The following is a 72,089-nucleotide window of genomic DNA, read 5'->3' as shown; positions in this document are numbered from 1 at the left end:
CTCTTCCTCCAAATCCCCATGGAGAAAGGTTGTCTTTACATCTAACTGCTCAAGATGCAAATCTTCAACTACTACAAGACTTAAAATAGTTCTGATTGAAGTCATTTTAACAACAGAAGAAAATATTTCATCAAAATCAATAACTTTCTTCTGTGCAAACCCCTTCACCACAAGTCTAGCTTTGTACCTCTGTTTTCCTCCATCTTCTTCCTTCAGCCTGTAAACCCATTTATTCTTCAATGTAGTTTTTCCTGTAGGCAACCTGACTAAATCCCAAGTCTGGTTATGCATTAAGGAGTCCATCTCTTCTTCCATGGCTACCTCCCACTTCTTCCTGCGTTCAAACTGCATTGCTTCTTCATAACATTCGGGTTCACCAAAATCAGTCAACAATAAATAATATAATGAAGGAGAGTACCGTTCAGGGGGTCTACTTATCCTGATAGATCTTATAACACCACTTTCAGGTGTTTGGGGTGCCTGTTGCTGTTGTGGTGGTTGTTGTTGTTGATTATTATTATTTTCAGGCACCTTTACCTTTTTAGTGATTTCATCAAGAACTGCGTATTCCTTGTTTTCCTTTTCCTGTTTCTTTTCCTGTAACTGATTCTTATACAAGACCTTTTCATTGAATATTACATCTCTGCTCCTAATGATTTTGTGATTTTCGTAATCATATAAGCGATAACCAAAATCATTAACACGATATCCAATAAAGGTACATTTCTTTGACTTTGCCTCAAGCTTTGTTCTATTTTCTTTATCAATATGGACAAAGGCCTCACAACCAAAAGGCTTTAAAAAGGAGTAGTTTACTTTTTTACCTGTCCATGCTTCCTCTGGAACACCACCATCCAAGGAACTTGAAGGCCCTCTGTTTATTAGATAAACAGCAGTATCTACAGCATCTGCCCAAAACTGTAAAGGCAATGCTGCATGCAATCTCATGCACCTTGCATGCTCCATGATTGTTCTGTTCATCCTTTCTGACACACCATTTTCTTGTGGTGTTCTTGGAACTGTCTTCTCTCTGCGAATTCCATGCTCTGAACAGTACCTATCAAACTCTTTGCTGCAATATTTACCTCCATTGTCTGATCTAAGACACTTCAATTTCTTTCCTGTCTCAATCTCAACCAAAGCTTTCCATTTCTTGAAAGTATCAAATACATCAGATTTATTCTTAATACAATAAATCCAAGTTTTTCTAGTTGCATCATCAATAAAAGTAACATAATAACGAGAGCCACCGAGAGATGATACCTGAGCAGGTCCCCATACATCTGTATGCACAAGCTCTAACTTTTTGCTCTTCTTTTCTTTCCCAACTCTGAGAAATCTGACTCTCTTCTGTTTTCCATAAATTCAATTCTCACAGAAATCCAAATCAACATTCTTCAAACCAGGCAACAAATTCCTTGAGTGAAGAATCTTCATCCCCTTTTCACTCATGTGTCCGAGCCTATGATGCCATAATGCTGCATCTGCTCCTTTGGAAGTTAAAGCATTAACAGAGTTGGAAATGCCATTGCATAAATACAATGTACCAACTTTTTCGCCTTTTGCTATTACTAGGGCTCCTTTGGTGACCTTCCAAGCTTTATCTGTGAAAGTTGTCACACAACCTTCACCGCCTAACTGCCCTGTTGAAATCAGATTTTTCTTTAGATCTGGAACATGCCTTACCTCCTTTAGTAGCCATTGGTTTCCATTCTGTTGTTTTACAAGAACCTTACCCATTCCAACGATTTTACAGGGTTTATCATCACCCAGACGAACTTGTCCAAAATCTCCTTGAACATAGTCATGAAAGTATTTCTTATTAGGTGTGGCATGGAATGAAGCCCCTAAATCTACCGCCCAGGAATCAGTGATATTTTCGAAAGAAAGAATCAAAGCATCTTGTAACACCTCACCTGTCACATTTGCTTCATGATTGTTTTCTTGTTGTGCATCTCCTTCTTTTCCCTTCCGAGATCTACAGTCTTTCTTTAGGTTTCCTTTCTTTCCACATTTCCAGCACACTATCCCCGATCTGGACTTGGATCTGCCTTTCCTTGATTTACTGCGATATCCTGAGCTCTTTCCTCTTTCCATTTTTCTTCCTCTAGACTCTGCACTCAAAGCATTTCCTGATGTTTCACCAGCGCTTTTCCATCGCATTTCCTCGCTAAGGATAGCACCGACAACATCATCAAACTTTAAAGTACTAGATCCAGAAACGGAGTTACTAATGGCCATTACCAAACCATTCCAACTTTCTAGTAATGAGCACAAGAATAATAGAGCTCTAACTTCATCATCAAAGTTTAGCCCTACAGAACTTAACTGACTTGTAATTGTATTAAAATCATTTAAATGGTTTGCAACAGATCCACCTTCCGACATATTCATATTAAATAACCTTTTCATAAGAAATACCTTGTTTGAGGCCGAGGGTTTTTCATATAGTTTCGACAACGTCTGCATCAAACCCTCTGTCATGGTTTCCTTCGAAATGTTGAAGGCGACTGAAGCAGCAAGGCACAACCGTATTGTTCCGAGTGCCTTTCTATCAAGAAGGTTCCATTCTTCGTCTTTCATACCCGTCGCCATCTTTGTTTTTCCACCCAATGGTAGGTACAGATCTTTCTGATACAGATAATCTTCCATCTGCATCTTCCACAGCGAAAAGTTTTGGCCGTTAAATTTCTCGACCCTAAACTTACCATCTTCTGCCATTTCTCCCACTCGAACCAGGAACACTTCTTTCCTGCGAGTTTATCAGCCAAATAGACATTCGGCTCCGATACTAGTTGTTAGAAAATTATATATTACGGAGCAATGGAACACATAAAATATTGCAGAAATATAAACATAGAAAATGCACAAAACAAGAGAGACACAGATATACGTGGTTCACCCAGTTTGGGCTACGTCCACCCCGAACAGCCAGTCCTTCCTTCCTATTATCCAGCAAAATGAAGAGACACAACCTACAGCAAATCCGCTGTAATATCCTTTGTTTTCTCTCACAGTCTCACCTCTCTGTTTCTCGCTCACAGAATACACATCTATTTCACAGCCTCAAATACAATGCCCTCATACAAAGAGAGGGGTTGCCTTCTAGGGCAAAAAACCCTAAACTAAACATAAGTTCTACCGTCAGATCATCCGCCTAATGAACGGCCCAGATTGACTATAAATTACTATACTTTTACAAGGCAATTTTACATTTGTTTTTAGCTTCGGGGGCACTGCCCCCGAGCCCCCGCCGGGGGATCGTTGGCCCCCGGACCCCCCAGCTGGGCGGGATCGGCCCCCTGGACCGCCGCGGGGGGGACAAGTCCCCCCCGCACCCCCCGCGTGGAGGGGTGTACAAACTTCCTGGGGTATACATCTGGCTGAAACAAAGACCTCTGAACAATCATGCTCGACACACAACAATCTCCCACTTGGAGAATGATTGTAGAAACTCCACCGCTGCTTCATTTGCTGGACAATGACTCCTCTTTGGACCTGGCTGTTTCTCATCTTCATCGTCATCCTTGAAGACCAATTGAAACTGAGCATATTCTCAGTTTCTCACTGGTTACAACTTTTGCATATCTGCAGGATTCTGGCTAGTGTGTATCTTTTCCAGCTTCAACTCTCCATCTTCCAACACTGATCGTATGAAATGGTACTTGAGCTGTATGTGTTTAGTCCTAGAATGAAATGCTGAGTTCTTTGCAAGATGAATGGCACTTTGGCTATCACTGTATAACGTGCCCATATCATGCTCCTTACCCAATTCACCCATAAACCTTTGTAGCCAAATCATTTCGTTACTAGCCTCTGTAGCAGCAACATACTCTGTTTCTGTTGTTGAAAGTGCAACAACACTTTGGATTTTTGAAACCCAACTGACAGCTGTTCCTCCAACATTGAATACATATCCTGTAGTGCTCCTCCTGTTATCTCTGTCACCTGCCATATCTGCATCAACATATCCTTGTACGAAGATGTTTGAACCACCAAAGCATAATGCTTGATTTGTGGTACCTTTCAAATATCTGAGAATCCATTTCACTGCCATCCAATGTTCCTTTCCTGGATTGTTCATGTACCTGCTTACAACTCCCACTGCATGTGCAATATCAGGCCTTGTGCAGACCATTGCATACATTAACTTCCAACTGCTGATGCATATGGAACTTTAGACATATAATCCATGTCTTCTTGGGTCTTTGGGCACATTTCCTTACTAAGTTTGGAATGGCTAGCAAAAGGTGTACTAACTAGTTTTGCATTGTGCATATTAAATCTTTTCAACACCTTTTGTATGTACTCATTCTGAGACAATGTTAATTTGCGATTTTTCTTGTCTCTAGTGATTCTCATACCAAGGATTTGTTTTCCAGCTCCCAAATCCTTCATTGCAAATGAATTTTCCAATTTTCTTTTGAGTACATTTATTTCCTGCATGTTAGATCCTGCAACAAGCATATCATCCACATACAATAACAATATAATATAGCTACCATCATTTTGCTTTTTCAGATAAACACAATGATCAGAGTGACATCTAGTATAACCTTGTTCAGACATAAACTTGTCAAATTTTAGATACCACTGCCTTGGAGCCTATTTTAAGCCATACAAGCTCTTCTTCAACCTGCACACTAGTTCCTCCTTCCCTTTCACCTCATATCCTTGTGGTTGCTGCATATATATCTCTTCCTCCAAATCCCCATGGAGAAAGGTTGTCTTTACATCTAACTGCTCAAGATGCAAATCTTCAACTACTACAAGACTTAAAATAGTTCTGATTGAAGTCATTTTAACAACAGAAGAAAATATTTCATCAAAATCAATACCTTTCTTCTGTGCAAAGCCCTTCACCACAAGTCTAGCTTTGTACCTCTGTTTTCCTCCATCTTCTTCCTTCAGCCTGTAAACCCATTTATTCTTCAATGTAGTTTTTCCTGTAGGAAACCTGACTAAATCCCAAGTCTGGTTATGCATTAAGGAGTCCATCTCTTCTTCCATGGCTACCTCCCACTTCTTCCTGCGTTCAAACTGCATTACTTCTTCATAACATTCGGGTTCACCAGAATCAGTCAACAATAAATAATATAATGAAGGAGAGTACCGTTCAGGGGGTCTACTTATCTTGGTAGATCTTATAACACCACTTTCAGGTGTTTGGGGTGCCTGTTGCTATTGTGGTGGTTGCTGTTGTTGATTATTATTATTTTCAGGCACCTTTACGTTTTTAGTGATTTCATCAAGAACTGCGTATTCCTTGTTTTCCTTTTCCTGTTTCTTTTACTGCAACTGATTCTTATACAAGACCTTTTCATTGAATATTACATCTCTGCTCCTAATGATTTTGTGATTTTCATAATCATATAAGCGATAACCAAAATCATTAACATGATATCCAATAAAGGTACATTTCTTTGACTTTGCCTCAAGCTTTGTTCTATTTTCTTTATCAATATGGACAAAGGCCTCACAACCAAAAGGCTTTAAAAAGGAGTAGTTTACCTTTTTACCTGTCCATGCTTCCACTGGAACACCACCATCCAAGGAACTCGAAGGCCCTCTGTTTATTAGATAAACAACAGTATCTACAGCATCTGCCCAAAACTGTAAAGGCAATCCTGCATGCAATCTCGTGCACCTTGCACACTCCATGATTGTTCTGTTCATCCTTTCTGACACACCATTTTCTTGTGGTGTTCTTGGAACTGTCTTCTCTCTGTGAATTCCATGCTCTGAACAGTACCTATCAAACTCTTTGCTGCAATATTCACCTCCATTGTCTGATCTAAGACACTTCAATTTCTTTCCTGTCTTAATCTCAACCAAAGATTTCCATTTCTTGAAAGTATCAAATACATCAGATTTATTCTTAATACAATAAATCCAAGTTTTTCTAGTTGCATCATCAATAAAAGTAACATAATAACGAGAGCCACCGAGAGATGATACCTAAGCAGGTCCCCATACATCTGTATGCACAAGCTCTAATTTTTCGCTCTTCTTTTCTTTCCCAACTCTGAGAAATCTGACTCTCTTCTGTTTTCCATAAATGCAATTCTCACAGAAATCCAAATCAACATTCTTCAAACCAGGCAACAAATTCCTTGAGTGAAGAATCTTCATCCCTTTTTCACTCATGTGTCCGAGCCTATGATGCCATAATGCTGCATCTGCTCCTTTGGAAGTTAAAGCATTAACAGAGTTAGAAATGCCATTGCATAAATACAATGTACAAACCTTTTCGCCTTTTGCTATTACCAGGGCTCCTTTGGTGACCTTCCAAGCTTTATCTGTGAAAGTTGTCACACAACCTTCACCGCCTAACTGCCCTGTTGAAATCAGATTTTTCTTTAGATCTGGAACATGCCTTACCTCCTTTAGTAGCCATTGGTTTCCATTCTGTTGTTTTACAAGAACCTTACCCATTCCAACGATTTTACAGGGTTTATCATCACCCAGACGAACTTGTCCAAAATCTCCTTGAACATAGTCATGAAAGTATTTCTTATCAGGTGTGGCATGGAATGAAGCCCCTGAATCTACCACCCAGGAATCAGTGATATTTTCGAAAGAAAGAATCAAAGCATCTTGTAACACCTCACCTGTCACACTTGCTTCATGATTGTTTTCTTGCTGTGCATCTCCTTCTTTTCCCTTCCGAGATCTACAGTCTTTCTTTAGGTGTACTTTCTTTCCACATTTCCAGCACACTATCACCGATCTGGACTTGGATCTGCATTTGCTTGATTTACTGCGATATCCTAAGCTCTTTCCTCTTTCCATTTTTCTTCCTCTAGACTCTGCACTCAAAGCATTTCCCGATGTCTCACCGGAGCTTTTCCGTCGCATTTCCTCGCTAAGGATAGCACAGACAACATCATCAAACTTTAAAGTACTAGATCCAGAAACAGAGTTACTAATGGCCATTACCAAACCATTCCAACTTTCTGGTAATGAGCACAAGAATAACAGAGCTCTAACTTCATCATCAAAGTTTACCCCTACAGAACTTAACTGACTTGTAACTGTATTAAAATCATTTAAACGGTTTGCAATAGATCCACCTTCCGACATATTCATATTAAATAATCGTTTCATAAGAAATACCTTGTTTGAGGCCGAGGGTTTTTCATATAGTTTCGACAACGTCTGCATCAAACCCTCTGTCGTGGTTTCCTTCGAAATGTTGAAGGCGACTGACGCAGCAAGGCACAACCTTAATGTTCTGAGTGCCTTTCTATCAAGAAGGTTCCATTCTTCGTCTTTCATACCCGTCGGCATCTTTGTTTTTCCACCCAATGGTAGGTACAGATCTTTCTGATACAAATAATCTTCCATCTGCATCTTCCACGGCGAGAAGTTTTGGTCGCTATATTTCTCGCCCCTAAACTTACCATCTTCTGCCATTGCTCCCACTCGAACCAGGAACCCTTCTTTCCTGTGAGTTTATCAGCCAAATAGACCTTCGGCTCCGATACCAGTTGTTAGAAAATTATATATTACGGAGCAATGGAACACATAAAATATTGCAGAAATATAAACACAGAAAACGCACAAAACAAGAGAGACACAGATATACGTGGTTCACCTAGTTTGGGCTACGTCCACCCCGAACAGCCAGTCCTTCCTTTCTATTATCCAGCAAAATGAAGAGACACAACCTACAGCAAATCCGCTGTAATATCCTCTGTTTTCTCTCACAGTCTCACCTCTCTGTTTCTCGCTCACAGAATACACATCTATTTCACAGCCTCAAATACAATGCCCTCATAAAAAGAGAGGGGTTGCCTTCTAGGGCAAAAAACCCTAAACTAAACATAAGTTCTACCGTCAGATCATCCGCCTAATGAACGGTCCAGATTGACTAGAAATTACTATACTTTTACAAGGCAATTTTACATTTGTTTTTAGCTTCAGGGGCGCTGCCCCTCGAGCCCCCGCCGGGGGACCGCTGGCCCTCGGACCCCCCAGCCGGGGGGGATCGGCCCCCCTGGATCCCCGCGGTGGGGACAAGTCCCCCCACCCCCCCGCGTGGAGGGGTGTACAAAACTTCTGGGGTATATATCCAGCTGAAACAAAGACCTCTGAACAGTCATGCTCCACACACAACAATCTGCCACTTCGAGAATGATTGTAGAAACTCCACCGCTGCTTCATTTGCTGGACAATGACTCCTCTTTGGACCTGGCTATTTCTCATCTTCATCGTCATCCTTGAAGACCAATTGAAACTGAGCATATTCTCAGTTTCTCCCTGGTTACAACTTTTGTTAGCATATCTGCAGGATTCTGGCTAGCGTATATATTTTCTAGCTTCAACTCTCCATCTTCCAACACTGATCGTATGAAATGGTACTTGAGCTGTATGTGTTTAGTCCTAGAATGAAATGCTGAGTTCTTTGCAAGATGAATGGCACTTTGGCTATCACTGTATAACGTGCCCATATCATGCTCCTTACCCAATTCACCCATAAACCTTTGTAACCAAATCATTTCTTTACTAGCCTCTGTAGCAGCAACATACTCTGCTTCTGTTGTTGAAAGTGCAACAACACTTTGGATTTTTGAAACCCAACTGACAGCTGTTCCTCCAACAGTGAATACATATCCTGTAGTGCTCCTCCTGTTATCTCTGTCACCTGCCATATCTGCATCAACATATCCTTGTACGGAGATGTTTGAACCACCAAAGCATAATGCTTGATTTGTGGTACCTTTCAAATATCTGAGAATCCATTTCACTGCAATCCAATGTTCCTCTCCTGTATTATTCATGTACCTTCTTACAACTCCCACTGCATGTGCAATATCAGGCCTTGTGCAGACCATTGCATACATTAAGCTTCCAACTGCTGATGCATATGGAACTTTAGACATATAATCCATGTCTTCTTGGGTCTTTGGGCACATTTCCTTACTAAGTTTGAAATGGCTAGCAAAAGGTGTACTAACTGGTTTTGCATTGTGCATATTAAATCTTTTCAACACCTTTTGTATGTACTCATTCTGAGACAATGTTAATTTGCGATTTTTCCTGTCTCTAGTGATTCTCATACCAAGGATTTGTTTTGCAGCTCCCAAATCCTTCATTGCAAATGAATTTGCCAATTTTCTTTTGAGTACATTTATTTCCTGCATGTTAGATCCTGCAACAAGCATATCATCCACATACAATAACAATATAATATAGCTACCATCATTTTTCTTTTTCAGATAAACACAATGATCAGAGTGACATCTAGTATAACCTTGTTTAGACATAAACTTGTCAAATTTTAGATACCACTGCCTTGGAGCCTGTTTTAAGCCATACAAGCTCTTCTTCAACCTGCACACTAGTTCCTCCTTCCCTTTCACCTCATATCCTTGTGGTTGCTGCATATATATATCTTCCTCCAAATCCCCATGGAGAAAGGCTGTCTTTACATCTAACTGCTCAAGATGCAAATCTTCAACTACTACAAGACTTAAAATAGTTCTAATTGAAGTCATTTTAACAACAGAAGAAAATATTTCATCAAAATCAATACCTCTCTTCTGTGCAAACCCCTTCATCACAAGTCTAGCTTTGTACCTCTATTTTCCTCCATCTTCTTCATTCAACCTGTAAAACCATTTATTCTTCAATGTAGTTTTTCCTACGGGAAACCTGACTAAATCCCAAGTTTGGTTATGCATTAAGGAGTCCATCTCTTCTTCCATGGCTACCTCCCACTTCTTCCTGCTTTCAAACTGCATTGCTTCTTCATAACATTCGGGTTCACCAGAATCAGTCAACAATAAATAATATAATGAAGGAGAGTACTGTTCAGGGGGTCTACTTATCCTGGTAGATCTTCTAACACCACTTTTAGGTGTTTGGGGTGCCTGTTGCTGTTGTGGTGGTTGCTGTTGTTGATTATTATTATTTTCAGGCACCTTTACCTTTTTAGTGATTTCATTAAGAACTGCGTATTCCTTGTTTTCCTTTTCCTGTTTCTTTTACTGCAACTGATTCTTATACAGGACCTTTTCATTGAATATTACATCTCTGCTCCTAATGATTTTGTGATTTTCGTAATCATATAAGCGATAACCAAAATCATTAACACCATATCCAATAAAGGTACATTTCTTTGACTTTTCCTCAAGCTTTGTTCTATTTTCTTTATCAATATGGACAAAGGCCTCACAACCAAAAGGCTTTAAAAAGGAGTAGTTTACCTTTTTACCTGTCCATGCTTCCTCTGGAACACCACCATCCAAGGAACTTGAAGGCCCTCTGTTTATTAGATAAACAACAGTATCTACAACATCTGCCCAAAACTGTAAAGGCAATGTTGCATGCAATCTCATGCACCTTGCATGCTCCATGATTGTTCTGTTCATCCTTTCTGACACACCATTTTCTTGTGGTGTTCTTGGAACTGTCTTCTCTCTGTGAATTCCATGCTCTGAACAGTAGCTATCAAACTCTTTGCTGCAATATTCACCTCCATTGTCTGATCTAAGACACTTCAATTTCTTTCCTGTCTCAATCTCAACCAAAGCTTTCCATTTCTTGAAAGTATCAAATACATCAGATTTATTCTTAAGCCACCGAGAGATGATACCTGAGCAGGTCCCCATACATCTGTATGCACAAGCTCTAATTTTTCGCTCTTCTTTTCTTTCCCAACTCTGAGAAATCTGACTCTCTTCTATTTTCCATAAATGCAATTCTCACAGAAATCCAAATCAACATTCTTCAAACTAGGCAACAAATTCCTTGAGTGAAGAATCTTCATCCCCTTTTCACTCATGTGTCCGAGCCTATGATGCCATAATGCTGCATCTGCTCCTTTGGAAGTTAAAGCATTAACAGAGTTAGAAATGCCATTGCATAAATACAATGTACCAACCTTTTCGCCTTTTGCTATTACCAGGGCTCCTTTGGTGACCTTCCAAGATTTATCTGTTAAAGTTGTCACACAACCTTCACCGCCTAACTGCCCTGTTGAAATCAGACTTTTCTTTAGATCTGGAACATGCCTTACCTCCTTTACTAGCCATTGGTTTCCATTCTGTTGTTTTACAAGAACCTTACCCATTCCAACGATTTTACAGGGTTTATCATCACCCAAACGAACTTGTCCAAAATCTCCTTGAACATAGTCACGAAAGTATTTCTTATCAGGTGTGGCATGGAATGAAGCCCCTGAATCTACCACCCAGGAATCAGTGATATTTTCGAAAGAAAGAATCAAAGCATCTTGTAACACCTCATCTGTCACATTTGCTTCATGATTTTTTTCTTGTTGTGCATCTCCTTCTTTTCCCTTCTGAGATCTACAGTCTTTCTTTAGGTGTCCTTTCTTTCCACATTTCCAGCACACTATCCCCGATCTGGACTTGGATCTGCCTTTCCTTGATTTACTGCGATATCCTGAGCTCTTTCCTCTTTCCATTTTTCTTCCTCTAGACTCTGCACTCAAAGCATTTCCCGATGTCTCACCGGAGCTTTTCCATCGCATTTCCTCGCTAAGGATAGCACCGACAACATCATCAAACTTTAAAGTACTAGATCCAGAAACGGAGTTACTAATGGCCATTACCAAACCATTCCAACTTTTTGGTAATGAGCACAAGAATAACAGAGCTCTAACTTCATCATCAAAGTTTACCCCTACAGAACTTAACTGACTTGTAACTATATTAAAATCATTTAAACAGTTTGCAACAGATCCACCTTCCGACATATTCATATTAAATAACCGTTTCATAAGAAATACCTTGTTTGAGGCCGAGGGTTTTTCATATAGTTTCGACAACGTCTGCATCAAACCCTCTGTCGTGGTTTCCTTCAAAATGTTGAAGGTGACTGACGCAGCAAGGCACAACCGTATTGTTCCGAGTGCCTTTCTATCAAGAAGGTTCCATTCTTCGTCTTTCATACCCGTCGGCATCTTTGTTTTTCCACCCAATGGTAGGTACAGATCTTTCTGATACAGATAATATTCCATCTGCATCTTCCACAGCGAGAAGTTTTGGCCGTTAAATTTCTCGACCCTAAACTTACCATCTTTCTCCATTGCTCCCACTCGAACCAGGAACCCTTCTTTCCTGTGAGTTTATCAGCCAAATAGACCTTCGGCTCCGATACCAGTTGTTAGAAAATTATATATTACGAAGCAATGGAACACATAAAATATTGCAGAAATATAAACACAGAAAACGCACAAAACAAGAGAGACACAGATATACGTGGTTCACCCAGTTTGGGCTACGTCCACCCCGAACAGCCAGTCCTTCCTTTCTATTATCTAGCAAAATGAAGAGACACAACCTACAGCAAATCTGCTGTAATATCCTCTGTTTTCTCTCACAGTCTCACCTCTCTGTTTCTCGCTCACAGAATACACATCTATTTCACAGCCTTAAATACAATGCCCTCATACAAAGAGAGGGGTTGCCTTCTAGGGAAAAAAACCCTAAACTAAACATAAGTTCTACCGTCAGATCATCCGCCTAATGAACGGCCCAGAATGACTAGAAATTACTATACCTTTACAAGGCAATTTTACATTTGTTTTTAGCTTCGGGGGCGCTGCCCCCGAGCCCCCGCTGGGGGCCCGCTGGCCCCCGGACCCCCCAGCCTTGGGGGATTCGCCCCCCTGGACCCCCGCGGGGGGGACAAGTCCCCCCCGCGTGGAGGGGTGTACAAACTTCCTGGGGTATACATCCGGCTGAAACAATCTCCCACTTGGAGAATGATTGTAGAAACTCCACCGCTGCTTCATTTGCTGGACAATGACTCCTCTTTGGACCTAGCTGTTTCTCATCTTCATCGTCATCCTTGAAGACCAATTGAAACTGAGCATATTCTCAGTTTCTCCCTGGTTACAACTTTTGTTAGCATATCTGCAGGATTCTGGCTAGTGTGTATCTTTTCCAGCTTCAACTCTCTATCTTCCAACACTGATCGTATGAAATGGTACTTGAGTTGTATGTGTTTAGTCCTAGAATGAAATGCTGAGTTCTTTGCAAGATGAATGGCACTTTGGCTATCACTGTATAACATGCCCATATCATGCTCCTTACCCAATTCACCCATAAACCTTTGTAACCAAATCATTTCTTTACAAGCCTCTGTAGCAACAACATACTCTGCTTCTGTTGTTGAAAGTGCAACAACACTTTGGATTTTTGAAACCCAACTGACAGCTGTTCCTCCAACAGTGAATACATATCCTGTAGTGCTCCTCCTGTTATCTCTGTCACCTGCCATATCTGCATCAACATATCCTTGTAGGGAGATGTTTGAACCACCAAAGCATAATGCTTGATTTGTGGTACCTTTCAAATATCTGAGAATCCATTTCACTGCCATCCAATGTTCCTTTCCTGGATTTTTCATGTACCTGCTTACAACTCCCACTGCATGTGCAATATCAGGCCTTGTGCAAACCATTGCATACATTAAGCTTCCAACTGCTGATGCATATGGAACTTTAGACATATAATCCATGTATTCTTGGGTCTTTGGGCACATTTCCTTACTAAGTTTGAAATGGCTAGCAAAAGGTGTACTAACTGGTTTTGCATTGTGCATATTAAATCTTTTCAACACCTTTTGTATGTACTCATTCTGAGACAATGTTAATTTGCGATTTTTCCTGTCTCTAGTGATTCTCATACCAAGGATTTATTTTGCAGCTCCCAAATCCTTCATTGCAAATGAATTTGCCAATTTTATTTTGAGTACATTTATTTCCTGCATGTTAGATCCTGCAACAAGCATATCATCCACATACAATAACAATATAATATAGCTACCATCATTTTTCTTTTTCAGATAAACACAATGATCAGAGTGACATCTAGTATAACCTTGTTCAGACATAAACTTGTCAAATTTTAGATACCACTACCTTGGAGCCTGTTTTAAGCCATACAAGCTCTTCTTCAACCTGCACACTAGTTCCTCCTTCCCTTTCACCTCATATCCTTGTGGTTGCTGCATATATATCTCTTCCTCCAAATCTCCATGGAGAATGGTTGTCTTTACATCTAACTGCTCAAGATGCAAATCTTCAACTACTACAAGACTTAAAATAGTTCTGATTGAAGTCATTTTAATAACAGGAGAAAATATTTCATCAAAATCAATACCTTTCTTCTCTGCAAACCCCTTCACCACAAGTCTAGCTTTGTACCTCTGTTTTCCTCCATCTTCTTCCTTCAGCCTGTAAACCCATTTATTCATCAATGTAGTTTTTCCTGCGGGCAACCTGACTAAATCCCAAGTCTGGTTATGCATTAAGGAGTCCATCTCTTCTTCCATGGCTACCTCCCACTTCTTCCTGCTTTCAAACTGCATTGCTTCTTCATAACATTCGGGTTCACCAGAATCAGTCAACAATAAATAATATAATGAAGGAGAGTACCGTTCAGGGGGTCTACTTATCCTGGTAGATCTTCTAACACCACTTTCAGGTGTTTGGGGTGCCTATTGCTGTTGTGGTGGTTGCTGTTGTTGATTATTATTATTTTTAGGCACCTTTACCTTTTCAGTGATTTCATCGAGAACTGCGTATTCCTTGTTTTCCTTTTCCTATTTCTTTTCCTGCAACTGATTCTTATACAGGACCTTTTCATTGAATATTACATCTCTGCTCCTAATGTTTTTGTGATTTTCGTAATCATATAAGCGATAACCAAAATCATTAACACCATATCCAATAAAGGTACATTTCTTTGACTTTGCCTCAAGCTTTGTTCTATTTTCTTTATCAATATGGACAAAGGCCTCACAACCAAAAGGCTTTGAAAAGGAGTAGTTTACCTTTTTACCTGTCCATGCTTCCTCTGGAACACCACCATCCAAGGAACTTGAAGGCCCTCTGTTTATTAGATAAACAGCAGTATCTATAGCATCTGCCCAAAACTGTAAAGGCAATCCTGCATGCAATCTCATGCACCTTGCACGCTCCATGATTGTTCTGTTCATCCTTTCTGACACACCATTTTCTTGTGGTGTTCTTGGAACTGTCTTCTCTCTGCGAATTCCATGCTCTGAACAGTACCTATCAAACTCTTTGCTGCAATATTCACCTCCATTGTCTGATCTAAGACACTTCAATTTCTTTCCTGTCTCAATCTCAACCAAAGCTTTCCATTTCTTGAAAGTATCAAATACATCAGATTTATTCTTAATACAATAAATCCAAGTTTTTCTAGTTGCATCATCAATAAAAGTAACATAATAATGAGAGCCACCGAGAGATGATACCTGAGCAGGTCCCCATACATCTGTATGCACAAGCTCTAATTTTTCGGTCTTCTTTTCTTTCCCAACTCTGAGAAATCTGACTCTCTTATGTTTTCCATAAATGTAATTCTCACAGAAATCCAAATCAACATTCTTCAAACTAGGCAACAAATTCCTTGAGTGAAGAATCTTCATCCCCTTTTCACTCATGTGTCCGAGCCTATGATGCCATAATGCGGCATCTGCTCCTTTGGAAGTTAAAGCATTAACAGAGTTAGAAATGCCATTGCATAAATACAATGTACCAACCTTTTTGCCTTTTGCTATTACCAGGGCTCCTTTGGTGACCTTCCAAGCTTTATCTATGAAAGTTGTCACACAACCTTCACCGCCTAACTGCCCTATTGAAATCAGACTTTTCTTTAGATCTGGAACATGCCTTACCTCCTTTAGTAGCCATTGGTTTCCATTCTGTTGTTTTACAAGAACCTTACCCATTCCAACGATTTTACATGGTTTATCATCACCCAGACGAACTTGTCCAAAATCTCCTTGAACATAGTCATGAAAGTATTTCTTATCAGGTGTGGCATGGAATGAAGCCCCTAAATCTACCACCCAGGAATCAATGATATTTTTGAAAGAAAGAATCAAAGCATCTTGTAACACCTCACCTGTCACATTTGCTTCATGATTGTTTTCTTGCTATGCATCTCCTTCTTTTCCCTTCCGAGATCTACAGTCTTTCGTTAGGTGTCCTTTCTTTCCACATTTCCAGCACACTATCCTCGATCTGGACTTGGATCTGCCTTTCCTTGATTTACTGCCATATCCTGAGCTCTTTCCTCTTTCCATTTTTCTTCCTCTAGACTCTGCACTCAAAGCATTTCCCGATGTCTCACCAGAGCTTTTCCGTCGCATTTCCTCGCTAAGGATAGCACCGACAACATCATCAAACTTTAAAGTACTAGATCCAGAAACGGAGTTACTAATGGCCATTACCAAACCATTCCAACTTTCTGGTAATGAGCACAAGAATAACAAAGCTCTAACTTCATCATCAAAGTTTACCCCTACAGAACTTAACTGACTTGTAATTGTATTAAAATCATTTAAACGGTTTGCAACAGATCCACCTTCCGACATATTCATATTAAATAACCGTTTCATAAGAAATACCTTGTTTGAGGCCGACAGTTTTTCATATAGTTTCGACAACGTCTGCATCAAACCCTCTGTCGTGGTTTCCTTCGAAATGTTGAAGGCGACTGACGCAACAAGGCACAACCGTATTGGTCCGAGTGCCTTTCTATCAAGAAGGTTCCATTCTTCATCTTTCATACTCGTCGGCATCTTTGTTTTTCCACCCAATGGTAGGTACAGATCTTTCTGATACAGATAATCTTCCATCTGCATCTTCCACAGCGAGAAGTTTTGGTCGTTAAATTTCTCGACCCTAAACTTACCATCTTCTGCCATTGCTCCCACTCGAACCAGGAACAATTTTTTCTTGCGAGTTTATCAGCCAAATAGACCTTCGGCTCCAATACCAGTTGTTAGAAAATTATATATTACGGAGCAATGGAACACATAAAATATTGCAGAAATATAAACACAGAAAATGCACAAAACAAGAGAGACACAGATATACGTGGTTCACCCAGTTTGGGCTACGTCCACCCCGAACAGCCAGTCCTTCCTTTCTATTATCCAGCAAAATGAAGAGACACAACCTACAGCAAATCCGCTGTAATATCCTCTGTTTTCTCTCACAGTCTCACCTCTCTGTTTCTCGCTCACAGAATACACATCTATTTCACAGCCTCAAATACAATGCCCTCATACAAAGAGAGGGGTTGCCTTCTAGGGCAAAAAACCCTAAACTAAACATAAGTTCTACCGTCAGATCATCCGCCTAATGAACGGCCTAGATTGACTAGAAATTACTATGCTTTTACAAGGCAATTTTACATTTGTTTTTAGCTTCGGGGGCACTGCCCCTGAGCCCCCGCCGGGGGACCGCTGGCCCTCGGACCCCCCAGCCAGGGGGGATCACCCCCCCTGGACCCCCGCGGGGGGGACAAGTCCCCCCCCGTAGCCCCCCGCGTGGAGGGGTGTACGAACTTCCTGGGGCGTACATCCGGCTGAAACAAAGACCTCCGAACAATCATGCTCCACACACAACAATCTCCCACTTGGAGAATGATTGTAGAAACTCCACTGCTGCTTCATTTGCTGGACAATGACTCCTCTTTGGACCTGGCTGTTTCTCATCTTCATCGTCATCCTTGAAGACCAATTGAAACTGAGCATATTCTCAGTTTCTCCCTGGTTACAACTTTTGTTAGCATATCTGCAAGATTCTGGCTAGTGTGTATCTTTTCCAGCTTCAACTCTCCATCTTCCAACACTGATCATATGAAATGGTACTTGAGCTGTATGTGTTTAGTCCTAGAAAAAAATGCTGAGTTCTTTTCAAGATGAATGGCACTTTGGCTATCACTGTATAACGTGCCCATATCATGCTCCTTACCCAATTCACCAATAAACCTTTGTAACCAAATCATTTCTTTACTAGCCTCTGTAGCAGCAACATACTCTGCTTCTGTTGTTGAAAGTGCAACAACACTTTGGATTTTTGAAACCCAGCTGACAGCTGTTCCTCCAACAGTGAATACATATACTGTAGTGCTCCTCCTGTTATCTCTGTCACCTGCCATATCTGCATCAACATATCCTTTTAGGGAGATGTTTGAACCACCAAAGCATAATGCTTGATTTGTGGTACCTTTCAAATATCTGAGAATCCATTTCACTGCCATCCAATGTTCCTTTCCTGGATTGTTCATGTACCTGCTTACAACTCCCACTGCATGTGCAATATCAGGCCTTGTGCAGACCATTGCATACATTAAGCTTCCAACTATTGATGCATATGGAACTTTAGACATATAATCCATGTCTTCTTGGGTCTTTGGGCACATTTCCTTACTAAGTTTGAAATGGCTAGCAAAAGGTGTACTAACTAGTTTTGCATTGTGCATATTAAATCTTTTCAACACCTTTTGTATGTACTCATTCTGAGACAATGTTAATTTGCGATTTTTCCTGTCTCTAGTGATTCTCATACCAAGGATTTGTTTTGCAGCTCCCAAATCTTTCATTGCAAATGAATTTGCCAATTTTCTTTTGAGTACATTTATTTCCTACATGTTAGATCCTGCAACAAGCATATCATCCACATACAATAACAATATAATATAGCTACCATCATTTTGCTTTTTCAGATAAACACAATGATCAGAGTGACATCTAGTATAACCTTGTTCAGACATAAACTTGTCAAATTTTAGATACCACTGCCTTGGAGCCTGTTTTAAGCCATACAAGCTCTTCTTCAACTTGCACACTAGTTCCTCCTTCCCTTTCACCTCAAATCCTTGTGGTTGCTGCATATATATCTCTTCCTCCAAATCTCCATGGAGAAAGGCTGTCTTTACATCTAACTGCTCAATATGCAAAACTTCAACTACTACAAGACTTAAAATAGTTCTGATTGAAGTCATTTTAATAACAGGAGAAAATATTTCATCAAAATCAATACCTTTCTTCTCTGCAAACCCCTTCACCACAAGTCTAGCTTTGTACCTCTGTTTTCCTCCATCTTCTTCCTTCAGCCTGTAAACCCATTTATTCTTCAATGTAGTTTTTCCTGCGGGCAACCTGACTAAATCCCAAGTCTGGTTATGCATTAAGGAGTCCATCTCTTCTTCAATGGCTACCTCCCACTTCTTCCTACTTTCAAATTGCATTGCTTCTTCATAACATTCAGGTTCACCAGAATCAGTCAACAATAAATAATATAATGAAGGAGAGTACCGTTCAGTGTGTCTACTTATCCTGGTAGATCTTCTAACACCACTTTCAGGTGTTTGGGGTGCCTGTTGCTGTTGTGGTGGTTGCTGTTGTTGATTATTATTATTTTCAGGCACCTTTACCTTTTCAGTGATTTCATCAAGAACTGCGTATTCCTTGTTTTCCTTTTCCTGTTTCTTTTCCTGCAACTAATTCTTATACAAGACCTTTTCATTGAATATTACATCTCTGCTCCTAATGATTTTGTGATTTTCATAATCATATAAGCGATAACCAAAATCATTAACACCATAACCAATAAAGGTACATTTCTTTGACTTTGCCTCAAGCTTTGTTCTATTTTCTTTATCAATATGGACAAAGGCCTCACAACCAAAAGGCTTTAAAAAGGAGTAGTTTACCTTTTTACCTGTCCATGCTTCCTCTGGAACACCACCATCCAAGGAACTTAAGGCCCTCTGTTTATTAGATAAATAGCAGTATCTACAGCATCTGCCCAAAACTGTAAAGGCAATCCTGCATGCAATCTCATGCACCTTGCACGCTCCATGATTGTTCTATTCATCCTTTCTGACACACCATTTTCTTGTGGTGTTCTTGGAACTGTCTTCTCTCTGCGAATTCCATGCTCTGAACAGTACCTATCAAACTCTTTGCTGCAATATTCACCTCCATTGTCTGATCTAAGACACTTCAATTTCTTTCCTGTCTCAATCTCAACCAAAGCTTTCCATTTCTTGAAAGTATCAAATACATCAGATTTATTCTTAATACAATAAATCCAAGTTTTTCTAGTTGCATCATCAATAAAAGTAACATAATAATGAGAGCCACCGAGAGATGATACCTGAGCAGGTGCCCATACATTTGCACAAGCTCTAATTTTTCGCTCTTCTTTTCTTTCCCAACTCTGAGAAATCTGACTCTCTTCTGTTTTCCATAAATGCAATTCTCACAGAAATCCAAATCAACATTCTTCAAACCAGGCAACAAATTCCTTGAGTGAAGAATCTTCATCCCCTTTTCACTCATGTGTCCGAGCCTATGATGCCATAATGATGTATCTACTCCTTTGGAAGTTAAAGCATTAACAGAGTTAGAAATGCCATTGCATAAATACAATGTACCAACCTTTTCGCCTTTTGCTATTACCAGGGCTCCTTTGGTGACCTTCCAAGCTTTATCTGTGAAAGTTGTCACACAACCTTCACCGCCTAACTGCCCTGTTGAAATCAGATTTTTCTTTAGATCTGGAACATGCCTTACCTCCTTTAGTAGCCATTGGTTTCCATTCTGTTGTTTTACAAGAACCTTACCCATTCCAACGATTTTACAGGGTTTATCATCACCCAGATGAACTTGTCCAAAATGTCCTTGAACATAGTCATGAAAGTATTTCTTATCAGGTGTGGCATGGAATGAAGCCCCTGAATCTACCACCCAGGAATCAGTGATATTTTCGAAAGAAAGAATCAAAGCATCTTGTAACACCTCACCTGTCACATTTGCTTCATGATTGTTTTCTTGTTGTGCATCTCCTTCTTTTCCCTTCCGAGATCTACAGTCTTTCTTTAGGTGTCCTTTCTTTCCACATTTCCAGCACACTATCCCCGATCTGGACTTGGATCTGCCTTTCCTTGATTTACTGCGATATCCTGAGCTCTTTCCTCTTTCCATTTTTCTTCCTCTAGACTCTGCACTCAAAGCATTTCCCGATGTCTCACCGGAGCTTTTCCGTCGCATTTCCTCGCTAAGGATAGCACCGACAACATCATCAAACTTTAAAGTACTAGATCCAGAAACGAAGTTACTAATGGCCATTACCAAACCATTCCAACTTTCTGGTAATGAGCACAAGAATAACAGAGCTCTAACTTCATCATCAAAGTTTACCCCTACAGAACTTAACTGACTTGTAACTGTATTAAAATCATTTAAACGGTTTGCAACAGATCCACCTTCCGACATATTCATATTAAATAACCGTTTCATAAGAAATACCTTGTTTGAGGCCGAGGGTTTTTCATATAGTTTCGACAACGTCTGCATCAAACCCTCTGTCGTGGTTTCCTTCGAAATGTTGAAGGTGACTGACGCAGCAAGGCACAACCGTATAGTTCTGAGTGCCTTTCTATCAAGAAGGTTCCATTCTTCGTCTTTCATACCCATCGGGATCTTTGTTTTTCCACCCAATGGTAGATACAGATCTTTCTGATATAGATAATCTTCCATCTGCATCTTCCACAGCGAGAAGTTTTGGCCGTTACATTTCTCGACCCTAAACTTACCATCTTCCGCCATTGCTCCCACTCAAACCAGGAACCCTTCTTTCCTGCGAGTTTATCAGCCAAATAGACCTTCGGCTCCGATACCAGTTGTTAGAAAATTATATATTATGGAGCAATGGAACACATAAAATATTGCAGAAATATAAACACAAAAACGCACAAAACAAGAGAGACACAGATATACGTGGTTCACCCAGTTTGGGCTACGTCCACCCCGAACAGCCAGCCCTTCCTTTCTATTATCCAGCAAAATGAAGAGACACAACCTACAGCAAATCCGCTGTAATATCCTCTGTTTTCTCTCACAGTCTCACCTCTCTGTTTCTCGCTCACAGAATACACATCTATTTCACAGCCTCAAATACAATGCCCTCATACAAAGAGAGGGGTTGCCTTCTATGGCAAAAAACCCTAAACTAAACATAAGTTCTACCGTCAGATCATCCACCTAATGAATGGCCCAGATTGACTAGAAATTACTATACTTTTACAAGGCAATTTTACATTTGTTTTTAGCTTCAGGGGCGCTGCCCCCGAGCCCCCGCCGGGGGACCGCTGGCCCCTGGACTCCCCAGCCGGGGGGGATCGGCCCCCCCGGACCCCCGCGGGGGGGACAAGTCTCCCCCGCACCCCCCCGCGTGGAGGGGTGTACAAACTTCCTAGGGTATACATCCGGCTGAAATAAAGACCTCTGAACAATCATGCTCCACACACAAAAATCATAGGTGGATTATTTTAGCTTCAACATGATGTCGAACAAGGTGTTATTTGTTATTGATGTGCTTCATTCGATCATGGAACTTTAGGTTCTTTGCCAACTTTATTGCAGAACTATTGTCAATCAAAATAGAACTTGAATGTACTATTTTCTCCTACAAATCTTCTAGAATTTTCCTGAGCCACACAATTTCCTCGGTTGATTTACCCATTGCCACATATTCTACCTTAGTTATGGAATCTACTAGAATTGATTGTTTGTGTGACCTCGAGGAGACAACTCTTGATCCAATACTCATAGCATAACCTGAAGTAGATACTTCAGTTTCTTTATATCTATTAAATTCTGAATCAGAGTATCCAATCAAGATGACGTCACCCAACTCTGTATACTTGAGTCCAAAGTCTTTTGTTCCCTTCAAGTACTTTATAAATCTTTTTGTACCAGACTAATGACCCTCACAAGGATTTTACATAAACCTGGAGAGGATTCCAATAGCAAATGAAATGTCTGGTCTGGTAGTAGTCAGGTGGTTGAGACTTCCTACAACCTGTGTATACTTTGTCACAACCTCAAATTATTTTCCTTCAATGGATGTGAGATGTTGGGAATGGGTACCCTGGGGTCAATTTTGGGGTTAAAAACCAAAATTTTGGGGCAGAAGGCCCAAATTTTGTATAAAGAAATGTAAAGTCTCTGCATTTTGTGATCATAGACCGTGAAGATATCAAGAGTCAAAATGTTTTTCCGCCCTTAGTCTAGATAGGTTGTGTTGGCTTGATGAGATTTGCACTTGGTCCGCGCACCATGGGATTTTATAAAAAGGAGGTCTTAAGAGGAGTTTAAGTCAATTTGGTGAGTTCATTTAATTTGAGTCATTGATGAGTCTATAAAGGGGCTAAGAGCGAGAGTCTTAGTGTAGGAAGAAGGCTCTGCAACTGAGTGCACAGAGGCCTAGGGTAGAAGTCCACAGCTAAGTACACGGACCCCTGCAACAGTTTGCACAGGGTAGTCAGAGTATGTACTAAACATCTGGATCGTAAATAAAGAAGAGTAATATGAAATTGTTGTGTATTTTACTTTTGTTAATTGCATGCAATTATGTTATGTTAAGCACTAGGTTTATGTTTTACTACTAAAATGATGTGCGAATCTATATGTTTTACTCTGTTATTTGAACGCAAGTAGAAATATATGTTTACGCAAAGATAATCTAAATTGCATGATAGAATTGGTGACCACTTAGGATAATTTGATGAACTATACAACAAAGTAGCTATAGAGGCGCATAAGTGATGGGACCACTTGTTAGGGTTACACGAAGGATGATAACATACCTTCGTGAAGGTTCTGAAAGACTAATAGAGAAATACATCGATAAGCCCTAAAGGATTATCGATCTACATGAAGCCAAAGTTAAGGTATAAAACCAAGATCACAACCATCTCAGGGTGTAGAAACTTGGTTCCTTCATCCCCCCATACTGCTTCGGGTGAGACTTCAGTCCACGCTTCGTGGATTGATGCCAAAAGAGCCAGTAGTGTAGGGATTTGCTTGCTTGACTAAAGTTGAATCTGGGTTAGGGCCCATCAAGCCAACAAATGGTTCCATTGCCAGGACCGGGATCTATATAACGAGATGTGTGATGTCACATCATTGGAATCCAACTAAGAAGGAGATTCAAGACTAGTTGGATACAAAGATCCACGAATTCGTGGTGCAAGAAAACAGGAATTTGTGATTGACAAAGGAACAATGGTTGGACAGATATTTGTACACAGAAATTCATGGAATATTCTTCTGTTGTTTGCCGGTTGAATTATATGAGTGGATCGTGAAGTTGGCAGACAGCCAGGGAAGGTGGAGGCCTAACAATCCAATTGTTTGGACCCGAGAGTTAGTGCAGATATTGGAAGCTTATGAAGATAAGATCGAGTGTGTTGTTGATCATTGGCTTGACCGTATCATAGGAGGGTTTGTGATAGAGTTCGTGTTTGATACTTCAGTTAGCTACAATGAAGTAGAGCGCCGCTTCTTCAAGGGCCCGCGAGGTAGGTATTTGAAATCATTAAATACTTGGATTAGGATGCTCTTGTATGAAAAACGGGTCATGTAGTTACCTTGATGTTTGGAGCTACGTGAAGTGGAAGGTCTTTGAAAGACGTAGGAAGAAAAGTTCCCAAGTATAGCCCACTGATTGAGCCTCCTTTGAGTGACGACGAAGGAGCAACACAAGCTTCTCCATTGAGCACTATTAATTTGATATGACAAGGGTTCCCACAAATACCTAGACTGCCTCCATCCTCATCCCATCTATCCACACCACCTCCATCCTCACCTCCACCACTCACCCCATCGCCCACACTGCCGCCACCTCCACCATTGTTTAACATGGTGAACCCTGTAAGGATACCTGTATTGAAGGGCATAGGAAATGAAGATCTAGGCCAGTTTTGGTTCATCACGAAGGCTGTATGGGAAGCTCAAGGTATCATGGATGATTAAATGAAGAAAGAAACATTGGTTAGTGCTTTGCAGGACCGTGCACTAACGTGGTACATTAAGTACACTACTGATAACCCAACGTCTGCGTTGGCAGATATCTAGAATGTGCTGAATAGGGAATTTAGTAGAACTAAGTCTCAAGTGCAATCCATTGTGGGATTCAAGGATATCATGATGAAGCCTAGGGAAATACCCTGGGATTTGGATCAAAGATTGAAGTGTACGATCCGTGAAGCCAACACGAACCTAACTGATGGGCAGAACTATGAATGGTTTGTGGCCTCGTTCCTGCCCCATTTAAGGGTTGCACTATCACAATAGAAGATTGGGACCCAGGTAGAAGCTCTAGAAATTATGATGAGACTACATGAGACATCAATGCAAGTTATATGAAATGATCATATGTTAAAAACTAAAGTAGAATTGATTATCCATTAATGAATAGAATGTTAACTGAAAGTGAAGAAATCGTGAGAACTCCTTGAGGAAAAGACTTTATGATAGATGATGAAACATGAATAAGATTCAAAACAATAGTGAAAATAGCAAATACACATCGAAACCAAACAACAAGATTGATTACGGAGTTCGTCCTTGATGGGCTACATCTCTGGGTTCGCTTTCAGGATGGGTGACTGCTTTATTAGGATTGAAATCGAAGAGGTCGAATTACACAGAAATTTGACCAAAATGAATGTACACATAGGCACTTCTGGTTCTTGTCAAAAGATAGCTCTCTAAACCAGCTTTTCAGTGCCTATCACGGTTCCCAATTCTGACTCTGGATGCTCATGTTACACTGAAAACAAAATCGACTATAACCTCCAGAACTTGCCTACAAAAACCCAAAACCACCCTCCTTCTCTTCAATGAACAAAAACTGCGTCTTATAGCCTCGCAAGTACATTCGAACTACTCTGAACTAAACTTGGCATGAATTAGTAGAAGTTTGGTGTCATGAGTCTCAATCAAGTTATGTTTGAACACCTTAGTGCCTAGTCACATGGTAATCAAATTAGTTTTGCACCCAAAACTACAACAAAAACCCAAAATAAACTTTGTATTAAATCAAAACCATAAATGGTTTGCTGAATGGGTGGAGGAGGATGGCTGTTACATGTGACTAGCCGCACGCTACCACCTCTGCACTTACCCTCGGCGGTTACGGTTATGGTGCGGTGATCCTGGTAGTTCTGACGGAGAGCTGTTGACATGCCACGTGGTTAGCTCAAACATTTCCGCTGCGGTTAGGCCCGATAGTTTTACAAACCTTGACGTCTAATCATATCTGATCACATAACCACCTCCAACATGGTCTTCTCCACGATTTCCAAGCCCGATGGCTTATTCCGCTATGGTCAATGCTAACCTCCGCCTAATATCCTCTGGCAGCTCACATGGCACAGTCCCAACGCGATTAGCAGATGGCGTTTAGGGGCTGATATTTTGTTTTATAATGTTCTTGCATTTGTTTTTCAAAGGCTGAGAGTTTTTTTAGAACATATATTTTATGTATTTTAATGCATTTAGGGTTGTAATATGGTTTGATAGGTTTAGGCTTAGGATTATGCATTTGATACATGGATTTGATAGGTGCAGGACTTATGTATTGTGTAGACTTAGGTTTGATGTATTAGGTTATGGTTTAGATTTAGACTTAGATTTTGATGTCTTACTCCATAGTTTTTAGGGCTAGGGTTTAGGATTAGGTTTTTAGACTTTACATCAAAACCCATTTACAACCATTTGTCACAAAGTGACATTCACCCACACACATATCTTCGACACCAAGCTACATTTGCGATGACACCACATGATGACAAATCCGTCGACAACCATATCCTGCAAAGTGGATGACAACCACATGTCGACAACCCAAATCCTGCGAGGCAGACGAAAAACACATGTCGACGACCAAATCCTAGCAGAACTAACGACAACCACATGTCGACAGCTAGGTACAAAACCATATCACCATGAAAACCATTGACATCACCTGAACAACTTGAACCATAAACAACACTATCAAAACTGAACGACACCGGACTGAATTGCTGATGATGACACTGAACCTATGTAACTGATCTAACGAGATCCTCCTGGATCAATCCTCTCCACTTGAAATATTTTGGACCACAAAAGTTTTACTAAACAAATAGTCGATGAGGGTAGAACTCCCTCACTTTCCACCTTGTCCTAATGATGTACCAATACATTCGATCAATCACCTGCAAGTGATGACCCTGATGATGCTGACCATGGCACATTTTGATTCGGTGGCCTATTTCCTCCATTTGTAGCATGTACAGCTTGCGAAGATGGTCAAACAACCTGTTATGAACAAGAAAATTGATTTCTTTCCATGAAATACCATGAGTTAGTGATTCATAATCATCTTTGAAAACAGTCTCTATAGGATATTGTTCAATACTTCTGACATGTGTTAACAATCTATATTGTGGAATGACAGAGACAATCAAATATATTCTTGACATCAAACCAACTACTTGACTTTATATACTTTCCTGCTTCTTGACTACTAAGTGAAGTTGCTCCAATAAACCCATCAAACTATAAGGTAAAAACTGCTGCAACTTAGTTTGTCTTTGAAAGTATGGAATTAGTTGTTGATTTGTTTGAATCACCGTTTCTTCATTTATTATATGATGTTTCCATTGATTAGCACTTTCCCCTGATGCATAATTTTCCCTTAGATGTATTGAATACTTTGACATTGCTTTAAAGAAGGCTTTGATGTGAAAAAAATAGGCTTCCTCTCCACTTGAAAAGAGGCTTCCAAACTGTTTGAAACATGAATTGGTGACACAATACAAGGTAATTTTAACACTGAATTTCCCCAATACTTACTACATCCCTATAACTGATAATTTCAAAACTTGGACTGAATTAATTCATTCTGACATTAGGAAGAGGAGCTTTAGGCACAAACTGTAATTCATGTTGTATTCCTTGCTTATGAGTAAGATGTTTGGTTTCTTTAAATAGAACTGGAAAAGTTTCTACCTATTTGATCAAACTATCTTTAAGCTGAGACTCATAAATTGAACATGCATCCTGTTGTTTCTTATGTTGTTCCTTTACACACATGATTACAAATATTTTATTTGAACTTATTAATCGCTTCATCTGATTATCAACAACTAAAGTCAAGTGATTCTTATTTTGATGTTCCTTGAAAATAAATTTAACCCCATCTTTATTAAGGTGATATTTGTGCTCTATTTTGTCAAATACTGCATCACGATAATAAAGATAAGGACTTCATATGACAACTCCACATATGTCTACTGGAACCACATCTAATTCCACTTCATCAATGTAATTAGTTGTAATGGAAAATCTTAATTGACACTGTTTGGTGACTTTTATCTGAGTTGATTTATTTAGCCATCCTAATGGGTAAGGTCTTGGATGATTCTGTGTCTCCAAACCCAAATTCTTAACTAAATATTCATATATTAAATTGGCCTGTGATCCACTGTCAAACATTGTATCTATCTTTGTGTGCTTAGAAGTTATCCTTATGTTAAATAATTCAACTCTTTTATCCTCATTTGAAGGATTTATATTTGATGAAGATGCAATAGTATTTGAACTTGGACTAGTGTTAGAAGTTTTACCTGTCGTAACCATAGCGGTTATCCTCCTTCATCCCCTGAATCTGAACCTAAATCTTGCTAAATTGCTGCAATTGCCTTCTTTTCATCCTTATCCTTAAGGAAATTTTTGGGCTTAAGTTCTGGATGAAGTTTCCAACACTTAGATTCATCATGACCGATTCTCTAGCAATGAGAACAAGTAGGTCTTTCCTTCTGAGCTATCGGTGATTTCTTTACCTTTGAATTGTTCTTCCCCTTACTGTTATTGGAATCTTTGATTTCCAACTCTTTGGATGATTGCGATGAAAACTTGAATGGTCTGCCACCTGATTCAATATGTATGGCGTGAACACACACTTCATCAAAATCATTAGGATTAAACATCAATAAAGTATGCTGCAAATATGAATGTAAATTGTCGATGTATTTTAATAAAGTTTCACGTGTATCCAATGAAATACCAAGCGTCAATGCTTTCTTTCTGAACTCTTGAGTAAACTCGTGAACACTCTACGCTTTACCTTGCCTCATATGTTGCCAATCAATAATAGCTTGTTGCATGTATCCTAAAGGATAGAATTGTTTCCTAAGATCTTTTAAAAACATAGACCATGAAGAGATGACTTTTCCTTTTGAATTTACATCTATTTGAGTTTTACTTTCCCACCAGATTAAAGCTGTTCCCCCCATTCTAAGTGTAGCTAACTAAATTTTCGTTTTATCTTCAGAAATTTTCTGAATACAACAATACACTTCTAACTACTTAATCTAGTGATCTAGCTTTTTAGGATTCATTTTGCCATCATAAATAGGTAACTCGAATTTTACATCAAGTTCCAAAAGAGATGTTTTCTTAGGTTTCTTTTCTGTTTCAGATTCTGCACTGGAATGAGAAGAAGAAGATGATGATGATGGAGATGATGGAGGTGAAGGTGGTTTATTAGCCTTTCCTTTACCTTTGTCCTTCTTCAATGTCTTTGAAGAAGAAGCTGCATCTCTTTCCTTCTTGTCTTCGTAGAGTTCTCCCAACATCTGCTGCATAGTCAAGAATGCTTGCTGAAATTGTTCATCACTCATCTTAGTTTCAGTATTTTCACCTGCATCAGATCCTGTCATGGTTGACTTATGAACGACTCGTCGCTTTCCAATCTCTGGATCAATCTGCTCAAGGATTCCTTCTCCACATTGCCACTTTGACCTGGTTAACATTCAATGGAAAATTCTACAAAGGTAACCTTCTCTGATACCAAATTATATGATTTGAAGTGATCATATGTTAAAAACTAAAGTAGAATTGATTATCCATTCATGAATAGAATGTTAACTGAAAGTGCAGAAACCATGAGAACTGCTTGAGGAAAAGACTTTACGATAGATGAGGAAACATGAATAAGATGCAAAATAGTAGTGAAAACAACAAATACATAGTGATACCAGACAACAAAATTGATTACGGAGTTCGTCCCTGATGGACTATGTCTCCAGGTCCACTTTCAAGATGGGCAACTACTTTATTAGGATTGAAACCGAAGAGGTTGAATTACATAGAAATTTGACCAAAGTGAATGTGCACATAGGCACTTCTGGTCACTATCAAAAGATATCTCTCTGAACTAGCTTTCTGACGCTTATCACGGTTACCAATTCTGACTCTGGATGCTCCTATTACACTGAAAACAAAATTGACTAGAACCTCCAGAACTTGCATACAAAAAACCCAAAACCACTGTCTTTCTCTTTAATGAACAAAAACTGCCTCTTATAGCCTTGAAAATAAATTCGAACTACTGTGGACTAAACTTGGCATGAATCATGAGTCTCAGTCAAGTTATGTTTGAACACCTTAGTGCCTAGTCACATGGTCATCAAATTAGTTTTGCACCCAAAACTCCAACAAAAACCCAAAATAAACTTTGTATTAAAGAAAAATAGTAAACGGTTTTCTGACTTGGCAAAGGAGGGCGGCTGTTACATGTGACCAGCTGCAGGCTGCCATGTCCGTGCCTACACTCGGTGGTTACAGTTATGGTGCGATGATCCTGGCAGTTCCGACGGAGAGCTGTTCACATGCCATACGGTTAGCTTGGACATTTTTGCTGTGGTCAGGACGGATAGTTTTACAAACCCCGACGGCTAGTCACATCTAATCACATAACCACCTCCAATGCGGTCTTCTCCACGGTTTCAAAGCCCGACAGCTTATTCCGCTATGGTCAATGCTAACCTCCGCGCAATCTCCTCTAGACGCTCACATGGCACAGTCCCAACGCGGTTAGCAGATGGTTGTTAGGGACTAATATTTTGTTTATAATGTTTTTTGATTGGTTTTTCAAAGGCCGAGAGTTTGTTTAGAACATATATTTTATGTATTTTACTGCATTTAGGGTTGTAATATTGTTTGATAGGTTTAGGCTTAGGATTATGCATTTGATACATGGTTTTGATAGGTGTAGGACTTATGTATGGTGTAGACTTAGGTTTTATGTATTAGGTTACGGTTTAGATTTAGACTTTGGTTTTGATGTCTTCCTCCATAGATTTTAGGGCTAGGGTTTAGGATTAGGTTTTTAGACTTTACATCAAAACCAATTTACAACCATTTTTCACAAAGTGACATTCACCCACACAGATATCTTCGACACCAAGCTACATTTGCGATGACATCACATGACGACAAATCCGTCGACAACCATATCCTGCAAAGTGGATGACAACCACATGTTGACAACCCAAATCCTTCGAGGAGGATGACAAACACATGTTGACGACCAAATCTTGGTAGAACTGATGACAACCACATGTCGATAGTCAGGTATAAAACCATATCACCGTCAAAACCATTGACATCACCTGAACAACCTGAATCATAAACAACACTATCAAAACTGAACAAAACTAGACTGAATTACTGATGAGGACACTAAACCTATGTAACAGATTTGATGAGATCCTCTTGGATTAGTAGGATGCCAATCAGGGGGTTCAGAAGATTCGCGTGCAGTTATAGAACCTTTGCCTCGACATGCAAAGTGTGAAGAAAGACAAAACAACTTGGCCATAGGCGCGCGAACAAGTCTGGTGCCTGAAATGCAATGGTGAGGGGCATGCCAAGGATCACTGTCTAGTCTTTGTGAACTATGTTGTAGTAGGGGGACCAATGCCTCTAAGGATGGAGGCTACAACAGGACCAAGTATAGGGCCCATGCTATGGTGTGCTATATGCCAGGTAGCTGGGAAACATTCATTTGACAATTTCCCTTTGCTGCAGAAATTCGTACAGACACCACAACAACTCTTCTACAATATCTGTGAATCAGTAGGTCATGACGAGCGCAATTGTCGTAGTTACGAATTAATGATGGAAAGGACACCTCCATACTAGGTGCAAGCAGAAACATGGCCTCCAGACCAAGGTACTGGAGGAGCGCGAGGTGAGTATTAGGGGCATGGCTAAGGCCAAGGTAGAGGACGACCTAGTAGAGGTTGAGGGCAACTTATTTGTTACAATTGTGGGGGACCAAGACACAACGCGAGAGACTCCCCGAACCCGACATGACTGTTGTGCTACTATTGTACTCAGTTTGACCATGCGACTGAGGATTTCCCTATATTATTGACTAAGATTCACGAAAAGGTGGCACAACCTCTGTAGCTGATGTATAACCTACAAATGATGATGGCTGAGCCTTGCAAGGAAGACCCTAAGGTAAACATTATGATATAGAGTAGAACGATGACTGGTGAGGATAAGGGGAAGCAGCCTGCAGAGGGCGAGTGGGTCTGTAAAGAACCGACAAAAGGAGACTGGGTTTGATCTATAACACACAAAAGAAACATTTATGGAAGCAAAGAAAAGTTTCGGTAAGGCCTGTACCTCAAGAAGTCAAGAGAAACTGATTGAAGAAATGGACCCATCCATGATTACCATGTTCTTGGAGACCTTCATGAAACTAATCCACGATAGTAAGGCTATGAAGGGACTACAGGAACTGATCAATTGGTGCGCTAGAAAGGATAGTGCCACTGGCAAACTGCACGTATTCAGAAAGCTTGGTAAGCATAAGGCAAGGACTGGACGTGAGATGAGACTCACCACATAGATAAAGGAATACAAAATGGACTAGGTTATCTTGGATTTGAGGTTCGACACAAATGTTTTGGAAAAACAAACCTGGGAAAGAATGTGGAGACCTATGCTCTAGTGGTCTCCAATCCAGCTAAGGATGGTGAATTAATAGAAAATAATGCCAATGTGAAGGTTGCAGGGGGTAACAGTTGACATCAAAGGCACGAGCGCACTAGCGGATTTTGAAGTAATAGAGATTGTGGACGACAACAATCCCTACCCCGTGCTCCTTGGGATTGATTGGGCCACTGACATGAATGGGGTAATCAACCTGAAGAAGCAAAAGAGGATATTTGAGAAGAAATCGTTGCGCATAGTGGTGCCACTCGATCCTGTAGAAGGACTGCACTATACAGAACCGGTCCAAAATTATGAAAGTGATGATGATTTGGACTATATTTACAAGATAACAACACGAGATCATGATTGGGTGAATCTGACAGCAGACAAATGTATTGCATGGGACCACAAGAGGTCCTACACATTAGATTTGGATGAAGAACTAGAGCACTGGTAGAACTGGTTGCGTGAAGTATCTACGGTGCACTGTAATATGATGACCAAGTCATTGCACTGCATATCATCAGAGGTAAGAAATTTTCCTCACTATGATGGGTTAACTAACGTTGATCTCTTTTTGGATTCATTCAAAAGGGAAGTGCCCAAGAAGCATCTCTTTCCAGGCATTAGATTAGGCACTGCACACTACACCTGCAAGATGGTGGGGTACACACAAGGACAATTTCGAGGATTGGTGCGAATATAGAAGGATGATGAGGATACGCTTTGGCCACCTGGAGGTACGACTAACAAAAAGTATGATGGGACAAATGATCCATGCGATCATTTGGCCAAATGGACTAAAGCATATGGAGTGAAGCCTCAGCCGAAGTGGGTCCATTTGTTTTGTCATACCTTGGAGGTTATACCAATGAATTGGTACTTGGAGATAGAACTCCATCATGGCACTGAAGAATGGGATGTTTTACACAAAGGATTTTTGATGAGGTTCTGTTCTGAGGATGGATTTAAATCCATTCACGAAGCATTGCAGGAGGTTAAGACAACCATCTTTAGGATCCTCTAGACCTTATTCAACCTAATTGGACTCCCCAGCTGAGCCACGCACTGGAGTGTTATAATGTAACAGTGGAAGAAGAAGATGGAGACCCGAGAAAGATTAATATCTCGAAGAATGAAGGTCACTGCAGAGTTGAAGGACCATAGCTAGAGAACCTAGACATAATTGAGCCACTCAAGATTAGGCAGGTGAACATTGGCACGAAGGCAGAACTAAAGTTTCCAAAGATTGGGGACCACAGGGACAACGCGACAGTAGATAAGGTTGTTGAACTGCTCCGCGAATATAAGGACTTATTCCCCATGAAGCTTTCCAATCTGAAAGTGATAATAGGAGACTTGGGTGTCATGAAGATCACCCTAAAGCTGGACGTGAAACCTATGAAACAAAGACCGTACCGCCTCAACCCAAAGTATAAGGAAAGGGTCTGCGTTGAGCTAGATAAGATGCTCACGGCGGTTATTATTGAAACAGTGGAAGAATATGATTAGCTAAGCCCAATAGTGGTTCAGGAAGAGAAGCAGAGGGAAGAAATAAGGAGATGCGTAGACGTTAGGAAGTTGAATGATGCCTACATTCATGATCCCTTCCCAACCCCATTCACTAGTGAGGTCTTGGATAATGTTGGCAGCTAAGAAACATATTTGTTCACTGATGGGTTCTCTGGGTACCATCAGATCAAGATCATGCCAAAGGATAGAAGTAAGACAACCTTCACAACCCAATGGGGATGCTTCCAGTATATGGTGATGCCTTTTGGGCTAAAGAATGTGGCGATGATCTTTTTGCGTGTAGTCATCATGACGTTCAATGATTCTATTCATAAATTTCTAGAAGTATACTTCGATGATTGGACAATGTTCGTATTGGTGAAGTGCCATGTGGCAAGTTTGCACTTAATGATAGATACATGCCAGAGATACCAGATCATGCTCAATCTAAAGAAATGTTTGTTTTGCGTACCTTTTGGGATCTTGTTGGGCCATGTGGTATGCAAACAAGGCTTGATAGTAGACCCAGTTAAGATCACGGTCATAATCAACTTGGAGGTGCCAAGGAGTGTGAAACAGTTTCATGCAACACTGGGGCATATGGGATACTATAGGAAATTCATCAAGAGATATGCCCAGATTACCGCACCGATGGAAAAATTAAAAAAAAATGATGTTACGTTTTGTTGGAATGAAGAATGCCAGAAGAGCTTGGATGTGCTGAAGGAGAATATGGTCATCACACCAATCCTAGTCTTCTGGGATTGGAAGAAGGAATTTCATGTGCATGTGGACGCATCATGTATTGCACTGGGAGAAGAAATCACACAGGCCAGTGAAGGGGACTTGGATCATCCTATAGCATTTGCAAGTAGGAATTTGTCTAAAGCGGAGAAAAATTATTCCACCACAGAGTGTGAAGGTTTAGTTATGGTGTATGCGTTCCAGATGTTCAGGCACTATTTGTTGGGCGAACACTTTAAGATGTTTAGATACCATTCCACGTTGAAATACCTGGTCAACAAGCCTGTGTTGGGGGGAAAGATATGTAGGTGGCTATTGTTGTTCTAGGAGTATGATTTTGAAGTTATTATGAAACCAGGATGTTTGAATGTTGGATCAGATCATCTGTCGTGCCTCAAAATGGGTGAGGAACCTACTAATTTGGAGGAAGGGCTACCTGACATGCAACTCTTTGCAGTGCGCATTATGGACACTCACTTTGAAGATATTATACACTTCCTAATGATAGTCCCAACTCCAAAAGGATATATAAACCAACAGAAGAAGGAACTGCTAGTGCCCGCGACAGACTTTTCTATCATTGCATGGAACTTGTACAAAATGGGGTCAGATGAAATATTGCAACGTTATGTGCTAGAATTTGAATGAAACAACATCCTCGCTGAGGCTCATGGCAGAGCTGTGGGAGGTCATTACGCAAGAAACGTAACAACACAGAAGATTCTACGCGCTGGGTTATTATGGCTAACCTTGCATAAGGATTCAAAAGCATATTGTAGGGCATGCGATGCTTGCCAAAGGACGGGCAAGCCCTCAGGTAGGGATGAGCTGCCGCTGAATCCACAGGTATCACTACAACCCTTCAAAAAGTGGGTGATTGAATTTGTAGGGCCAATTCAGCCACCATGAAAGAAGATAGGTGCGCAATACATCATCACCACGACTGAATATTGAACCAAATGGGTGGAGGCGTAGCCTGTGAAGGACTGTATGAGTGTGACAACAACAAAATTTATCTTTGAGTATGTACTGACAAGGTTTGGTTGTCCAAAAATTCTTATGAGTGATCATGGTACACACTTTCCTAATGCGACGATCAGTGTGAGGACGAAGGAGTTTCAAGTGTACCATCAGAAGAGCATAGCCTATCATTCGCAGGCTAATGGGACAGTGGAAGCATTTAATAAAATATTGGAGAGTGTGCTCATGAAGGTTTTCAATGCTCAAAGAAATGACTGGGATGTGCACGTACCCATGGTGCTATGGGCTTATAGAACGACTTGCAAGAAGTTGGCTAGACAAACACCATTCAGACTAGTTTATGGCGTGGAAGCTGTGATGCCAATGGAGTATATTTTACCTAGTCTGCATATAATGACATTCACAGGAATGGTGGATCGTGGAGCCCTAGAGGAAAGGCTCGCACAGCTAATAGAGCTTGAAGAAGATAGATTTCTAATTGGATTTCATCAACAGGTCCAAAAGGAGTGCGAAAAGGCATGGCACGATCAACACATCAAACTATGCACCTTCAAGGTGAATGATCGGGTTTTGTTATATGACAGCAAGTTTGATAAATTTCCACGGAGATTTAGGATGCATTGGCTGGGGCCCTATGTCATCAAGGAGATTACCGATGGTGGAGTAGTTCAGTTAGTAAAATTGAATGGAGAACCATTCCAAGGACGGGTGAATGACAATCGATTGAAGCCATACACTGGTGATCCACCTAGATGACTACATGATGGAAGCACAGTTTTAGTGCTCCAGGTAGCTGAAAGGAGGCGCGAGACTATAAACTACACTGCCTGGCTTGGGGAACTACGTGATTGGGGAACTGTGCGGAATGAAGGAATGTCACAGTCTCAGTAGACACGCGTAGGGAGCTGCACTACCCAAGAAGGGACCACGTAGGGCAACCAGAAAGTGACCATTATAGTCACTATTCATGACTTGACAGTCAAAAAACGACCAAATGGAGCGGGGGGGGCGGCATTTAAGTCAGAATTTAAGGACAATATCTGTGAAAATCTACTGCCAATCCAACATTTATGAACAAGTTATGGGGGGGACGGTCATATTTGGATTTGAAAATGCTTATAAAGTACAGATGACTGCCCAGCAAAAAACACTTGGCATTTTTAGAATTAAGGTATTTGGCTCTCAGGTGCATATCAACCCTGAGCTCTTTGAATCCCTAATAGCGAATTCATTCTTTGAGAAGTTGCCAAAAGATACATAGGTGTTGTTTTCTAGCATAATTTTGGTGCCTGTAGAAACCCTGAGTGCAGGAGAAGCAATGGCAGCCAAGGAACTGCCTCGGATGTCGTAATGGCAGTTGAGGGAGCTACCAGAGAGGTTGGAAGTGTAGAAGTATCGAAAGAAGTGCCTAAATACCCCAGGACACGCATGCCGAGGCCTACTCTGACCTAGGAGGGTCCAAAATCAAAGAAGGATAAGAAGAAAGCACAACAGCCAGTGCGCGCATCACCTAGAAATCACCCACAGACAAGAAAGCCCACTGCACAAGAAAAGGGTAAGTGCATTGACTTAGAGCCTGAAGCCGAGGTTGAAGAAATCCATGTGGGCGCAGATGATATTGATATGGAGGAGGTGGAGGACATTGATGTGGAGGGGTTTGACCCCATTTATAAACTTCCCAAGTACATTCAACTGCGCAGAGGCAAGGCGAAGGCTCCGAAGGATATTTGTGAAAGTAAGGTCACATTGCACACACCCTTACTCCCGGACCAAATTGTTTTTGAAGGACTGCGTCGGGGGCGCATTCCCCTATTAAAATTGGAGGACTGGGATTTGCATGATGCGGAACGCTTTCCCCATTTAGTGACGGAGCAACTCATGCATCACGTCTTCCACAAGGCCTCTGGTGTGACCACACTGGAGCCAAGGAAGTGGGTAAAAGGTGTGGATAAGGCGGGTCTATTAAACATGTTTTCGGTACCACATTATAACCGCACACCCATCAACATGGTCATAATCAAGCAATTGTTGTGCTTGGTGCATGATGGGTGTCTGTGGCTAGAAGAGATAATACCCATCACTAACATGCTGATCCATAGGGTCACTCGACTGCCGTACTCGGGAGAAAATCTGGCCATGGCATTTGGTGGAAAGCTAGGCAAGCGCAACCTCATTGAAGCAATGAAGGAAAAATTCAAACTCACTAAGAAGATGTGCGGCTATGCCATCACAAGTATAGTTGACCCTGCGGTCAAAGTTGCAACTCAAATCTTGGCAGGAAAGCTTCTGTGAAAGTGTTGTGCAGATGAAGTGTTGACACCAGTCATAGCCTTAGCAACCCAGTGCGCAGAGGATGTACAGTTTAACTAGGGGTGCTACCTCTGTGGAGAATTCATCTCAAATTGAAGAGAGGCACAGGATCACAACAAAACGTTCCATTATGCCTGACTATTGTTGTCCATAGTGCTGGTTGCATGGGAGTTACCAGAGGATAGCCAGTTTCCTCTGGATACACCCTGACCTAGTAGAGGCAGTGAAGTTCGCTTCGCTGTGGGCTATGAAGGACCCTCAAAGGGTCAAGGACAACAAGGTCTTTTGGATCTTGATGGAAATGAGCATCCATATGGTTATCAACTACAAACCGCAGTTGTCACTAACTGTGTATGAGAAGCTGTAGGAGTATGTGGAATTCAAGGTCGACTTCCACTGGGTCTCGATACGTGCGTGCAAGGACCCTGAGTGGAAATGGTATGACCTTCCATACCTGGCTACAAACGATGCAATTATAACAGTCCTTGACCTCTGGCCAGCAGATTAGTGCATTACCTCAAACTTCACTACTGAGTCTAGCAATACCGCAACGCAGCAGAAAAAGGAGGAGGCCAAGCTGAAGATGGAGCAGTTGGCTGCAAAAGGAAAAAAGGAGGCTGAGGACAAGGCCAAGGCAGAGAAGGCCACCGCGAAGTAGATGGGAGGAAAAATAGAAGAAGAGGAGCATGGCTATGACAAGAGTCAAAAGTCGCCTTCTCTGGAGATAGAGGAGGAGGAACAATAGTTGGACCAGGGAGGAGTGGACCTAGAGACCACTTCATTCCATGTTAAGGGAAACAGAGATCCATAGAATGTAGGGCCACGAAAGAATTCTAAGGCCAGCAAGACTTCTCTCGATCTGATCACCTTAATAGAAGGTGATTTAAATGATATTGGTGATACAGTCAGAGATACCACCGCAGAACTGCTACAGCAGTTCAAGCTACAAAAAAAGCAGGCCTTGGGGGCCATTCAGATGGGTCTGCGTGAGCTACAGATACAGGCGTCGGAGGTCTCGACCAGCGTGGGACAAAGCAGCACAACATCAACTAGTTTAGCGCTTGGTACATTAGAAGCAACAAGGATGGTGCACACCCTAGATCCCTAGGCTATACTGCTACCAAAGGGAGCGCTAACTACAAATACTGAAGCTGACAGGCCTGCTGGCAGTGCCCTCAAAGGAATTGGGATCAATTTGGCTGTGCTTCCCAGTGAGGCGCTTCACAATTTGCAGGATGGCATGATCGCAAAACTTCGGGCCTACGATCAACCCATGTTACAGGTAATCATTGAGCAGAAAGTCAACAATGCTTAGATGATAGTACAAAGAGATTCTGCTGTCAACCTCATCAAAGTCATCACAAAAGAAAAATGAGCGAACGACCAAGGTGGTGGCTGAGGCATGCAGGTCTTTCCCAAAGCTGGCCATTTCAGATGATGAACCCGTAGATGTGCGGATTCAGAAGCTTGCTGCTAGAGTGTGCGAAACCATAATATAGTTGGCAAAAGGTTCAGTTTGACCTGAACCTCAAGATTGCAAAACTGGAGTTGAAGGCCCAACATTCAACTCCACCAGAAGTCAGAGAGTAGTGTGAGACAACTATGAAGTACATCGTGGTAGCAGTAAATAGCATCGTAATGAACGGAGTGTACCGTGCTCTTCGAGCAGGCACTCGAAGTTGTTACCAATTTGCAAGAAGATCCCACCTTACAAACGTTGGAAATGAAGGCTTGGGAGCTGCAACAATGATATGATGAAGTCAAAGCAACAGTGTGCACCATCACCCTTACACAGAGGCTAGCCAAACTGTAGGAGGCAAAGGTACTAAAGGACCATGTGGATGCAGCGCAGTGCAAAGAGAGCATCCTCAAGGCTAGAATAGGGCCTTAGCTTGATGAAGCCTATGCGCTCACCGCCACCATCGAAGGAAAGCTAGCTAGTTTGTAGGCAAATCAGCATAAGATACAGTCAGATAGTACAAGGCTAGTGACGGAGTAGCTGGTTGAGGAGATGACGCAGGTAGAAACACAGTGCACTGTCAAATTTGCAGTAGTCTAAGTAGAGCTATAAGGTCTTCGCGATAAGATATCCATGCCAAATGAGTGACTCGAGGTCGAGTCACCATGTTTGTGTTGGGGGCCTATTGGGAATGGGTCCCTTGGGTTCAATTTTGGGGTTAAAAACCCAAATTTTGGGGCAGAAGGCCCAAATTTTGTATAAAGAAATGTAAAGTCTCTGCATTTTGTGATCGCAGAGCGCGAATATATCAAGAGTCAAAAATGGTTTCTTCCCTTAGACTAGATAGTTTGTGTTGGCTTGATGAGATCCACCCTTGGTTCGCGGACCATGGGATTGTATAAAAGGGAGGTATTAAGAGTATTTTAAGTCAGTTTGGTGAACTCAGTTAAGTTGAGTCATTGATGAGTCTATAAAGGGGCTAAGAGCGAGAGTCTTAGCATACGAAGAAGGCTTTGAAGCTAAGTGCGCAGAGGCCTATAGTAGAAGTCCGCGGCTGAGTGCGCAGACCCCTACAGCTATGTGCGTAGGGTAGTTAGAGTCTGTACTAAACATCTGGATCATCAATAAAGAATAGTATTCTAAAATTGGTGTGTATTTTACTTCTGTCAATTGCATGTGATTATGTTATGTTAAGCATCGAGTTTATGTTTTACTGCTAAATTGATGCGCAAATCTATATGTTTTCCTCTGTTATATGAACACAAGTAAAAATATATGTTTACACAAAGATAATCTAGATTGCATGATAGAATTGGCGATCACTTAAGATAATTCGGAGAACTATACAACAAAGTAGTTGCAGAGGCATGTAAGTGCTAAGACCACTTGTTAGGGTTATGCGAAGGATGATCAGATACCTTCACGGAGGTTCTGAAAGACTAATAGAGAAATACATCAATAAGACCTATAGGCTTATCAATCTGCGTGAAGGTAGAGTTAAGGTATTAAACCGACATGACAACCATCTCAGGGTGTGGAAACTTGGTTCCTGCATCCCCCCATACTGCTTCAGGTGAGACTTCAATCCGAACTCCACGGATTGATTTTGAAAGGGCCGGTAGTGTAGGGATTTGCTTGGCTGACTAACGTTGAACCTAGTTCAAGGCCCATCAAGCCAACATGAGCTTTACATCATGTTCCATTGGAGTAGTTAAAGGATTTCACTCAACCATGCTAAACTTGTTCAACAGATCTCCAATGTACTTCTTCTGAGGGAGGAATATAAACTTCAGATGTTGGGTTACTTCAATACCAAGATAGTAGTGAACATAGATAAAATCTATCATTTCAAAACCTTTCCTCAGTTATTTCTTTATGGATGCAATATAGTTCTCATTATTCCCTATCATCAAAAGATCATATACATACACCAAAATATAAACAACTATTTTTCCAACTTAAAAACGTTTCATCATCAAGATCATAATGTTTGAAATTGAGTTTCAGAAAATGCTCAGTCAACTTCTTGTACCAGGATCACAATGCTTTCTTGATGCCATACAGGGATTTTAAAAGCTAGCATACTTTGTGTTCCTGACCCTTCACAAAAAATCCTTATGGTTGGGACATGAAAACATTATCTTTTAGATCTCAACTCAAGAAAGCAATTTTTACATCCATTTGATGGACTTTCCAACCATTTTGAGCCGCTAAGGAAAATAGGGCCTGGATGGTAGCCCATTTTTCTACGCTGAGGGGGGGGGGGGGGGAATCTCCTCATAATCGACCCCTTATTTTTGTGAAAAACCTTTTACCATAAGCCTAGATTTATTCTTGTCAAGTGAGCTATCTGCTTCATACTTGTTCTTGAAAATTTTAACACTTAATTTAGAAGGGGTCTTAGAAGGGGTTCCAAAGGGACTAGTACTAGATAAAGTGGCAACAATGGGAGAAGGATCCACTGTCACCTCAGTCAATGTCCCTGTTCTTTACGAACTTTCACCAATGGGAGGAGTCCCAATATAAGGAAATCACTAGAAGGATGAGATCAATAATGATGCAAAATATGATTTTAAAGGCCCATTCAAAGGAGAGGCTCAGATAATAGGTTGTTTTTTTAGAAGAAAAAGAAGTCCTGTCCAAGAAAGGCTTGAGGGAAGGATGATCTCGGGTTTCAGAATATTAAAAAATGATGAATGCCTAAGATAAAAAATTCCAAAGTCCCTCACCTATGCTTGATGTCTTTATACTAGGGTTCAAAGTGAGGCAAGTATGGCTCATTTAATGGAAAGATTCAATTAAAGTATGAGCTTCGGGAGAATCTACGGTGACTTTTCATGAAAAACCCCTCGAGAGAAATACTATAAGAGACTAAGGGTTGAGAGATATATCGTGGTAAATGCTCATCCAATGATCACCTATAGTTAACATAAAAAATTTTGAATTATGAATTACAAAGTGCAAACCTTCAAGAAATCCCTAAGTTAAAGGAGCTCCAAGGGTTCCCTCTTGGTGCAATAGCTAGGGAATCAATTTAATTGAAATTCCACTGTCAGAATTCATTCAAATTGGAGGATGTTGAGAGGAGACATAAATGAAGAAAATTTCCTGGACGAAATCCTAAAATTTCTCCTCCCTAAATTTCGCACCAAGCCCTAGAAAATCTCCTTATCCCTAGCGGATGAAGAAAAGAGGAAAAAAGAGGTGAAAGAATGATATTTCATTAAGTTGATGTGATCACCAAGGATATAGGACCATTTCCTAGTCTATTGAGAGAATCACATCAAGAATGAGATTGATTCAGGGTTTTGTTCTATCAAGGAGCCTAATTTCATCTTTGTATGAACTAATGAAGCAACTACCCAACTACAACAAGGATTTATACTTCAACTTGTCAAATAATGGAGTTTTAGGGTTTTCAAACATAACCCCTAGGAACATTGACTTTTCTTTCCCAATGAATAAAACATGCAATATGTCAATACTACCAAAGTGATTCAAGATTTATGCATAATTTAGAGCACAAGAAGCATCATGATGTAGTATTCCATACATTATATAATGAAAAATTTTGCATAAAAGAGAAACATGCATGGAAAAAAAGTATATCTATCCATCACATTTGCAAGAGAGAAGCTCAAAATAGAATAACATTAACCCAAACATTAAAATGCATTAAATAATCTCCAATTTGTCCTTCAATAGCTATAGCAAAATTCCAGAAGAAACATTGATCCAAATCCAAGTGATGATGAGTTACAAATCAAGCCTCACTTCTATTTATATGAGCCTCTAATTGTTCAATGGGTCTAATTAGCCTAAAAAATCACTAAAAGTGTCTCTAATGTGAAAAATAACAATAATTGGTGACATTCCCACCAAATAGCTCTATAACATGAAAGAAAAACCTATAAGGAGGGTCGAAATGATAATACAATTGCTAGGAGGTTCGTTGGAAGGCCTAGTGAAGTCCAACATGTGCCGAGATGGATGGAAGGGCTCAAAAAATAGTGATGAAGGGGGTGGCACCTTGATATCCAAGAAAATGACTTGTGGTTCTCCCAAGTAGCTGTGGGGGCACAAAAAAATCCTCATGGGTCTCCAAATGGATGGAACAAGCTTGTATCCCATCTGTAAGGGCTAGAACAATGACGCAAGCCCTCCCTTTGTCTCCCATGGTGAGACACATCCTCATCTGGGCACTACAACAACTGGGAAGTGTGTGGTGTAAGTGTGTAGCCAACTAGGCAAAGTGGTCCAGATACATTATCATCGTCAACTAAATGGAACACGAGCAAGAATTGAAAGGTGTTGAAGAATCCCATGATGTGGATATCTTCTCTATGCTATAGTGGAGGCCCATGCCTCTCTACACTCAACCTACAATGCAAATATGACCCTCTAGAGGGCTTGGACCCCCTATAGGGAGACCAAACCCCAAGAAAAAGACCCACCTGCAATCCTCTATAAGATCCAATGCATCTCCTTGCCTTCTAGTACAACAAATCATTAGTGCAATTGAGTAAATGAACTTACAAATCATGGAACGAAGTTGACACTTCACAATGGCATGTCTTTGCATAATCGGCTTTAGAATGTACAAGTGTCTCCATGTTTAAGAATGAGGTTAATCAAGGACCCTATTAAGTGGTTTCAACCTCTAAGGGAGTGAGAAGTCCATGGTGCATCCCTTAAGTGGTAGGTTTCATGTGTTATAATGATGGAACGGTGTGGGACATCTATATATTTAGAGTTAATAGGATCTGTGCTAGTTCCACAACACTATTATATCCTCCAACGACTTCCTCTCTTGAACTTCATGTTATTTCCTCATTATTTAAAGATGCATGTGTCCCTACTTTTGAAATGAGATGAGGGAAATGAGTAGCAAATTCATCTTCTAAAAAACAATTATCTTGGGTGGGGATTTTATCCTTGTTCATTATGTAAATAGTGATAATGCCATGATGATTTGATCTAGGGCACACCTTTAAGAAGGTATCATAATCAAATGAGGGCTAGAAATTTAAAAAGTTATGCATTTGAATGAGATATAGGGTTATATTTGTCTAGATGGGAAGGTTGATATAACTTGATCTTGTAGGCATTAATTATTGGAGAGTACCCTATTGTAGAGGAAGCTCTAATTTGAAGGAATTCTCACCAATCTACTGTAGAATCTAATATTTGCAATAAAGGAGTGGTAGAGGGGCTTCTCCTTGTTAAGTTATATCTTACCATGTTCATTCATAAAGGGAATTTTAAAATTGTAAAGAATAAAGTGAATGTATTATAAGTATTATGGGGAATTGTAGGGCACCAAATGGTTTATAGGTATTGAGGGGAATTTAAAGGATATCTAGTAAAAATAAGGGCTTGCTTTATTGGCAATATGTATTGGGAGGTGGGTTTGGTAAAAATATTTTTGGAGGTGTTTATCAATACGTAGTGAAATTAAAGGCATTATTTAATATTCCATAATGCAGTTGCTATGTCAAAATTCATTAGGTGAAGGCCCCATGGGAGTGGATGAATCTTATGATGTTTAACACAATTAAAGTGTTGTTTCTAAGGATATAGTCATACTTTATCACTAACCTATAAGGATATATGGATACGATAGTGATCACAAAACATATGGATGTGTGTTAGGTTACAATAAAGAACATAATTTTAGATGATATGGGCCATATATTTCACAAATGCAACAAGAAACTTATAGACATTGATCTATAATTCCTTCCTTGCTAAACATGGAAATGAAAAATGGCTTCTATATATTCAAAGTTAATGTGGATCCATACTAGCACCATAACACTATTACACACTCCAATTTCTTCCTCTCTTGAAATCCATGTTATTTCCTCCTTATTTGAAGATGCAAGTGTCCCTACTTGTGAAATGGGATGAGGAAAATGTGTAGCAAAATAATATTCTAGAAACCATTTATCTTGGGTGGGGAGTTTACCCATATTGTCCATGATGCAAATAGTGATAATGACGTGTTGAATGGATTTTGGGCACACCTTTAAGAAGTTATCATTATGAAATGGGCTCTATAAATCTAAAATGTTATCCATTGAATGAGATATAGTATTATATTTGTCTAGATGGGAAGGTTGATATTGTTTGAGCTTGTAGGAATTAATTATTGGAGAATAGTCTATTGCAGAGGAAGCTTTGGGTTGAATGAAATTTCATGAACCTAATGTAGAATATAATATTTACAATAATGATGTGGACAAAGGGACTTGTCCTTGTTGATCAATATCTTACTATGTCCATTCATAAAGGGAATTTCAAAATTGAAAAGAATAAATTCAATGTATTATAGGTATTGTGGGGAGGTATAGTGTACCATAGGGTTTATAGGTATTGAGGGGAATTAAAAGGATATCCAATAAAAATAAGGATTTTTTATTAGAAATATGTATTGGGAGGGAGGTTTAATAAAATGTTGTTTCAAGGTATTTATCAACACCTACTAAAATTAGAGGTATTAGGAAGCATTGCAGGGATAAATCCATCCAGGAAATTTAGGATATTAATGGTAATTTCTTATCTATTCTTCATGACATCTAGGCTGAGGCATTGAGATATTTTTGCAATCAATATTGGGCTAGAGCGGAGGTGGATATTGTGCAACAGATGGGGGTTGTTGATTCATATTTGACTATGTTTGATGCCGACACAAATACTATTATATTTCAGCCCATTACAATGGAAGAATTACAGGCTACGATGAAATCCTTTGCTCATGATAAAAGACCTGGGCTTGATGGTTGGCCCATTGAATTATTTTTACACTTCCAAGATATTATGGGCACTGATATATTGGCAGCTACAAAAGAATCTTGAAAGATTGGTTATATCCCTGGTGATATTAATTCCACTTTCATTACATTGATTCCTAAGGTTTCACATGCATCAAATTTTGTTGATTACATGTCTATCCCTCTTTGCAACACCTTATAGAAAATGATTTCCAAAATCATTTCTAATAGGTTGAAACCTACAATGTTGGTTGGTATCACCCAGGAATAATTCAAGTTTCTTCGTCAAAGACAAATTCAAGATGTGGTTGATATTGGATAGGAGAATGTGCATACTATCAAATATAAGAAGCTCGAGGTGATTATTATGAAGCTGGACCTACAAAAAGCTTTTGATTGTGTAGATTGGACCTTTCTTCAGCTAGTCCTACACAAAATTGGCATTTCATTTCAAGTTTCAAAATGGATCATGGCCTGTGTATCTACTGTAAACTTTGTCGTATTGGTTAATAGACTTCCTAATTCATTTTTGCCTCTCAGGGTCTAGAACAAGGATGCACCCTATCACCCCTTCTTTTCATTATTGTTATTGAGGGACTTAAAATCTTGCTTTTGCAGGAACATATAGACAAGTCACTGACACGTATCTTTATTACTAGACAAGCAAGGGTTACTAATCTGATTTTTGTTGATGATGTGTTACTATTTGGTAGATTATATTTTCTAGAATGGAGACATAATTATGCTATTATGGACTTCTCTGGATCGTTCTCTGGACTACTTATGTCACATCGCATGTTTTCATATGCCTTTGACGCCTTTGACAACATATGAAATATCCAATAGAACATACCAAGTAGAAAGAATTGTAACATTTTTAAGGAATACTCAAAATCTTACTATAAATAACTTTGCAATTATCATTAAAAAAATTAATATCTTAAAATACCTGTGATGCCTCTAATTTTCATAACATAATTAATATCATAAAAAATCTTACAATAACTCTTGTTGTTCATCTTAAGTCAAGTTGGAGACACCATTGATTATGATGTGATACTTGGTTGCTTAATCTCGTGGTTTATGGTACGCCACTGCCTTGCCCACCATCTCCTCCTCTACAATGTCACTTTTATTCTCACCTATTATGTTCTCCGACACCACTTCTGAGCACCAAATCACATTGATACAACTATCATAATTATGCTTCATTTGCCCTATTCTAGTAAGGAAAACTTCATTATGCTGAGTGTCCTTAAGCTCTATTCATGACCACAGATATCTTCATAAATAATAAAACTTTACAACCTTAAGGAATTTGGAATCCCTGTTTGTATAAGAGTCATGGTCATATAAATAAAAGAGGATTTATTCATCCACTTGATCGATGGAAGTTCCTCTTCCCTTTTCATAAGCCCTTTCCTCAATCTCCTTCACTTATTTTTTAAAATCAAAGGAAATATTGTTGTGATAGTGTTATGCTACTTTAATGGTTGCACCGTTGACTTTCTACCCATTTTTATCTTATAGTAGGGGAGGTATCTTCCTTCAGGCCAACTCACCATAAAAATACCTCAACTGCTCCAGAAAAAACGTCCTCCATTACAAATTGAGACCAAATTGGAGAGCATAGATTAGACAACATTTATTGTGCTTACCTTTCAAAAGAAATAAAGGAACTTCCTATATGGATCATCCCTTATGGTATTTGTGGTTTTTATTAACATGGCAATGATATTCATCATTTTCTCTGTAACTCAACCTTCCATTGCTTTCATTACCTTGGAAATTCCTTGTCCTGCTACAAGGTACATTATGATAATGCAGGTGTGAACATATAGCAGGCTTTCACACATGGCAGGCTCCTAAAGGGTGTGGACAAATGACTAAAATATTATGGTAATGCAGTGGGAACATATGGCAAGCTCCTAGGGGATGCAGACATACAACGAAAGATTCCCAAGGACCTTCCCCTTAAAGAACACCTTTGGTGTAAAAATATTTTTAAGTCTAACAACAAGAATCTTAACTATTATTTTGTACATGCATTTACATAATGAGCTAGGCTTGAATTCATCAAATGAAGGTGGCTTATCTTTCTTAGGGATCAAATTAAAGAACACCAAGTTTATTTCTCTTGAAACTTTTCTATAGGTTCGAAGTTTCGTACTACATATAACATGTCCTCTTACAACATATCATAAATCCAATAAAGAATTTTACTATCCAATTGTTGGCCACTACTTTTATCTTTTTCAAATGAAGCCATAACAAATTTCATCTCTTTCCATTATTAAATTATTATCTTCTTCAATTATGAAACTAGCGAAATCATATGTAAGCTTTAGAACTTCAATAATATTCACCATAGTTGGATTCTTATAAACAAAATAGAAGTGAGTCACTCCCAAAATATCTAAACCTAGAGAATTGTTAATTATCTTCCCATCTTGATCATAAATTTTCCAAATCGAGTTAATACTTTTTCCATGATTTGTGAAGTTGTGAAAATACTTTGTGTTTTCGATATCTTCTTGAAGCTACACAACTCTTCCCTTCGCTCTTCTACCTTTCCAATTTTATAAGGATAAGACTATGATTTGAACATGCCCTAGACCCCAATTTCAAATGTTTTTTTCTCCATGTAACCAAGCACCATACCCTCTAGGTTGTAGGTAATAGGACCATACAATAACAAAAATTTCAAAGCCATTAAAATAATATATTCAATATGATTTCAACATGTCATTTGAAAGAATTGAACCTCAATAAGAAAAATAAAAAATCATTCCTTAATTTTGAATATTATCTACTTCACGAATCAATTTTTTAAAATTAAAAACCCAACAATCTCTTTTAAGCTTTGGCACCAAACCAACTAAAGTTACCCCTCATTTAATGCTTAAAATAATATATTAGAGAATTAATTAGTTAGAGAATGCCATAGCTCAACCCTTTTTAGAGTTTGAAATCACTCCTAGCTATGACCTTGTTCGAATTCTTAAACTAAAATTAATTTCTCTCCGAACTATGACCTTGTTCTCCTTTCAAGTAATCCATATCAAATAAATTATTTCATAACTCTTCTCTTACCCTTAGGGATTTGGAAAAACTCAATTTTTCTTTGACGATGATGACCTTTCTTTCCTTTAAGGGACCCATGCCACAAAAGGTATTCCTTCACTATTGTTCACACCCATGAGGGCCATAACAATTTAAACTCGAAATTCCGCGGCCAATATCAATAAAATCAAGGGTAGTCCAAATACTTAGTACAAAGTGAGCTATGTCATTTTTACCCTGCTGAAGTCACTTCTAATCCCTTGAACAATGGCACTACCCAACTCTCTCACTCCACTAGTACGACTTCTCACTCCAGTCTTGCTATCCATCTCTCTCATCCACTCGAGCAGGTCTTTGAAGATAAAAATTTTAATTTTTGGATCTGACAGTTTGGTTTTAGAGAGTTTGTGATGCAAAAATCTATAGGTAACTCACTTCCTATTAGCTCTCTGTCCCGCCTAAGCCTCTAACATAGATTCTTCACTCTATAGCTAGAGTAGCTAGTAATTGAAATAGTTAAAGTGTGGCCTATTTCTGGAAGACCCCGACTAGAAACATTGAAGATTAGAGGGAAAATTCGTATTTCTTGCTTGTTGAGGTGACTCGATTTGAAGCAAACTCAAGCTCCCATGATTGTTCGACTAGCGTAATGGATTTTCATAGTAGGACCTGAGAAAGAGGTCAATGCATAGATCCAGGCATGAGGGAAGAAGTAGAGATTAGGAGGTCAGGGTTGGACCTTGAAGCCCATTTATGTAGGGGTGCTTGGAACCCATGGAAGACGAGGAATTTAATGATTTCGACGAAGGAGATGTTGGGTAAGATGCCACTTCATGCACAAGGGTTTTAGGGGATATATATTTTTCGTAAGATAAGGGTTTGTACCAAGCAATTCCTTGAGACAAGGGCTAGTGAGGATTTCATAGTTGTCTATAAGAGATGGTTTTAATGGGTTATTAAACTCTTTTGCAAGACAGGGTTTTACCGAGATTTGACGGTTTCTCAAGTTTTAAATAATAGATAGTCTTTCTGGGTTTCAAAGTTTCTTGGGTGTTTTTGGTTCGTGCTAATTTAGAGGGTTTACGACATAGAAAAGTGAAAGGTTCCTGAGGACATTTATGTGACTCACATTGTGAGACTGATTCGTTACACCCCTTATTTGATAAATTTGCGGTTTTGAAATGCATGCAGATACGAAGAGGAGCCTCCCCAACTTGATATCGAGGTATGTTTTTAACCATTTTTATTTTGCTTTTCGTAAATTATGGTCAAAACAGAAATCAGTGGAAACCCTTCTTTGTCAAGGTTAATTTGCGCCCAAAACATCATGGGTTCTTGGGCTTTCTTAATTTCATTTTTTTGCAGGAAGAGGTAGGGGCAGAGGAACATGAACACGAAGAAGTTCCTGTTGATACACTTGGAGGGGCTGATAAAGAACCTATAGAATAGGAACAACCAAGTGATAAACCTCAAAAAACCTCAAAGTTCATGATGAAATATGAGTGTGCTAGAATACTAGGCACTCGAGCATTGCAAATCAGGCATGTGTCAATAAGATATTTAGGACAGTTAATATCTTCCCGACTCTATATTAATATTGTACTAATCAATTTAATATGTCAAATATATGTTTTGGGAGAAGTGACATGGATTCATATTTCTTATTGCCAGAAACCTGTGTTGTTTCTTTCTCCGTTTGCTGTTTCTGGTAAAGCATGGAACTGTAGAATCAATAATAGTCAGGATTAATCCTTAATTTAGAGAGATATATTTCCAGAAATCCCATGTTACATCTTATTTCAAGAATTAAAAATTTTGGTCATCAACTTGACATTTTCCTGTGGCAGCATGAATGCACCTGTCATGGTTGAACTTGAAGGCGAGACTGATCCATTGGAGGTATATTTATTTTTGATGGACCTCTATTTTATTCCTTTTATTTTTCCATTTTGAATGAATTTCTAATCATTATGCATTGGATCTCATTTTTGAACTGCATATTTAGGAGCATTTCGTAGGACTTGTTTTGTTAATTTTCCAATGCAGTGGTTATTTGAAAAGAGTTTGAAATAATTTTTATAGACATTTTTGGGTATTGCAATCCCAATCATACATGTCCATAAACCAAGGGCTCATAAGTCCCTAAAATTGTTGCTTCACACCCTAAAAGGACAAGGTCAGCTGATTACATCATCTCCCATAAGTTCTCCACAGAAAACTGCTCAGAACTGGTCAAAGCTGGACCATATAGACTGTCCAGTGCAGAGGGTGTAATGCATCTCACCTTCCCAGTGTAAAGGGTGTGATTCATATTGGAAAGCCCTTCTATAGGGTGCGATGGGCGAGAGTAGACAAATGGCAGAGACAACTTGCAAGGTGGATCGTCATGGAATCTTCCAGAAACTTCTCCTGTGACACTTGCCTCTTTGAATTCACCCAGGGATGAGTAAGAGATCATCAATCTCCAAGTGGAATCAAGAACTATCAGAGAGAGGACACTAATCAAAATCCCAGAAGTTGACTCACCCCCCTGCAATCATCTATATATGGATCCCTCATCCCAGAGATCTAGAGGCCGGAATTTTGTATCTTGTAAGGAAGTGTTGTTGGTTTCTTGGTGGAATATCATAGTGTTGGGTGATCTAAGCTTTTCATGAGGTGAAGAAGGGCTTTCATGCTGGGAGGATGACACTGGGTTAGAACAATTGGTTGTAATCCTCTTTGTTGTTCTTGATATTAATAAAGCTATTCAAGTTTTCCTCCACATTCTTGTATGTTTGATGATATATGCATTTGTGTGGTCAATATATATCTGGTCCTATATTTTTTATGATTGTAGATCTCTGTTCTTCGATAGTATTATGTTGCTTTGATTCCACAGGTGCTCTTTGAAGCTGGGTAGACGAAGGCAAAGCAGCAAGGATCTGTTAGAAGGGAGAGGAATCAAGCAAGGAACTAAGCATAAGACTGAGGTTGGTGTCCTTTATTCCCCTCTTATCTACTTCTCATAAAGGAAAGCGAAAGCAGATTTAGTTTGTTTGTTTCTAAGATAGCTACCAGTATTAGTGGGACTAGCAGCTCCAAGTGGACACTAGATTTCCCGATAACAAAATGGGGACTCCACTGGGGAACAAATAGATTGTTTGCTTGTTTATATTTGTTTGTTTTATAAACTTACAGATGGAGCCTGAAGTCAAGCCAGCTAGCCTTCGAACTGCAGTTGCTATGCAAGTGCAAAGTAGATCAATTCTACTTCAGTCTATCTCCGGGTTTTGTTTATAAACTGAACAATCGATTTGCAAACCTTCTAATTGCCCTAGTGGTGGCTCTAGTAATCTCATTAGATCAACCTCGGTGATTTATATTTACTGAACATCACTTACTCGGCCTAAATCCCTAAACTGAGCTCAAAACTATGACCTGGAACCCAGTTGAAGTCTCATCCCTGGACCATTTCACCTTCTCCTCTTGGGAATCTGGATGCAGTGCACCTCCCGTGTGTAGTAGGTGCACTGCATCGCACCTTCCCTGTGTTGCAGGTGCGCTGATCAGACAAGACCTCTTCTGCTCTCAGATTTTGGTTTTTGTGTTCACTCTCTTCAGCTTTATTCAGGAGTTTTGCTGTCTGCGATCAGTATACCACTGTGGAAACTCCCTTCCTTTCCATCATTCCACCACCATTGTGCAAATAACTGTGAATGTTTTTATGTATTGTGTGCCATTTTCAGTTCTCTTTTACAAAGAAGTAGCATGATCAAACTGTCGTCTTTTGATTTGAAAGTGTCGCAAGTGTCATTTTCAGTCAAAGAAAAGAATTCTATTGTTCTTGATGGTTGATTATACAGTTACTGTTGTATTTGATTTGAATTAGTAGTTTTTCAAGTGTCGAAAGCAGTTTTCAATTCAAAATAGCAAAGTGTCGTCATTATCTTCCTTTGGTTTTTGAAGAGAAATTTGTTAGTACTGTCGCTTTGAAAAGATAATTCAGATTTGTACTTAGCATTCTTCTTGTCATTCACACATTAAGAAAGCTGAAAACAAATACATGCATGTGCATTTGCATTTAGTCTGCTTGTTGGTTTGATTTAGGACAGTGCATATAGTGTGTGCTCTCTACTCTATGTTGAAAGAATACCGTCTCTCTTTCTTTAGTAGCTAGGATTTTAATTGCAAAAATAAGATTAAACGATTGTTTATCATCTTAGATTGCATTTTAGGAATTGTATATCTACATCATGTGGTGAACCTAAAAGGAAAATTTCTTAAGAAATATCAACTGTAAAATAAATTCAATGAACATAAAAACGCTTTGGAACCTAACGCACAACATCTAGAAGTCTAGGCTAGAGACGTATTCTGGCGTCATAAAGCCTGGTAATTGTCGCTTTCACTGTTGGTTGCAAGGTTAATTTTAGGGGCGAATAATCGCCCAAAGGCGAAATTTAAGGCTTTTTATATTTTAATGGGGCGAATTTTTAATTAAAATATTTTTTTTTTTATATATAATTAGCCCATATTTTATTTAAAAATTAATTTATTTTTTTATTTTAGCCCAGGGCGGATAAACTAACCGAATTGTATTTGATCAAAATAGCCCCATTTTGATATTTGCGGAATGGTATTTGATCAAAATCGCCCCCATTTTGATTTACAGTTTGGATTTTCTGGTTTGGGAGTGGTTTGTGAGGGTCGATTTGGTCCCTGGAGTGGTTTGTGAGGGTCGATTTGGTCATGGGATGTTAGATTTATTTTGAAATGGAGGGCAGAGCGAGGGCGGCTCCCTGTTTTGAGGGATTCAGCCCGCTGTTTTGGTGTATATGGCTCCCTGGGTTTTTGTATAAAAATGGTTTTGAAATAGGTTTTTTCATCCTAGTTCACAAATCTAGCAGCAGCAGTTTCGGTGGGATATTCTTGCATTTTCAGATTTCAATCCGCTTATTCTTCTCTGTTTTCGGTATCCATTGTTTCTTGGATTTGAATGGCTCATGCCACTGCAGCAGCAACAACAACAGTCGGTACGGAAAGTTATCAGTACTTACCCTAAATATTACAGCATTTGGATGTTTGCAGTCTGCCAGTATCCCAAGATGAATATTGTGATGGAGAAGGCAACTTCCTGCTTCTGATTCCCATGTATTGTTCGTGTTGGTTTAAATAATATTTCTGCACCATTTTTGCAGTAACTTTCTGGTCATTGCTGTTTTATCTGTTGCTTATATCACGCCTATTTCGTTAAATGTCCGTTTCTTTTTCCTTTGGTTTTCCCTTTCATTCTGTTAGCTTTCTTATAGCTGTAGATTGTGCTCATTTTTGTGCAATCCAGATGTGTTCTTGGGTGTTTTTGGTCAAAATACGCGGTCATTTTTATTTTCAGGGTTATTTTATCAGATGATGGGTTAATTTCAAATTTGAATTTGCTGAATATGTTGTGCTTCTTTGGCACAGTACGTCATATTGTTTATTGCGGTGATAAGGGCCAGAGCATATCGAAAGTTAATCCCATGTGCATATCGAAAGTTAATCCCAGTACCATCATCGATTGTACACTCAATTTGTTCCCACTGCTCTTCGCTTGCTGCTTTCAAACACAAAATAATATCTTTGACTATAACATCTTCATACATAGTATGATCAAAATTTGAACTTGGTTTTATTCCAGAGTGAAGCATGTGAGCAGATTGAGCATGCAACAAAATTTCCTCGTAGCCTTGCTTGGCATCCATAGACTCTAGAAGCGTTTCCATTCCCAATATTAGATTTCTCCTTATTATCCACAAAATTACCCTTACAGAATCAATTAAGACAATGTCATCTTTGTTGTTCGGGTCAGATTCACTAGAAGTATTTGAATATGGAAATTTTCCCATCTTTACAGAAGTATCTATATCCCACAATAATGCACAAGTCTCATCAAACCCTAAGGCATCAATGTTATCCAAGGAAAAATCCATAGCTTCTTTTATCTGATTTCTTTCCAGGGTGAAGGCTTTCAATGTGTCTTCAAATCCGCCTTTTTGTTTGTCAATTGAGGAGCGCTCTAGATCAACCCACCCACTCTTTCCAGCAGTATAAGTTGCACTACAACCTTTCTCCTTTTCTAGACTTCTCATGCCTTCCTGTTGGGATAAAAATGGTGGTATCCATTGTCCACTTTCAGTTACCATGGTGAAAAGCCTTGTCTACGGTGTTTGAAGTAGTTTTTCTTGAGAAAATGAATAGGTCGGAAAAATGTAGTATGTATGCTCCTTTAATCTAAGGTCAACTAAGAAATTCATCAATTGAAGGTCACGTCCCCTTCCCATTATTTCTTGCTTATAAGCACAACTACAATCAACCACACACATTGCCATGGTGTCGATCATGTTCATTTGATGCTCATCGTCTTGGAAAGGAAGTGTAACCAATTCACCCTAGCTAAACTCTTGCATTTCATCCTCGGCTGCCTTACCATCTGCTTTGGTCATGAAAAAAATGAAACTGATGTTCCATTGCCTTATTCGTTCTTCTTCCATTCTCGGCTGCCTCATTCTATTAATGGCATTAGGACTAGGCCAATCTAATGTCAGTGAAAGACAATTCTCATCCACCTGGCGCACTAGACTTTTTATATAAGGATTAGTTGTCTGAAGATCTTCATTATCAAGTATACTAATTGGCCTTCTACTTGAATTAATCTCATTGGCTAGTTCATCGAACCAACCTACCAGTTGTGAGACTACCTCAAAAATCAGATTTGCAAAATCCAGCTCTATGTCTGAAGATTCTTTTTGCACGATTGTTAACTTTGGATGTGAAATGACCAGGCTATGTTCCCTTGGAGTAGTATCTATAAGCACAGAATAGCTGGTGGAAATGAGTTCAACCATGGACTTGGAAGGACCTCCATTATCCCAAGGCAATTTTCTACTCCGACAACAACAGATAATTGTGGTATTTTCTCAAACAAATGTGTAGCCTACTTTTGCAGGAGTCTTTCAATTCTCTCTTGCCTCATTAAGAATACAAAAATGTCACCAAAATCCTCCCTTATAAAATTATGGAAGACAGTTACCAATGTTGTGTTAATATAATCTGGTTCTACGTTGTCAATATGTAGAATTTATACAACATATCGTTGTTCATTAGCCATGAAGTTTGCCAAAACATTCAGTGCATCTTCATCTGGAGCTATAAGAAGTTATCCTTTTGTTCTATTCTCAAGTGATTGCTTGTTATTGGAAAGCTTAATCCCATGACAATGTTCTTTGAAAACCATATGTGTGAACATGGATTCAGAATCCACATATTGGTTTTGTTCTTCAGAAATGCATGTACCTGCAATAGACCTCAATTTAGCCTCTGCAACATTTTTGAGCATGACCATGGCAATTCCCACCTCGTTTATTGTTTTCTTATCATTTGGAAAATTGAAGGAAACTGTTTGAGAACCTTTGACATCCCCTGCATTATATATCAGTTGGATCCAACAAAAAGGAGCAGCAACCAAATTTACCATATTCCATTCCATATAAATACCCCCAGAATTTGTCAGAGCCTGAGGATGATTTTCCTAAATTTGAAGGTAGTTCTGGTAACAAGCAATTTCTTCGTCCACTTTCCCCATAAATTTTCAATGCATCACCCAGGTTATTCTATACCTCCAAAAAGATGGAGTCCAGGATGATAGAATATTTCTAGAGTGGTAATGCCAACTCTTGTTCATAAAAAGCGTTGGATAAATACCCGAAGGCAAATAGATAGTCAATACACAATTGGATTGTTGGTTGGTAGCGCAAAATTACATCTTGAAGCTCTCTCATAGCCTTTAATACATTTCCTTGGCTCAATTGAACATCCAAATACAGGCTTCAACCTGATTGCCCCCTTATAATAAACAAGGGCCTTCTGTAAACCCCCTGCTTCCATTAATAGCCCAGCCAAGCACAAATACTCCAGTCCAAATGATGATGATGCTACGGGTCCCTCAAAAAGTATAAAAACTTCATTCACTAGGCAATGCAATTATTGCATAGTTCTAACTGGGGAAAAGGAAGCAAATTATCTTGCCTAGTAAATAACTCGCTTCCTTGATCATAAACATGATTGGGACCAGGATATTTTCCACGATCAAAGGTTATTGGAACCTTCAACATAGGAAATCGCAAACATATGCATCGAGTGGCCTTGTCACATAATTTTGGAGTATCATATTGTGAGCTCAAGTTAATATGCAATGATATTTCTGTCCCTAATAATCTCTGATGGAAGAAATTCTATAGCGTACTATACTACTATTGTGGTTCTTTCAGAATTGTGGTTCTTTGTCATAGTAGTATAGTACGTTGTTCTTGAGATTACCTTTGGTTCTGTTCTGAGATCTGTAGAGAATTGTTGAGCAAGGGGGAGGATAGCTTCATCTTAAAGCATCCCTCTACCCAACGTTAAGCTTGATGGGAAGAATTATCCTATCTTCAAGTGAAGGGTGCTAAACATATAATTGAAGAATTGATTGTTAAGACTTGTGGAGGGTAAGAAGACAAATTGCACTGTTGCTAAAGAATTAGTAAAGCTATAAGACAAATTGCACTGTTATATAGAGTGTCTATACAACAGTCTATATATTACAACTAAGTACAATGAGTCTCTCTTTGTGGTTAATTGTACTATACCTTGGGTGCCAACATTCATAATTCTTGTTGTTGAACCAAGCTCTCCAGTTGCAGCAATAAGCGCGACACCTTTTGTCTTATTGATTGCATTCTTTGAACAATGTTACTCAAGCCAATCCTTAAACCTTGGATTGATCAACTGATCTCTAAAGAACATTGCATCATGATGTTGTTCATCCCCTCTTCTACAATTTCTCTCTTATAGATGCATTCTTTGATTGTTCAAGGCCTCCTCCTTAATGACATTTGAGGGATAATTTTTCCTCCTTCCTTGTCTTAACATAAACTTGGTTTTGTTATCCATCTTTCACATGGCTGCTAGGATCCATGGTCACTTTTGAAAATTGCTTGCAAGGTTATCTTGGCTTCATTATGCATTGTTTTTTCCTTTTGGAAACTCATCCTTCCTTGAGGATTGTCTAGCATCTACTACCTCAATTTGGATTTCTTGGATCAATTTAGTGCTCTCGTTCTCCTTTTGGACCAGTTGTCCATTCTCCTCACATGCAAAGCATGCATTCACATAAAATTCACCAATTTTAAAAATAAAAGGTTACCTGGCCTCTTCTGATGCCTCCAACATCAAATTTTGTCTTCCTTCCATGCTTTAGGAAGGTACTCCTTCTCTTTCTTCTATTCTTATGACAACTATGAATGATTGTCCCTCTTGAAAATCCTTATCATCTGCATCTATACACATAGCATCAGTATCATAATCACCAAGCTCTTTAGCCCCATATGGTATATATGTTACGAGCACTTCTAGCTAACCTCCCATGAGACTTTCATTTATTGTCTCATCGACATCCTCTTTGTGTAGCTCCCTCTACTGTTATGATGCTTTTTCCACCATATCTTCTATCAACAAATCCATATGTTGATTTGAACTCTTTATGCAGTCCATGAGACTCTCTGATAGTCTCTCTTCAACATCTTCCTCATCATCAAGGACTATTCCCTGCTCTGGTTCAAAATAGCGAACTAATTCAACTTTAGGCTCAACAGGTGCTTCATCTTCCTCCCTAGCTTTCTAGCTTTAGGGGTCTTCCTCTTAAAATCTTTTTTCTGACAAGTAATTTGGCCTTCTTCCTTAGGTCCCATCTCTACCTTTGGTATTCTCTTTCAAGCCTCATTTTGACTATGTTGAATCTCTCCTTCAACTCATAAATCTCCTTTTCAATTTCTTCTTTACTCATGCCATTTTCCTTGGCATGCTTCTCCCTTTTGTTATGGCATCCATGAGAACTGGTTAGTAGTGGGTAGTTCTTAACCAAAAGGTTCCCAAAAGGGCGACTTCAGGACTGATTACAGAGAAAGGAGAATCAGTACCTGGATGGCCCCTCTTACGTGGAGCCGATTCACTGACCAAGCTTCCTACTCCACAGTCTACATCAAAACAAACATCTGTAGTTGAATGGGCACTACAGTTGCCAAATAGGCTTACACAGGCAACTGGAGAGCTTCATTTGAAAGGACAGATTATGCAGAAGGTTTGCAACTATGAACATGAAGCTCGGTCTTCAAATGAGGTAGCACCAATTGAAGCATGCTCTAAAGAAGAAGGGTTTCCTTGCAGTCAGCAGAATGATTCTGATCGAGAAGAAAATTGTTTGGCAAGGAGATTAGAGTTCCTTTGTCAAAGTAAAACCTGCAGGCATTTTACATATCAGGAGTTGCAATCTGCTACTTCTGGTTTTTCAACAGGTTGCATTTGTAGTTTTCCTCATGGAGTTTTTCATTTCTGTGCTTCTGTTTTGAATGGGAAATTTCCCTTGAAATGTATATTAACCTTGTAAACTCAATTCAATTATGTAACATCCTTATTCTTGCAGGGAATTTTATAGGAAGAGGAGGCTGCAGTAAGGTGTACAGAGGATTTCTTCCTGATGGACAATCGGTGGCAGTGAAAATCTTGAATTCATCATCCAAAACAGAGCAAGAGCTTCTTTCTGAAGTTGAGATTCTTACTCTATTGAAGCATAACCATGTCATTACACTTATCGGTTACTGTGCAGAAGGCCTTAACCGCCTTCTGGTGTATAATTTTGTATCCAGAGGAAACCTTGAAGAGAATCTCCATGGTATATACTCAATAGTATTGCATTTTAAGAATCATGAAATCGTGTAGAAATATTAAGCAGTAGTACGTTTTAAGCATCATAGTGTTATGTATTGTATGGCAGGGTCTTTCATTTTCTCTTTTCTGAGATTTGATTATAGTCCTAGCTATTGACTATGTATATATTTTTCAGGAGGAGAGGAAAAGCCAATACTTCCTTGGAAAGTGCGATTAAAAGTGGCTGTAGGAGTTGCTGAAGCATTAGATTACTTGCATAATGGCTTTTCTCAATCTGTCATTCATGGAGATGTAAAGTCTTCCAATATCTTGCTTTCTGAAGAGTTTGAACCACAGGTATAAATCTTTTTACTGCAAGAAGAATCAAGACTAAATTGCACAATTCAGTATTTGAAGAGATCTTAGTGATCTAGACTTGTAAATTGAAACTTGGAATTCTGCACTAATGAAAAATTTCAACAGAATTAATGTGCGTGTTATTATAATAGTTGTCAGATTTTGGGCTAGCAAGGTGGGCACCAACATCTTCATATATCACTTGCAGTGATGTTTTAGGAACATTTGGGTATGTAAGCATCTTCCCAGTTTCGATTGGCCATTTTCAGATTAAAGCTATCCAATTTGTAAATTCACTAATTGTGATTGTAGTTTGACAGGTATCTTGCTCCAGAATACTTTGTTTATGGAAAGGTTAATGAGAAGACGGATGTGTATGCATTTGGTGTGGTCCTTCTTGAGCTAATAACTGGAAGGAAGCGAATTGATACAACAAGTCCCAAGGGTCAAGAAAGCCTGATTATGTGGGTAAGTCCTGGTTTTTACAGTTGACTCTCTTCTTCATGTTTATTTATATTGATTATCCTTATTAGGGGCTCATGTTTAACCTTCTGTAAATGTTGAAACCAGGCAAGACCACTCTTACAGGATGGGAATATGGAAAGTCTTGCTGACAAATGTTTGCAAAATGTTTATGATACAAATGAAATGCATAGAATGATGCTTGCTGCTACGCTTTGTCTAAGGGAAACATCTCATTACCGTCCTTGCATGAGTCGAGTAATTTATCTTCCTCTATTCATTTCTATATGCTTCAGGGGCTTGTTTTTACTACCTCGTGTGTTTTTTGAGGGTATTCTTTACCTGCAAAAATTACTTTAGGGTGCAATTTTTCTTACATTTTCTTTTAGCTATAAAACACTCTATGTTAACCACATCTGTTCATCTCTGCTTACTCTTTAATACCAAGATATGATTAATGGCAGATTTTAAAACTACTACAAGGAGAAGATGAGAGGACTGACTGGGCGTGGTGCCAGAATACAATGATCAAGGATATGGATACTTCAGATGAGGATGACATTGTAGAAAATCAGGGGGGGCATGATATACAAACCCATCTCACCCTTGCCATGCTTGGGGTGGATGATGATACGGTATCACTTAGTAGCACAGATCATAGTGTGGGCATTTTGCCAACAAACAATTCTTTGGAAGATTACGGACTGCGCCGATGTAGCAATTCATCAAGCTTTTAATTCAAGATTAAAAGAAGTGAGTTTCGTTGCCAGCAATACATTTGTTTATGGTTGCTTTATAAGTTTCCCATGGCCACAGTGGTTTCATATTCTTATATGGCCAGGAATGTGACGTATTATGCTAGACCTCAAAGAATAGCTAAGGATTGTATGAAAACTAGGGGATTGAACAATAACATTGACTTCGTTAAAGCATTCCTTGAAGTTAGAAGCAAGCTCATGGGCGGAAAGGAAGATCAAGATGTCAGTACTCCATTATCTTGGCTGCAGATCTGAGCAATGTTTGACTAGTTGGCATCTTTTGTTCGCATGCTGATTTTTTCAGTGTCGTGTCCACATTTCTACTTTTTACTGTCAATCTCATGTAAATAGTGAAAATGGATCTACGGTGTTCATTACACTGCTCTGGGTAGACAAGTACCAAGAAGAGTAACTTTTTGGTAATGCTACTATATTGTCAATTCAGAAGTGGTGGAGAGAACCGTAGAAAGAACTACCCACTACTAACCAGTTCTCATGGATGCCAGGTTGATTGATCAAATGGATCAAATGTGCTGAAGCTTGAGATCCTTCTTTGATGCGCCATAAGGGCCATGCCTGATGCGTTTTTGGTCTAACAAAAGGACCAAGGGTTCAAATAGTTAATGGTTAGCATTCACCAACTATTAAAACAGAGTAGCCATGTCTAATTTTCAAATTTCATTTATAACACTAGCAATTTTTATTGCATAATATCAGGAATGAACAGATGTAGGGTTTGATTCAGGTTGAATATCACAGAAGACAATGCAAAGGTGTACCGGTGAATACTATGGTATTAATGAGAATCAAAAGTTAAAAGCTACACAGTAGAATGCATTTATTCATCTTCAAGGATATCACAGCACACACCACACTGCATTTTCACTTTTCATCCATAGAAATGTTTCCATTGATGGAAGGATTTATGGTTAACAATAGCAATAACTAAAGACCTTGTCACCATACTAATGTGCATATTCATCACTTATTGTAAAGGACTGAACCTAATTCTTTTTTATTTAATTACCAAGCCATAATCATGACAATATCCACAAAATTCAATAAGAATGGTTTAGGTTGTGTAAAATTCCACCACTATATGTTCGTGGGTCATATTCCTTCCATGGTACCATTTTGCTACATAATAACATGAAGAGACAGGTACCATTCTGCTGACTTAACAACATACTAATCTCATCACTAAAAGAATAATAATTGTAAGAATCTAACAGATTTTTCAAATATATGAGCTCAACTTATAATTATATAGTATTTATATTTTGGCAATTTTTTATTGCCATGAAACGCTGCTTCTCGAGTTCAGGTAATTGCAAAGCTGTTCTCTAACATTACACCTTAAAAAATTCAGCCTTCAAATCCAAAACATTAAAACTATCCTACATCTCTAACTTCAAAATTTTTAATGCCTACACCTTTTGTAGGGAAAAAAGAAAAGGCAAGAAATACAATATGAAACCCAAAATTTGTTCAAGAAAATAAAGCTATAATCAATAAAAAAAAATAAAGCGTATGGCATGGTCTGCTGAATCATCTGAGGTGCTCAATTATCCTCAGCAGCTTTGGAATTCTCAGATGCCTGTAATTCACCATCATTTTCCAGCTTTTGGACCTTATTTGATCGTTCATCTTTGGCAGATCCATCATCCTCTTCAAACCGTCTGTGTTTCTTCTCTATGCTGGTACCATTCCCCTTTGTAAAGGGCTTTCGACTGTTAGATGAGTGCCTGCCTCCTCTACCACGGCCACCTCTGAAATTAAGGGTGAATGGTCCCAAGTAAGTAAGTTATTTTAAAATCAACTCATCATCAGGGAAAACTCTAAAACTCCTACCATTGAAACCCAATATAGAGACAGTTTTTAGGAAAATATTTTGATGGACAGCATTGTGGCATGTCATAAATAAGCATCCACATGGACTTGTTCTAGGGTAGTTTAAAATAACTTCTTGTTTCTTTTGAATAAATCTTCTTGTAATACTAGAGAGGCCACTCAGTTCTGGTGATATTTTCAGTGCTTTGTTTAGTTATGTGAATTCGTTAGATGCAAAACAAGTATTGGTTAATTTCATGAAAACCAATCTGCAGAATTGGAAATGTAAGCATATGTGCATGAATGTAGTAGAGAAAGGGGTACTGTTCTAATTGAAGTGAGAGTGAAAGAGACCTTTTGAAAATGTTATTGTTTCAAGCAGTTGGAACGGTATCAGTAGGAATCAGTATGTAGAAATTAAACAGAATAAATGGGAATCAAGGCGAATCAAGCATTGTATTGCATATCAAATCTAATAAAGTACCAATGATTCTACAGCTCTGGTTAAGTACTCAATAGTGCTTCCAAGGTTGCAGAACTTCAATCTACAGTCATAGATATTGAATGGGTGTTTGCAGTTATATTGTTCCTCTGCCAAGAACTCTGCTCTTTTGGACCTCAATTCCCCTCAAATAAAAATGTTCTGTTTAATTGGAACTTATTTACATCCTAACATGCAGGTCGATTTCTCCAAGAGAATGTACCTGGACAACAAATGATATCCAAGTTGAAATCTTAACAATGGAATTAACTAATTATTTTCAATCGATTTCCTTCATTGTTGCTAGTTGATTTTTCCTGGGATTATCGACATCTCATTTATTGGGTTCACCTCACCTTGATTTGAACTTCTTTCATTTGAATCAACTTCATCTCTGGTTAGAACATTTTTTGATTGATTTCATTTTCCAACAAATGTGGTATTTAAGTTACTTTCTTCTTGCAAGTCGATTTTACCGTTATTAGTACACTGCTAGTAGATTTGTTTGACATGATCATTTTCTTCAATTTCAGGGTCGACTAGCTTAATGATAGTGTCCTTTTGCTTCAGCTCATGTTCATTCATCAGTTCTCAATTGATTCTCTCTGTGTTCAAAATGGATTCAAGTAGCTTAGGAATTACATCGATTTCCATGTTCATTCATCAGTTCTCAACTGATTCTCTCTGTGTTCAATGGATTCAAGTAGCTTGGAAATCACATCAATTTCCTTTTATATTGTATTAAAATGTACAGGAATGTCATAGTGGAATTGCTTTCCACAACAATACTTCTTTGTAACTATGGACTTTATCTCAACTCAACTGGATTTCATTTCTAACAAGAGATTTCCTTAATAAATTCCTCTTGACAAATTTTTCTGTTATAAAACTTTGCAAAAGCATACCCTTGGTGTAGCTCACTACACAAGAAAATTCATTTTTGAAGCATAATTCTTATACTTGCAACTTTCATTTCTCTGTATAGACTTTCTAGAAAATAAATTGCGTGTAAAGAGTCTATATTCCACTCTTGGATTCATTTTGTTGGAGAGTTATGTGAAGGACTAACGAACCTAGTAGTCACAGGACGAAACAAACCCTGAGGTAGTAAAAATTTGTACATGGGTCCACATTTGCTCCCGTTATGGTCCTTACAGAGAGTGCATTGAAGGTAGGTATGTTGCAGTTGGTAGAATATGACGAATGTGCTCCCTTCATGTTCTCTAAGACGACAACTTACAATTATTTGACAATTTCCTCATCCAAATGATTTTGAATGAGTAATTTCATCTAAATTTAACTGATTTTCAAACTGGGATTTAGTCTTCTTAATTTAACTGATTTTCAAACTGAGATTTAGTCAGTGTTATTGAGGAGTGAAATAGAAACTGATTTTCTCTTGCAGAGAATAACAAGGATTGGTGTGAGCTTATACTCTGCCTTATAGACCTTCAAATACAAATAAGCTCTTGTATCCCTATTTCAATCACATAATTTAAATGAATATAATGTCATTTTATTAGAAAATGCAATGAGTATGAAATAGATCATCAGAATGGCCACTGTAGGCCAGGCTGGTGAGAACTTGAGTATTTTATATCTGACTAAACACATGCACATGAAAAGAAACATCACCTGACACAGACATGAACAAGATAGAATCTAGATATTAGAATTTTGGGGAAAAACAATTGCGCCTTAACAGAGAGCTTCTTATCCTACACCACACATTTCACTCTTTCAAGGTGGAGTTACAAACTGAACATGCAATGACTGAGCTGCATGGTCACCAAAGTTGTAACACACCCAAAAAAACAATGCTTCATATCGGCTTCTCAATTATGTGTGTTTAGCATTAGTGATATAGTCTCTTCTGAACTTTTATTTCAAGTAGAAATTTGATTAAATTTCAGAAGTGCAAGAAATCACAGAAAACCCTCCGGCAGTAAATTGATAGGAGAAATCTTCAAAAAAACCTGGAAGTTGTCCTGTTGATATTGTCCTGGACTTTTCAGCCAAGTTAATATGTCTGTAAAGAATACTATTTTATCCTGAGAAAAGATTGACACTTTGTTTATCACCAGATGAAAATAAATTAGAAGCAAAACATCAAGTTGGTGACAAATCCAAAACAAGTTGTAAGACTGTAACCCAATCTGCAAAACATCAAAAAACTGATTGTCCCAAAGTGGGATGCACTATGGGAAGCTGTGCTGTCCCATCTTTTACTAGTGTCAGCTTCATAGCACCTGCTTCCATTTCCAGCAGCTCTGTCTTTAAGAGAGCATCGACCTCTATCTTGATAGTGTTGTCATCAAGAGATTTGTAGCTGATTTCCATTTTTAATCTTTATGGCAGCTGTTTATAGTCCTATAGGACTGAAAGTATGGATGTTGCAAAGCTTCATTAGTTGTTATTCTTTTGTTTCCATCCACTTGTAACATTTGTTTCAGCAAATCCACACCTTCTAGACACCCAACATTTTTAACAAATCTTGTGAGGGATGGGAAAGGCTTTCCCGGATTTGGAAATATGATATCCAACTGCTCCTTTACAGATTGCCCACGAAATAGCGGCTCACCGATGAACAATTCTGCCGACATGTTATTTGTTGCTTTTTTCTAGACTAGCTCTCACAAAGCATTTGAGTTGTTCCTGTTCCTGGTTGGTTTTTTTATAATTTTATAGACAGGTTCCATGTCGTGGAAATGTGAAAAAAGATAGTGATATTGCCACCATGTGGCTCTTATCATATATGGTATTATACTTCTTCAAAAAATTCTCTAAGAGTTCACAATGCTAAAATTCACTAGGACTTTACAAAGTTTTATTATTTAGTGAAAGACTTGCCAAGTTCTTACAAGATTTTATAATTGAGTAAAATATTCGCCATGCCTGGTGAGAGATTCGCCAGAAAATTATATATACATATTATATTATTGATAAAATCGCCTTCCATTTTTCCTATATACCATGGAGATTCGCCCAATTATTATATTTATAAATTTGGGGGGGGTTCTTAAAATTTTCCCTGGTTGGTTGGGTGATTCCTCCTCTTTGAGATGACAAGTGCCAGTACAGACTTGTGCTCCCACGTACTGTCGAGTATATATTGGGAGACCATAATAGGCTATATCCTTTATCCATAGGAAGCCGCGTCTGCCGCCCTATCGATCACAATGCACTGAAAACAACATTCGGGAATATTGATTGCCATACCGTAAAGAGTATTCTGCAGTTTTGCGATTGGTTTGGTAATCCCTCTGTCTAGATTTCCAGAGTAGTCTCTTTCGTTCCTTTTTAGACTCCTTAAAGGAAAAGATCCATCTGAGCACTTGTCACTTCAGGCTCATTAAAAAATCGAAGGCGACTAGAGTCATCTTTTGTTTCTTCTCGACTATTAAAAATTGAAAAAAAAATTTGTGTCAAAGCATCTAAAATTTATTTTAATCGGAATAATATCACCATTCCTGCGTTGGTCTTAGGTTGAGAAAAATGGAGTCCACCAACCAAGGATTTCCCCTTGGAGGAAATCATAGTCCTTTCTCCTCTTGGGGAGATGTTGGTGCACCTCATATGGCCACATTGTCACTTCCAGGATTGACAATTGGCTTGCCAATGTGGCTCTTCTCGGCCTCCATTGTTCAGAACACCGTAATTCCTGAACAATTGACTCAGCAAATAGATGATACTAAAGTTATCCCCCCAACCTTCTACTTCATCTGATTCTCCCTCTCCTCCTTCCTCTTCACTTGATGAAGCTGGTAAAGCAAAAAATCAAGTAAGTAAGAAGGAGAAGAGGGGGAAGGAGAAGAAAGAGAAGAAGAAGAAGGAGCCAAAGGCGAAAAGGGGTAACCGGGCATTGTCTAGTGAAAATCCACACACTACACCATCCAAGCCTAAATCTCCATGCGTCATTTGCAAAGGATACCATTATCATCAAGATTGTCCTTGCATCCCTCGGATATTAAGGGACTGGTCTCCTCATTCGCACAATCCGGTGTCATCAACCTCTGAAGATCATGTTGAAAGTACACCATCAACTAGTGAAAGCGAAGCATTTGGATAGAAAAGGAAATGTAAATTTCCTTGTAAACTGTGTAAAGGTGATCACGTCGTCCACCACTCTCCCTTCCTAGACGAAGCTAAAAGAGTCTTGGATAACCATCCCGCTTCACCGCTACGGCTTCCTCCTGGATACAAGAAACTCTTGCCGAGTCCATCGCTAGTTGAAAATCTGACCGACACGCCATTGTGGTTGGTCGAAGCATCTGTCATTGAAGATAAAGCCGCTGAACCCATACCAGACGAAAATCAAAACGTTGAGGCGGCAGTCAACCCAGTCTTGTCTTCAAAAGGTCCATCTTCAGATGATACAATCACTGAAGAGAATGAGAACGACACCATTCAAATTCTTTTCGTAAACACAGACTCCAATGAACATGGGGGCAATCTACCCATTCCTTTACCGCAGGAAGGAAGTTTGTTAGAGTCATATCTGGCTGTCTATTCGGTCCCACCTCCAAGCAACCTAGTCGTTTCCTTCGATTGGAATCTACTAGGCAGACCCCGTTTACCGGCTAATGTACCATTCTGAATCATTGTACAAGCTTACAAAATGATCATGGTTGGTACCATCATAGATGAAAGGGCTTCTGTGAGTATCCTTTCCTCAACTGCTTGGGAAGCGCTTGGTTCACCATCGCTTCTGCTTGAGATGAGAAATCTAACAGGCTTCGACAAAGGAACCAGTCGACCGTTAGGGATCCTTCCCAATGTGCCCATAACGTTGAGAAGGAAAACCGTTTATATAAACATAATGGTAGTCCAAGGAACTCTAGATTATAATCTACTCCTTGGACGCGACTATATTTATAGCATGGGAGCCATTGTCTCCTCACTCATTAGAGTAATGTGTTTTCCACATGAAGGCCGAGTGGTCCAGCTCGTAGACCAGCTTTCATTTCCTGGCTCACACATAGCTAATAGTCAAATGCCATCCCTAAATGGTATTTTCATGCAAGGAATGTCTCATCAATTTCCAGTCCGTCCACTTGAAGAGCGCGAGTGATTCGAGAGGACATGATTGAAACCCAGGGGGCATGCACCCTGGTCTGTTTCGACAGGAAAACCTTGGGCATAGGGTAGGTTTGCGCGGAGGATATATGACTAGTCTAACACACCTGTCCGTTTAGGAAAATTGGATTAGACTGGAATAAGATTCCCTCGTCAAAGTTATGTGAGTGGAGGCGACTGCGCCATTCACCTTTGTCTATTTTGGTAGACATCGCCAAGGAAGTGTTTTGCCTGCAACGCGGATGGAGCAATCTCACATATGCAAGAGATTTCATATGGTAACCTGGAAACTCTACTTCGCTATGCCTGGGGGCATGAAAACCTTTTTTCCTGAAAGTAAATAGCGACCATTTATTTTCTTAGTTTGTAGTTTCTCAACCCTTTAAACTCGTAGGATTGGTCATTCCTAGCTTCCATAATGAAAGGATCCGGAGCAAAGTTTCGAATGGTGCAAGGTCCCTAAAAATTGAACCTATCGATGAGACATCCTTATTATATGACTGGCATGAGTAGTTTTTATGCGAAGTTCAAGCTCGTTAAAAATTAAACTTTAGCAATGAGCAAACGTTCCCCCAGAGTTTAACCTCATTAAAAAATGAACCAATCCCCGGTAAATAACCATTGTGAATGCATTACCATCAGCTTTTGAGCCCTGGTTGTGTTCTTACCATCACCTCCACTCTGTTTTAGCCGATTATTCGCCTCCATTTGATTGTTTACCCCTTTTGAGGAATGGCTACAAAGAGTGATCCTGTTAGCCATCCTTGTGACACTGCCGTGATTGGAAAATTCCAAACCTTACCTGGAATCAGCTGCTGCCTGAAATTATCACTCGTTCCTCAAAAGACGAGTCTAACTTGTAAAATATGAAAAGATTGTTGAGAAATTGGCCTCTCCAGAAGTGTTATCCCTCTATATTTTAATCTTTTTGTACCTGAGGGATTATTACACAAAAAGATCGAGTGCTTGTTTTGTTCGGCTCGTTAAAATTACCGAAAATTCATCCCTTTCGTATTATTTTATACTTTTTGGGACTTAAGGGATTATATGATGAAAAAGGATTATTGGAGTTTCCTTTACGTCCCTTTCAGACTCTCTAAAATTGAAAAGGACCGAGTTATCTTTGTCGTTAAACTCGTTAAAACCAAATTGCGACAATCTTGTCCATACAGACAAGAACGAGTTTCACTATCACTAGGCTCATTAAAACATAGCGATGGGTTTGCTCGAAGGGCAGATTATAGAACAAGCATATGTTATCCTCCTCAAGCTTGATAAAAATAAAGAGGTACTGGTCAGCAATGATTGGGGAAAAATTGGGAAGAAAACTTGAAGAAACTTTATTGGTAGCAAGTCGCTCTTGAACATGACACTTTCACTCCACATCCAATTCGGGTTGGGTTATTCCGTTCACCGGTCATATCACCATTGGTCCATCACACCATCCATATTTGGGGTTAACGCTACCAATCCTTGTAAGTGTCACCGGTATGTTCAAGAGAAGTTGCTCAAAGAATTCACCTGTGTCTCATCCATTGCAATACATTCATGCTCCATTCTTTCATGAATGCCACCCTGAACCCTGTATCATCAGATCGTTTTCACCTCCAAAAATCATTTACTCTGTTCCATGTCATAGATGTGTGATTCATTAAGGCCTTCCTACGACGGGTCGCTTCTTGTTGACATCAACTCATTATCTAAGAAGTCGACTTAGGAACAACCCTTTCAGTACTTTGAAGCTTGCATGCCTCAATGTCAAGTTTCTCACTTCTGGCGACAGGTTTACGTAAATGGCCTTCGACCAAAAGATTTTGCATGTTGTTCGACGCCAAGTCCCCTTTCACACCACGCGAATTGTACTGTAGTACCTTGAGGGTCATCATCATTATCGGTGATTCCCCTCGCGCTTGTTAACAGTTTACATCATTGGCTGGTAATCAGGTGATGTCTTTCCATGTTCGACTCCAAAACATCTTTCACATGGATCGACTTGTACTCCAAGTGAAGATTGGATGAGTTTGAAGACCCCAAATCTAGTTTCATCCATCCGAGCTGCGATATATTCAGGAAAATAAAGACATCAAATGTACATCATTGCTGCATAGATGATCATCTGAATCAAAGGATGATGGCTCTACCAGAATCATCAGTCTACCACACAGACGGCTGTCTGTCTTACGTACATGAAAATGAATTGATAAAGCTGAGCATGGGAATGCCCGCCTCAGCTAGATCATGAAAAATATTATGAAGATAATGTGTTGTATTGTATCTTATTACAGGTCGCCTTCCAGCTCAAAAAAACTTCGGATCCTCATGATAAAGCATTTCACCCGACATCAAAAGATTAACAACCTCATGCTTTAAGGGGCAAATGTTATAAACATTTTCGGGCACTGCAACCCCAATCATACATGTCCATAAACCAAGGGCTCCTAAGTCCCTAAAAGTGTTTCTTCACACCCTAAAAGGACAAGGTCAGCTGATTAGATCATCTCCTAGAAGTTCTCCACAGAAAACTGCTCAGAAATGGTCAAAGCTGGACCATACACACTGCCCAGTGCAGAGGGTGTGATGCATCTCACCTACCTAGTGTAAAGGGTGCGATGCATACTGGAAAGCCCTTCTGTAGGGTGTGATGGGAGAGAGTAGACAAATGGCAGAGATAGTTTGCAAGGTGGATCGTCACGGAATCTTCCAGAAACTTCTCCTGTGACACTTGCCGCTTTGAATTTGCCCAGGGATGAGTAAGAGATCATAAATCTCCAAGTGGAATCAAGAACTATTAGAGAGAGGAAACTAATCAAAATCCCAGAAGCTGACTCACCCCCCTGCAATCATCTGTATATGGATCCCTCATCCTAGAGATCCAGAGGCCGGAATTTTGTATCTTGTAAGGAATTGTTATTGGTTTCTTGGTGGAATATCATAGTGTTGGGTGATCTAATCTTTTCATGAGGTGAAGAAGGGCTTTCATGCTGGGAGTATGACGCTGGGTCAAAAGAATTGGTTGTAATCCTCTTTGATGTTCTTGATATTAATAAAGCTATTCAAGTTTTCCTCCACATTCTTGTATGTTTGATGATATATGCATTTGTGTGGTCAATATATATCTGGTCCTATATTGTTTATGATTGTAGATCTCT

The 72,089-nt window shown here is 39.4% G+C and overlaps 1 long non-coding RNA gene and 1 pseudogene across 1 annotated transcript; both read left to right on the top strand.

The window, feature by feature from the left end:
• The first annotated feature begins 50,046 nt into the window (after positions 1-50,046).
• On the top strand, positions 50,047-60,650 carry LOC149255691 (protein kinase STUNTED-like; annotated as a pseudogene).
• A 116-nt stretch (positions 60,651-60,766) lies between these two features.
• On the top strand, positions 60,767-60,994 carry LOC149255690 (uncharacterized). Its single transcript, XR_016266401.1, has 2 exons — positions 60,767-60,801; positions 60,904-60,994. It is a non-coding gene; the product is annotated as an uncharacterized LOC149255690 (long non-coding RNA).
• Positions 60,995-72,089: the final 11,095 nt, after the last annotated feature.

This window comes from Pinus tabuliformis, chromosome 7, assembly GCF_031772625.1.
Source record: "Pinus tabuliformis cultivar Carrire ecotype Pingquan chromosome 7, CPIR1, whole genome shotgun sequence".
Classification (NCBI taxonomy): domain Eukaryota; kingdom Viridiplantae; phylum Streptophyta; class Pinopsida; order Pinales; family Pinaceae; genus Pinus; species Pinus tabuliformis.
This window is presented reverse-complemented; position numbering and strand designations above follow the sequence as displayed.